Raw genomic sequence first — 72,089 nt, 5'->3', positions numbered from 1 at the left:
GAAAAATGCAGCCTTCAGTCGACCATGGGGAGGAGCTGTTATTTTTCTTGGTCTGACTGAAGTTCTAGTTAGCCCTTGACTGCTTCCTGGGATGCTACTATCATATTCAGATAGAAAAAAATGATAGCTTAAATAAAAACTTAGAAACAGATGGTTTTCATCTAAAATTTAACCTCCTTTGAGAATTTCTACATCCACTCAGGCATCCTTTATTCCCCCCATAATTTTGAGATTTTATCTTTTCAAAACATTTTGATCAAATAGACTGGCTGACTTCTGCTTTTGGACAACATGGAGTAACAGGGACAGATTTATTCTCTTGACTGAAACAACTGAAAAAAAAAGGCCATGTATAAGAAAACAATGATATTCAGAAACTGGACCTCAGGCAGCACAAGGCACTGGTCCCTCAGAGAGGGTAAACGGATAAGCTGAGCCCTATGATTGCTCCAGCTTACTTCCTAGAGAGAGTTTTAGGCCACTGTACAGGAAGGGGGACCCAAGTGAACTGATTATAGTCAATTCCTAGATACTGTGTAATTACGTTTGTAAAATTTCCAGCTGGACCTTTGTACTAGAGATATTTCCGTGAAGGTTTATGTTCTGGCCATGTCCACAGCCTTCTTCTGGGGAAAATTGCACTCTCCCCTTCTTTCTGATTAAAGTTGCCATGGCATGGCACGTGCAATGATCAATCAGTGACCATATCCCTCATCCTCTGGTTTTGACTGATGGGGCCAGGGATCAATGTTCATGCTTAGGTGGAAAATAAAGGTGTTGCTCGGCAAGAACTTTAACCCAATATCTTGCTCCGTATTGGATAGTAATTAATTGAGCCACTCAGATCTTCTCTCTTGGAGAGCATAAATGCCAAAAAAAAAAAAAAAAAAAAAAAGAGGGGGCTTCCCTGGTGGCGCAGTGGTTGAGAGTCCGCCTGCCAATGCAGGGGACACGGGTTCGTGCCCCGGTCCGGGAGGATCCCACGTGCCGCGGAGCGGCTGGGCCCGTGAGCCGTGGCCGCTGAGCCTGCGCATCCGGAGCCTGTGCTCCGCAACGGGAGAGGCCACAACAGTGAGAGGCACACGTACCGCAAAAAAAAAAAAAAAAAAAAAAAGAGGGCACCAAGAACTCAGGTTGTGTCTCAAAAGACTGAGCTATTATTTTGGTTTAACACTAAGCCTGATATATATCCCAGTCTTAAGGAAACCACAGTGCAGAGTGACTATACAGTTGCCGAGATGATTTTTCTGTTTTCTTTCACAATAAATTACTATTACCAAAGGTCATATATTTGTGTTTTTTCTTACAAACTAAAATAACTTCTTTATTCTTATCAATAATAATAGATAGCTATGGTTGAGTCCTTACTGTAAACTAAGCCCACATATTATAGCGTCTCCCCAACAGTCTTGTAGAAAAATATATTATTATTACTAATACAATTTTACAGATTATAGCCCAAGGTCAAATTATTAGTATGTATCAGAGGTGGGATTCAAGCCCCGGTTCAAGTTCATCTGACCACCAATTTATACCCCTTTTCTTCCTCTGGTTACCTGCCGTTGATCAATATTTCTTCCACCTAAGTTAATCAGGATACCTAAAAAAAGATGAATCTCAGGGTGTATATTGAACTCAAAACCTGTTTTCAATGTTTTTTTATTTTTGGATAATTATTACTAAAATTGGATCTGTTTTTCTTGGGTGAGTTGTCAGTTAACCACTATTAAAATTCCAGTTAGAATACTTCTGAATAACCAATTTCCAAGTAATTAAATAAGAGGCTGTCTTCTTTTTGAGAAAATGTTAGCTGACAACAAACATGTTTTTAGCTAATAGATTTCAAATTAAAGGCATTGTAAGTGGTATTTTACTGCCAGGAAGGAGAACTGAATTCTTCTCAGAAAGATTAATATTTCTAATCAAAGAAACACACATACAATTCTCACTTTCAGGTAGAGTCACTTTAGATGGAATTGTATGCTAAGGAAATAGAATTGGATATAGTGTGGTTTGAAAAGGTGATTTCAAAAAGTTCAATCAGAAAAGTTCAATGCAGAAAATATAATTTCTTTTAGGAATTATTATGTATATCATCACAACTTAGATTAGCAAATTTGTGTCTTTTGAGCCTACCAAGTAGGTAAAAATCTGGCGTAGTTTAGAATATAAGGAAATCTGGAATATAAACTGTTGGACTACACAACAGAAGTGGCTTCAATTCATTGGTATTTTTGGCAAAGGACTAATAATTGCTGTCAGTTTTCCAAAGAACTACAGAAGGAGACTAGGAAAGGAAATATTGTAAAAATTATTAAACCCTGTCCCATTATAGCATCCATAGACTCCCAGACAGTATCCCATATTATACTTTTTCTAAGATTAAAAGAAAAAACTATATGTTAAGCCTTCAGCACTTTGAAGCTGCTGAGCAGAGAATGTTTTAGAGCAATCATTGTTTAAAAAAACTAAAAGACGTGAAACACGACCACTTTCCTTTGAATTGGACCCTCTTTTTGAGAGCTGTGTGTGTGAATTTAGGTGTCCCCCCGCCCTCTGTTTTGGTCGTTTTAAGGATACAAAAAGCCTTATTAGTGAAGGTAACTTATCATTAGTGTCATTATTATTAAAATACTGCAGCACTTAATGAAAAGTCAAACAATACTAAAAAGTACACAGTAACTGAGTCTCCCTTTCGACCTAGACTCAGGAAGGCGATTGTCATCAACAGTTTCTCTGTGTCTTTAGTAAAAAATTCCAATTGTTCACGTATATACATATGTATTTACATAATGAGAGTATTTCTATTGAATACTTACTCTTCCACTATATATATTCTGTAATATACACATATGTGTTACTAAATAGAATATCTTAGCGATACCTTCACAGCAACATGTATATATATCTACTTTATTCTTTCTAACTGCTGTACGCTATTCTTTTATGTAGGCGTAATGTTATTTATTTAACCAGTCCCCTATTGACAGGCAATTAGAGTTCTTTGAGATCTTTACTATTGTTATGCTGCAGTGAGTATGCCTGTATATATGTCTTTGGTAATGTTCAAATATACTTGTTAGATACATTTTTAGAAGTGGAATTGCTCAGCTAAAGGGTATCTGCATATTTAATTTTGATCCTGTCAAATTACCCTCCAAAGAAATTTTTGCTAATTATACTTCTATCAAAAATGAAAAACAGTGAGTCTTCATCAACATGGTAAAACTGATCTTTGTTAATCTTCTAGGTGAAAATAAAGTGTTGTTTTACTTTTTATTCTGTTGATTTCAAATAAAACTGAAAAACTTCAAAAAATTTTAAACTATCTTTTTTCTATAAAATGCTTGTTTTGCTCCTATTTCTATTAATTTTTTGGTTTATTCCTCAATCGATTTATAAGAATGCTTCATAAATTATGGAAATCACCGAAATACACTTTCTTATTAGATTTACTTGGTGAAAGCAATACATGTCTATGATTGTAGACATTTAAGGACATTACCAGTAATGACTAATATTCAAGTTTGATTAGCCTTTGATAAATATTGACACAATAACTTCATACTAATTTGTTAGAGGTCAAAAGAGAATGTTCCCTATGCATCATTTGTTTAGTCATGTGTACTTTCTGTATACTTTGCAGTAAAATTTACACAAAGTACAATATATAGGCACTAGGGATTATTCTGCTCCATTAGAGTGGCTCTTTCCTTGAACTTAAGTAGTTTCCTCATAGTTTGTGTTGATGAGTGTTCAGCTGAGGGCTTGAGGAAAGCCCTCTGTTACTCTCCAAATCTCTGTCTCTGCAGCCCTCTCCTTTCTGGTACTTTGCCATGTGAACTCTAGATGCCTCACCCTCCTCAGACGCCCACTTCTGTCTCCTCAATGCAGGAAGACTCTTACTCAATCCAGAGTTATTCCAAACATTTCAGCAAAAGAGCCAGTGAATTCTTTTTCTTAAACCAGATTGCATAAGGATTTTTGTTATTTGCATTGAAACAATCCCACCTGTTTATTGAACTTTATGGAGCTATTTTTTATAACATGTTCTGACAAATATGGTAAAATTCCAGGGAAGCACAGAGTACCTCTGCAGGGGTCCATTAAAATATAGTTTAAGGGGCTTTTCATGTGTCTAATTCAAGAGTACTTATCAGACTACTAGAGGGGAGAATAGACTAAGTAACTTGATATAATTCTCCACAAATATTATTCTTTCAAACAATTAAATATTATACAAATGGTTTATTTGCTTCATCTTATTATGAATATTATACATACTCAGTATAAAACACATACATGTACATGTACACATACATATCACCATTACCACCATTAAAAATATTATAAATTAGAAAATAAAGATCATCCAAAATATTATGACCCCGTGATAATATCCATCTCTGTTGCACAAGAAAATTTTTAATTCGCAGATGTCCATAAGCAGGGTATACAAGGGCTATTCTGTATCCCGTTCTCTTCTTTCTTCACTTTATCATTCTTCATAAGACTTAAATTTTAATACAGTTAATCCTCCATTTTTTTCCTTTTAATTGGTCCTTTTTGTGTGTCTTATCGGTGAAAACTTTCCCTCTCCAAGATTACAACTATATTCTCAGATATATTCTAAAATTCTTAAAGTTTCATCTTCACATTTAAGAGTTGAATCGACTTAGAATTGATTTTTGTATATGGTGTGAGGTAGAAATCTAATATATATATATATTTTTTTCCTATATGGATAATCAAATTTTCCAACCTGTTTTTTGAGCAGTCTGTTTTCCCCCCTTTGATTTGTATTGCCCACCTCTGCCTGGTGAGCAATACATGGGTCTGTTTCTGGGTTCTTTGTTCTAATCCATTAGCCGGTTTGTCTATACTTGCCTCACAGTGCTAATTACTGAATATTTAAAGTGGTCCTAGCTGACAGGAAAAGTCTCCTTATCACATTCTGCCTCAAAATCAACTTGACTATTCTTGGTTCTTTGCTCTTCCATACGAACCTTAGTAGATTTCTCTAGTTTACCACACACACAAAAATCTGTTGGAGCTTTGGTCCAAACTTAACAGAGTTTACAGATTAATTTGAAGAAGTGACATCTTTTTGACACAAAATCATCCAGTTCATGAAAGTTACATAGCTATTCATTTATTTGGATCTTCTTTTAGGAGTTTTAATATTGTGTTATTATTTTCTTCATAGACATTTTTAGACTTAGTCCTTTATTTTTGTTGTTGTTACTTTGTTGGGATATCTATTTAGTTTTATGGAAATAGAACATTATATTGTATCAGGAAACAAGAGAATATTGCTTCAAAAAGAGTGTGATCAACAATTCAAACTGCTCCTGAAGGATAATGATGAAGAAATAGCTGTGGATTTGACAATTAGAAAGACACTGGTATCACTTAAGAGACTATATATTGGCTCAGATATATGTACATTTGAATTCCAGCGCCAACTGTCATTAAGCTATATGAGTTGAAGTACTCCACTGAGTAAAGTGACAAAGTCTTCACCACAGGATTATCGTGTGGGTTTCGTGAGTCAAAATGTGTAACGCATGTAATATTTCCCAGCTAATAAACTGTGAAAAGAAGAGGAAGATATGACAGCAGATTAAAAGAATATTAGAATGGAAAATAGGATTTTTCTTAGACCACCAAAGAGTTAAATCTGTGGATAGGAAAAGGGGAAAATTCTAGTTAATAAATAGACCTGGAAGATATTTAAAATAAGGCTGATCAAATGAGAGTGATCAAATGGAACAGGATAGAAAGCCCAGAGATAAACCCACACACATATGGTCACCTTGTCTTTGAAAAGGAGGCAAGAATATACAATGGAGAAAAGACAGCCTCTTCAATAAGTGGTGCTGGGAAAACTGGACCAGCTACATGGAAAAGAATGAAATTAGAACACTTCCTAACACCACACACAAAAATAAACTCAAAATGGATTAAAGACCTAAATATAAGGCCAGACACTGTAAAACTCTTAGAGGAAAACTAGGAAGAACACTCTTTGACATTAATCACAGCAAGATACTTTTTGACCCACCTCCTAGAGAAATGGAAATAAAAACAAAAATAAACAAATGGGACCTAATGAAACTTCAAAGCTTTTGCACAGCAAAGGGAACCATAAACAAGACGAAAAGACAACCCTCAGAATGGGAGAAAACATTTGCAAATGAAGCAACTGACACAGGATTAATCTCCAAAATATACAAGCAGCTCTCACAGCTCAATATCAAAAACCAAACAATCCAATCCAAAAATGGGCAGAAGACCTAAACAGACATTTCTCCAAAAAAGATATACAGATTGCCAACAAACACATGAAAGGATGCCCAACATCACTAATCATTAGAGAAACACAAATCACAACTACAATGAGGTATCACCTCACACCAATCAGAATGGCCATCATCAAAAAATCTAGAAACAATAAATGCTGGAGAGGGTGTGGAAAAAAGGGAACCCTCTTGCACTGTTGGTGGGAATGTAAGTTGATACAGTCACTATGGAGAACAGTATGGAGGCTCCTTAAAAAACTAAAAATAGAACTACCATATGACCCATCAATCCCACTACTGGGCATATACCCTGAGGAAAACCATAATTCAAAGAGAGTCATGTACCACAATGTTCACTGTAGTACTATTTACAATAGCCAGGACATGGAAGCAACCTAAGTGTCCATTGACAGATGAATGGATAAAGAAGATGTGGCACATATATACAATGGAATATTCCTGAGCCATAAAAAGAAATGAAATTGAGTTATTTGTAGTGAAGTGGAGGGACCTAGAGTCTGTCATAAACAGTGAAGTAAGTCAGAAAAAGAAAAACAAATACCATATACTAAGACATATATATGGAATCTAAAAAAAAAAGTTCTGAATAACCTAGGGGCAGGACAGGAATAAAGATGCAGACATAGAGAATGGACTTGAGGACACAGGGATGGGGAAGGGTAAGCTGGGATGAAGTGAGAGAGTGGCATGGACATATATACACTACCAAAAGTAAAATAGATAGCTAGTGGGAAGCAGCCTCATAGCACAGGGAGATCAGCTCGGTGCTTTGTGATCACCTAGAGGGGTGGGATAGGGAGGGTGGGAGGGAGATGCAAGAGGGAAGGGATATGGGGAGATATGTATACATACAGCTGATTCACTTTGTTATACAGCAGAAATGAACACAACATTGTAAAGCAATTATACTCTAATAAAGATGTTTAAAAAAAAAAAGAGTGATCAAAGCAGAGTGGATAGTCACAAAAGCAGACAGTGTGACAGAGCAGAAAGTGGGATGAGGAAGGAGACACTTGAACCAAATGGGAAAACAATATTTTGGAGCCATTTAGCATAGCGTCAAGTAGCCTTACACTTGTCCACATCCCATAAACATATATTTGATTTTCATCATGTTATTATTTTTTTTTCAAAATGATATCATTAGAAATAGTTAACATATTCTTAGTAATGAAGGAATTGCGTTATAAATTTTATAGTGTGCCAAAAACGATTAAACTGAAAAGCAAATGTTAGTGTTATGGTTTGGATTAAGCTATCTAGAATATTCAATAAATCAGAATCACTCCTTGCCTGGTGATAGTATATAAAGGAACTTTTATTATAGCTTAGTGGTAAATTTATTCGGGTTGTTAAGGCCCCTCTGAAGAGTAACTGGGACTGAATGGATGACAAACTTGGAAAGATTATGAAGTTAAAAGGAAAAGGAGATAAAGCAAAAGAAATAAATCCTTAATCCTTTGTTCAGGAAATGTTTAGTCTTATTGTGTCCAATAAATCAGGGAAACACAATCAAAATGTCCAGATTCAATAAGCATCATCCTCTCTGTAACTTTTTCTCCCATTTTCTTTCTTAACAACAGTTCTTTGTATTTCTGATTTTAACCAGACCAAGCCTTTTTGCAACTGCATGCATTTTAAGTCTCATTTATATTAGAGGATGACTCTAGGTTAAAAAATAAGGGAAGGGGCTTCCCTGGTGGCACAGTGGTTAAGAATCCACCTGCCAATGCAGGGGACATGGGTTTAAGCCCTGGTTCAGGAATATCCCACGTACCGCGGAGCAACTAAGCCCATGCGCCACAACTACTGAGCCTGTGCTCTAGAGCCTGCGAGTCACATCTGCTGAGCCCACGTGCCACAAGTACTGAAGCCCGCACACCTAGAGCCTGTGCCGCACAACAAGAGAAGCCACCGCAATGAGAAGCCCGCGCACCACAGCGAAGAGTAGTCCCCGCTCGTCGCAACTAGAGAAAGCCCGTGCACAGCAATGAAGACCAAATGCAGCCAAAAATAAATAAATAAAATAATAATTTTTTTAAAAAAATAAGGGAAGGAATGAAGGTGGGAAATAAGAAAGGAGGATAAGAAACAAATAAGGAAGGAAGAGAAGAATAAAAAGAAGAGAAACAAGCAACAAAGTGTCAATTGAAAACAATAGCAGAAGGGAGTGCAGCAAAATAAATAGACAACTCCAGTTCCCAAACTCTGATTTACCCTTTAAAAGCAATTTTTTTTGACCCAATAAGAGCACATGTTACTCGCTTATAGATTCACAATGTACATTAGCACATTAAGGACTTGGAGAGGGAATCAGTTTAACTTGTTTAACTCGACATTTCCCAAACGTATGTTCATGGTATGCACATGGCTCCTTGTGAAACAACTATTAATGCCATAGAAATTTAATTCCCATGGAGCACACTTCAGGAAAAACTGGAGCTCACAATTTCAATTGCATGTATTACTGAATTTTATTATCTTCCTCTTAAGCACAACTTCTCTTTTTTTTCCAGCTTCATTGAGACATAATTGACATGTAACGTTGTGTAAGTTGAAGGTATACAATCAGTTAATTCAATACACTTATATATTGCAATAATGATCAACACCATAGCGTTAGCTAACATTTCCATTACATTACATAATTACTATTTCTTTTTTGCAATAAGAACATTTGAGATCTAGTCTCTCAGGAACTTTCAAGTATATAATGCAATATAATTAACTATAATCATCATGCTGGATATTCGCTCCCCAGAACTTATTCATCTTATAATCAGAAGTTTGTATCTTTTGACAAATTTTCTTATCTTTGGCTGGATTATCACGCTGTATCAGTGGTGAAGCATGTCATTATACAATGCTCAATATCCACTATTCCAGGAAATACTGTCCATTAGATATATGTATCACATGCTTTCTAAGCCATGGTTCTTTGGTCTTTGAAGATATGGTTTAAATAAAAGAAAAAATGAAATGGGCTGAGAGGTCCCCAGGCCTCTATTTTGAAAGATAGGTAGGTAGAATCATGGCCTCCAAAAAAGTTCACGCCCTGATCCTTGGAATCTGTGAATGTGACTTTACATGGCAAAAGGGACTTTACAGATGTGATTAGGAGAAGAATCTAGAGATGGAGAAGTTATTTTGGATTATTTAGGTGGCCTTAACCTGATCGATCACCTGCGTCCTTAAAAGTAGAGAAGGTCTCCCTGGTGCAAGACAACCAGAGAGATGGTAGCATGAGAAGGACCATGGTTAACTTAGAAGGTGGGGGAAGGGAACCCTGAGCTATAGAATGTGGCAGCCTCTAGAAGCTGGAAAAGGCCTTTGGAAAGGAATACAGCCCTGTTGATATCTCAGTTTTATCCCAGTAAGACCTGTGTCAGACTTCTGACCTATAGAACTGTAAGATAATATACTTGTAAAGTTCGAGTCATCAGTTTGGAGGAATTTATAATGGCAGCAATAAAAATCGAATTCCGTAAATAAGTATGCAAGAAGGTAGGATAGAAAATATTTGGACTAAAGAACCTCCTCTAGTAAAAAAATGATTTAACACACTTGTATTCTGGCACTGTCATAGGCAGAATTCTAAGATAGCCTCCAAGCTTCCTGGTATATACACAATTTTCCCAGTTATTCAATCAAACACAACTCTGAGTGCTGCTGCAAAAGTGCAGATTAATTGAGGTCCCATAATTGTTAACCTGAAAATAGGAGATTATCCTTTATGGACCTGACAGGTTATTACCTGACAGGTAATCAGATGAGCCCTTAAAAAGGATGGGGTTCGGGCTTCCCTGGTGGTGCAGTGGTTGGGAGTCCGCCTGCTGATGCAGGGAACACGGGTTCCTGCCCCGGTCTGGGAGGATCCCACATGCCACGGAGCGGCTGGGCCCGTGAGCCATGGCCGCTGAGCCTGCGCATCCGGAGTCTGTGCTCTGCAACGGGAGAGGCCACAGCAGTGAGAGGCCCGCGTAGCACAAAAACAACAACAACAAACAAACAAACAAAAAGGATGGGGTTCTTGCTAGCGGAAGAGATTCAAAGAATGAGAGAAATTTGACACCAGGGGGATTCTCCATTGCTAGCTCTGAAGATCTCCATTGTTTGTTGTAAAATTGTGGGCAGTCTCCAAGAGTTGAGTGGGCCCCAGCTGATAGCCAGCAAAGAAATAAGTACTTCAGTCCTACAACCACAGAGAACTGTACTCTGCCAACAATGTGAATGAGCTTGAAGAGCACCCATAGTTCCAGATGAGAGCATAGTCAACATCTTGATTTCAGCTTCATAAAATCCTAGGCAGAAAGCCCAGTCTTACTGTGCCTTGACTGTTGACCTTCAGAACTATGACTTAATAAATGGTCTTGTTTTAAGCTGCTAACTGTGTGATAATCTGTTACACATCAATAGAAAACTAATTCAGGCACATAATGACATAATTTTTAAAAGTTATCTAAAACTCCATTTCAGTCAATGATAGCATTTTCATGGGGCCTGAGGGAAGCACTTTCCGTCAGATCATATACCTTTGAGGAAAATTATTTATCCACGTATGTGTCACAGAGCCCATCCCCACGCACTGTAGACTCGAACAAATAGGCTTTGATTTGAGTTAAAAAGATTCCACGCCCCCTATCACATTGGGGATCATTTTAAGGGATGTTCAACTTTAAACACCTCTACTCTCATGGTGCCAATTTCCTGTTTTCATTTGGCAAAACAAGGCTACTCTGTTTATTGAAAAGATGAAATATGCTTCTATCAAAAGACTAATAACGATCATGTCTCTCGAGTATGAGAATAGACTTCAAGGCATTGCATCAGGGGGAATTGAATGGAGAACACCAGGTCTGCTCCAGTGCCCAGTGACTGGTAATGCTCCAGGGTGCTTGCTGATGTTACTAATAGAAGTGACCAGGATTTGGTGAGGAAATGCCGAGAGGGCACTGCATCTGAGTCAGGGGTCCGCAGGTCTTAAAAGCACAAATACTTACTGACTTTTGTCTTGATTGATTCTCTTGGCCTCCGTGCTAGAAGTTGAACGAACCATACTAAGACAAGGGACTCAAAAGGAGAGGGAGCAGGCAGACAATACTCAGGAATAAAAGAACAATGCCAATGCGGAAGTCAGGACCCAGGTCTAAGAATAATAGACCATGCCATAGTGGAAAGAACCTGGTTCTCATTTTGCTCATTTGTGAAATCAGATTTGGCAAGGGAACGCGTTGCAATCCCATTTAATACAGACCAGCAAAATTTCTTTTTGGTGGACCTCAACCTGAATTCCAGGTTGTAGATAAACAGGGACCTGCAAAGGGAAGTATGTGGTGGAAGCAATTGGTGAAAGTCTCTCACAACTTTCTCTATCCCAATCAGAAGTAGAACACACGTAGAAAAATATCTGTTGTGTTAACATTAAACCATAGTAATAAGAAAATATTTGGGTGGATGATAAGACTTAAAACACAGTTGTCTTTTATCATACATGAAATTAAAACAATTTGTATCTAACAAAATGAAGAACTCTTACATCTAAGAGTTTTAAAGGAAAGCAATTCCTTGCTCATATAAATATGTCTGCTATGGCAACAGGAATTTTAAATCTGTGAGGAACTAATATTAAGTGACAGGTTCTCTAGATCAGCTCTGTAAATGCAAGGCATTATTTGATTTAGATATAAGATTTTCATCACTTAATCATATAATTCAGTGAGATATCTTTATTCTAACCTGAACTTCTTTTCAGAAGACTTGAATCACAAAGAGAGATATTGGCAAGAGATAATGATTTGTTAAATGTATGAGACAATTATTTTAGGGATTAACATTGTGTATATAAAATCTACTGATTGGACACCCAATTTTATAGCAAGTATATTTTGAGTTAAAAAAGTGAGAAAAAATATTTTTGTATGCTTATGGCACACACTGTCTAACATTTTTTCTTTTAAGGGTGCTATGTAAAAAACATTATCACTATCAAAAAGTAAAAGTTATTAGTTATCCAGAATTTGTTCAGTGTAAAGGTTGGACCTATTGTAATCTTTTGAATCAAAAGTGAGTTGCCTCTGTACTTTGATGGAGAAAAATCATTTTCCAGTTTGGGACATTGTTACTAAAGTGATTCTTAGAGACTGAAATGGAATAATTCTTTTGTATAGATGCATAGTAATCTATTTAGAAAACATAAAAGCAGTAAAGAATATATGCCCCACATTTAACCATAGGGAAGTCCAATGACCTCTAAAAGATGCGTTGGCTCTGTGTGTACTGAGGGGGATGGAGGGATGCCCAATGTCAGGACAGGTGTCATTGTCCGTGCCCTCACTGGAGTTGTGGGCAGAACACGTATGGCAGTAATAATGCTAAGCTGTATCTAGAATAATCTGGAATCTTCCAATTGGACAAATTTTTGATCAAATAAATCAGATTTGGATGTTCTTAGTTATAATACCAATTGAATCTTTGATATGCCTCAGTCTTCATGGATGTCATTAATTGCATTTCACTGCTGTTACTTTGCACCTATGTGTTAGTGTGATGCTTGAGCAACGTCAGATAGCAGGGTTTGTGGAGTAACCAGACAGCCACACTGGAAGCACCAGTTGTGCTCCTAATCTTTCCCCTGGGTTTAGCTCTAATTTTTAATGAGTTTGCCTCTGCTGAAGAGCTGAATCTCTAATAACCGGTATGGGGAATGATGCGTGAGTTATTAAAACATATAAGAGCTTAGACAATGAGAAGGGAAAGGGCTACACCCTCAGTTGTTGAACTGGTTGTAAAACAAATTCCTGGGAATTTAATGAATAAAATTTCTGTTGGCCTCACATTTGGAATTAATGAGGTGGAAAATATGAAATAACGTGTAACAGCCTTGCAACACAGAGAACCAGACCTAGGAGAGTTTATTTTGGAGAAGGAACGTTTTCTAATCTTAGGTTCCTGTTTAGACTTATGACCACTAGCTGGCATGTGAATTCTAGTTAAACTCAGAAACTGTTTATTTTTGTAATTTTTGTCTGGGATTTTTCTCAATTTTTTGACTGTCAATAAAAAAGGCTGACTGGCCGAGAGCTTAAACCAGGCCCCGCTGGAGTTCACTGAAGAACTTCAGTCAACAAATATTTGTCTGACACTGGTCTCAGGCTGGGGAGAAGGTTGGGAAAAAAACCCATTCTGGGAAACTAGAGGCCTGGGTTTAGTTCTATCTCTACCACTAGTTAGCTGCAGGTCTCAGGACAGTTATCTAACCTTCCTGGGCCTTGTCACCAGGTAAGTTCCCCAAAGTTTAACTTGAGAAACAGTAAGCTCCAGGTTGACAGATCTGGTTTTCCTAACGGTGCCTCCATCAGACTGCTGCCAAAGTTTAGGAAACAAAGAATGTTTGGTCATCTGGGACTTGGGGCAGTTTCCTAACACCTGCAGGACTCGCTGCTTTGGAACATCCTTGATGGTACATAGCAAAACATATGACGTATATAGATGATTCCAATGCAATCCAAAGTGGTGCCTGGCAAAATGTTCCAGGGCGTTCGTGTGTCCTTCTGCAATGTGACAGACATTCTCATGAAATACCTGCAGCATATCTCTTGGACAGTTATTGATGTGTGACGTACATAGAGGAAAGTGCTCCAATCTGAAGGGTCCTGCTCTCCTAGTCTTCACAAACTGAACACATCTGACTAATCGGTTTCCAAATCAAGAACTAGAACATAAGCAGGGCCACGGAACCTTGTTTGCTTCCTCTTCAGTCATTTCCTCGCCCAAGGGTAGCCACTGTTTTCTAATGGCGTAGAGTGGTTTTAAAATGTCCAAAAAAAACCCTGATGGAAAACGGAGATTGCCAGGTCCTAATTTAGAGATCTTGACATGTCATTCAGAATCTAATCCGTTGCCTGTGCCTGGATGAATAGGTACTACCCTTTTGGAAAACAGTTTGGTACTGTGTCTCAAGATCTCTTAAACACATTTATTCTATTCCATTCTTGGATTATCCAAGGAAATCCAAGATTTCCAGATGATCCAAGGAAAAATCTTCCTTAAAAAAGGATGACTTCAGGGCTTCCCTGGTGGTGCAGTGGTTGAGAATCTGCCTGCCAATGCAGGGGACACGGGTTCGAGCCCTGGTCTGGGAGGATCCCACATGCCGCGGAGCAACTGGGCCCGTGAGCCACAATTACTGAGCCTGCGCGTCTGGAGCCCGCGATCCACGACTACTGAGCACGCGTGCCACGAAGACCATGCTCCGCAACAAGAGAGGCCGCGATAGTAAGAGGCCCGCGCACCGCGATGAAGAGCGGCCCCCGCTTGCCACACCTAGAGAAAGACCTCGCACAGAAACGAAGACCCAACACAGCCATAAATAAATAAATTTTAAAAATTCACGACATATGTCAATATTTAGCTAGTGTTGATGAATTTATTCTATTAAAAAAAGGATGACTTCATATTTATGAATATTTTCACTTCACAGTTATCTGTAATTATTAAACCAGAAAAGTAGCTCAGACATTCAACAATGGCTGAATCATTAATGAGTTCACAGATACAAACCATGAAACATTAAGCAGCTGTTAAAAGGGAAGACAGGGAAAGTACTTATCTTGTAATGTGTAGTAAAAAGTTGAAAGTGCGAAATTACACTATGCTAGAACCGTATCTTTGTAAAACTGAAATGCATATGGACAAGAACTGGAAAATATCTATGGAGAGATGTTGGTTGCTTTCTATATCTGTATTGTTATTGTAACAAAAGTCTGATGGGGTAAAAAAAAAATTGACCGGTAGCTGTGCACAATTCTAGTTCCATGGTCAGTTAAGCCTTCACAGAAATATAAAAATTTGAGTCTAAATTAAAGGAGACAGTCTGAGACCTGCCATTCTTGATATTTCCAGGTATTCAAATTCTAATGTAGAATTCACAGGAATATTTTCTGTAATGGACATACCCAGAAGCAAACATTTTCTTTTAAAGGGATCATCACAGCCCTCTGAATTGTTTGTTTATGGTTCAGGAATCTTTACTGGCCTGTTGGATGGGCAGAAGCCTCCTCTAAGGACCTCACAATTTACCCCTGCTGGCACTGCTGATTTGACCAGATTATGTCTCAACCAGTCATTGGCTGAGCCTCACATAGGCCTGTTTCACAGTTAACTGTCAGCACTGGGCTCTTTCCAATTAACATCAGACTAATGCCACTTACAGCAGCTTGGCAACCTGCCCCTGAGTTTCCCATCTGTCACTGCTGCTGTTTTTAACTGGTAAACCCCCTATCTCAGGCTTAACCCAATAAGAAGTGTATTTCTTGCCCATGCCATTCTTAAACAGGTGTTCTCATTGGCAGGCAGCATCTCCTAGGCAGGGATGCTTCATAGATCGGCAACATGTGGTTTCCAAGTTGGCTGTCCTTGCTGGAAGAGGTAAGAGAATGAAGGATTCATGGCGGAGGTTTTTATGGGTCAAGCCTAGAAGTGGTGCGCCTCCCCTCCACTCATATACCATTGACCCCAACTTAATCACATGGCCAGATCTAACTGCAAGAGATACTGGGAAGTACAGTCTGTCTTTGAGCCCAAGAAGAGGAGAAATTGGGTTTGATGAATAGCTAGTTTCTGACACACATACAACGGTACAACTATTTTCAGAGTATTTAAATTTTTAAAATTACTTTTCCCTTTGTTGCATTATTCGCGATTTCTCACATGTGAATTTTAAAAAGTATTCCAATTTGTCTCTGAAACATCCATTATAATTATAATTTTGCTGTACATTTTTTCAAGCTATATATATACATATATATATAGTACACATATATACATATAAAATATGTGTGTGTGTATGCATAGTCCAAGGTTACATAGTTACAGAGGCCAGATCCAGAACTTGAGACCAGGATTTATAACTGTGAGTCCACTGAGTGGTTTCATTTTACTATACTTCAATATCAAATATATAGAGAAGATGACAAAAGGTCCAGAGTCAATACTTTTGATTAATATCATCTCTACTTTAAATTCCAGTACTGAGTAGTAAATATCTAGATCACTATCTTACATTTTAGAGCCGCTAGGGCATCAAGTATTGGGATCTTTTTGTAATTACCTTTGCTATTTCTTCCATTCTTTTTCTCTTAGTATTAAATATTTCTTTATCAGTTTGACTCAGAGATTTATCATAATCACTCTGGCAATTGAGGAGTTAGAACGAGGCATACATAGGTAAATAGATATGGTGGAAGGCTGAGCTTTCTAAAAATTACAAAGGTACAGAGACCAAACTCACATCATTTGCCTACCCCCCTCCCCCATATCCAATAAAGGGTATCCAATGGGAGAACAGCAGAAAAAAAACAATGGTCCCTTTAAAGTACAAAAACTGATATGGTGCTTGAATCAGAAATCTGACTACAAAAGCAACAAGAGGAGTGGGCTGAGCTAGGTGGGTATGACAAGCTTTGAGCCATGATGCTGACACCAGTGTCTCTGTGTCACTGCCCAGGCCAGACAGCTGCTTCTCATGATCACTGCCAAGTAGGATTCCAGGAGAGAGTAGAAAATTGTGCATAAAGAAACAAACTAGGGCTTCCCTGGTGGCGTAGTGGTTGAGAGTCTGCCTGCCGATGCAGGGGACACGGGTTCGTGCCCCGGTCTGGGAAGATCCCACATGCCGCGGAGCGGCTGGGCCCGTGAGCCATGGCCGCTGAGCCTGCGCGTCTGGAGCCTGTGCTCCGCAATGGGAGAGGCCACAACAGTGAGAGGCCCGTGTACCGCAAAAAAAAAAAAAAAAAAAAGAAGAAGAAGAAACAAACTAAAATTCAGATAAACTCAGAGAGGAATTAGCTAGTTAGTGAAAAACGCTAAAAAGCCAGAACCATCTGGTGTAGGAAAAACTACCCTAAAAGGGACTGTCAACATTACAAATAGCAAAAGAACAGATAGTCTTCCCAGGGTAGAATGAGGGGAGCTGTTTTATTGCAGTCTGATAAGGTGAGTAATATAGAAGGATTGTTTCCAGGCAGCTGCTGCCCATTAGAGGAAGGTGGTGAGAGACTCCACTGAGAGCCTTTCAGACAAAGTTATGTGAAAGTATGCACACACCAGAAGCTATTGAAGACGTTAGACTGATCATGCTCCAAGTTCTGTTGTGGCTAGAATGTTTTCTGGGCAAAGGGAAAAAGGCCAGGTTTGGATTGACAGTACGTCTTAAACACTTAATAAAAAATTATATTATATTAATTCCTTGATATCCTCTGTTATTTGTCCAAGAGACAAAATATGATTCAGATTGTCTTCACAGGACTCTACTGATTGAAAAAGACATTGCTTGGCTTGCTTTTTCTCTTTCAATTCCTTAATTTTTTTTTTTTTTTTTGTTTTTTTTAATTTCAACTTTAAACTCATCGATGGTAGAACCAACATTTATTGATGGTTTACTGCTTCCCAGACCTTGTCTCAATACTTTACCTCTTGTAACCCTCCATACAACCCTGTAAAGGAAATAACTGTAAAAATCACATTTCACAAATGAGGAAACTGCTTTGCTTAAGGATACAGTAATTGGCAGAACCAGAAAATTTATTGTATTTCTTGGTGCAAAGGTCGTGCTCTTTTCCTAGAAGAGATGTAAGGATCCCCGACACTGGGTTTGAGCTTGACTGATTTTTCAGCTTTTTCTCTTACAGTTAACATAGCAGCTTCTTCAATTTTCCTCTACTTTCTGCTCTTGGAGGCAACACTGGAGCCTCGGTCACTGTGTTTCTTGTAATTTTGGGCAAGTCACTTCACTTTGTCCAGCAGTAAAATGATGAGATTGGACTAGAGGAAATCACAGATCTCAACCAGCTTTGACAAATCTCCAGTCCAAGGACCAGATGTGCCAACCTTTCAGCCACACTTCTTAATGCGATACCTATGAAGAATCTAGGAGCATCTTCCATTGCCAGGTAATGTCTCCCCTCACTTCTCCCCTCTTTGTAGGTAACTCTTTTTTAAAAGGTAAAACTGGGGAAACTTCTCTGTTTGGCATCCACACTCAGAAAGCCTGGTGTGATGGTGAACATCCATTTGCAATTCATCAAGATGAATTCTAGCCATCAGTCATTTCACCCATCTGCAATCATCAGGAAAATACCTAAGTCTCAGTTGGAAGACTCATGCATTTTTCCAGAAAGTAGAAAGTGTTTGCCTCTTTTCTAGACTGGCAGCTGGCTAAAAGTGCTTACTCAAAAGACTGTTGCTGAGAGGGACGATGTCTAACCATTACGGGAAATTGGTTGCATGTGTAAATTTACACCTCTCTTTATCCTTACTGACTTAGTGTTTCTGTGATACTTGTATCATCGCAGGAGCAAATGATAGGAAAGCATGGCAATTTCACTTACCCATGGAAGCAATTCACAAAAACAAAATAGAACAAGAACAGATCTCTTTCTCCACTGTGCTTGTGAACTTTTTTGGGCAGATGAAGCATATCTTTCCTTTAGTATAAAATCCCTTTACACCTCACACGAAGTGATCTATTTGCTCAGTTGTTTACTCAATATCATTAAATATCTGTTTAACCCATGTAAGGGGCAAGTTACCTCTCCCATGAAACATTTTCTTACCTATAAAGTGGCCAAAAATAATATGAGCTTATAGAGTTATTACATGAAGTAATTAAGAAAATGCATGACAGTGCCTCCCTTCTCTGTGAAAAGTACTTGTCAGTCATTGTATAGAGTAAAAAAAGACGATTTTGTAAGGAAATGGATCAAGTCCTCAAGAAGTTGCAGTCTGCTAAGAAAAATAAGGTATGTTCATCAATCCCCCAAAGTTACAGAAGAAAGTGGCACGTATGAAAGAAAAACATAGAAAAAATGCCATAGGAGTTTGGAGAAGAGAGGATACTTCCAGGGTTATAAGGCACAATATTTTGCACAAGGCATTTGAACTCCGCTTTTAAGGATGGATAGGATTTGGACATAAACAAATGGAGGAGAGAGAATAGAGTTACTTCCTGAAGGCGCAGCGTGAGAATAGAACTAAGAAATAGATGTCGTAAGAGAATAACCAATGGTTCGGTTTGGTTGGAGTATGTGGTTTGTGGAGGGGGCAATGGTGAATAAGGTTGGAAATGTAAGTATGACTAGATTGAAGATGGGTTTCAGTGCTTTTACTCTGGAGGCCAAGATTGGGGGTGATAGTGAGAATAGAGAGGTTATGAGGTGGAGTGGCTGTGTAATGAAAGAGGACAGAAAGTTCAGTGAGGGACATATTGGATTTGAGATGTACCAAGAGCCTTCTTGTTGGATTGCTAGGGAGAACTGAGAACTGGGACACTGGAGGAGAGGTACATGGTGTGGTGCCTTGGCTGTACCTTTATAGCAAGCAACTTCCAATATAATTCAGTAGACTAGAACTGCCTCGTAAGACACGTGTAAACACAGAGCCTCAGCAATTCCATCACTTATCTCAATCCCTAGCCACTGAAGGGAGTAGAGGTGATGTAAGAAGTGAGAGTGAGTTTATTCAAATTTTAAAATAAAATTTGAAAAAGATCTACTGAAGATGTTGAGGACCAAGAAGTACCGTACTGCACACATTTTGGATTCAATTTATAGTGTATTCATGATGGTCTGGGGGGAAGGAACCTTAATAAGCCCTCAAAACAATTAACTGAAATAAGTTATCGATAAGGACAAAAAAAAATAGAGCAAATAATACACCTTAACTACACAAGTGCCAAGAGTAATCACAAGATAAAAAGTGACTGATATGTGAAAGGCAATACAATCCAAAGGAAAAATGAATTGCTAACAAGTTGCTTTTTTAAATATTTTAATGTGGTAAGTTGCCATTCACGTGGAAGGATTTTCTGATATGAGGATCATAAAGGAAATTTCTGGCAGCAAAAATTATTGACATAGAAAATTCAAGGGAAGCAGTGAAAATCCCATTACCATGTCAGGGAGCCTTATCTGTAGTTTATTTTCTGCAGCTTGATTTTGTTGATGGGGACTGGTTACAAAGATTAGGAGCCATAAAGATAAGAAAAGTTGACAGACAGAAAAGGTAACTTGAAAACAGTATAGGATGCAGAATAATATCTTAACAGCCTATAGCTCTGAAAATATCAAGTAAAAGACTCCCTGCTGTAAAACCTCAGGAAAATAACTCTGTGCAGTAATATAGGGAGAATATTTATTGGAAGGACCAATTTTCTTCATGGGCTTTGGGCCCATTTAGTAATATAATGCGTATCAGAAATCTCTGCTATGATTTCTCATAATTTTGTGTCTAACAGGAGGACTTCCTGTAAAATATAAGGGCTTAGGCAATACACTTAGAGTGAATTCTCCGGAAAGTCAGAAAATAAAGTCAACATGACTTGTTTTCTCACTATTTAGGGTCTGAAATCAGAAGACCTGGCTGACACCGACCTTTGAGTTGATCCTGTGAGTAAATAAATAGTGGGAACAGAGACTAGAAAGATCTGCAGAGACTTTGAAATTCAGGTTTAAAACTTTTGACTTATTTTAAACAAGAAACAACAGGCCCCGAATAGAGTCACTTGTGCTCAGCCCCACATCAGCAAACCAAGATTTAATACCTAACCTAATTACAGTTTCTGTATCTTCCAGGCTTGACATTTTAAACCAATTGGCCCGGAATTTCCTGATCCACACTACTGAGGTAATCTTCAGGTGACAAGGTGACCTTGCCTGAAATACTCCTTCCTTTTGTTTTTGACTTCCTTGTCTCACTCCCCTTTTGCCTTTAAAAACCTTCCATTTTGTACAGGTCCTCAGAGTGCCTTTCTACTTGCTAGCTGGGATGCTGCCCAATTCATGAATCAGTGTATAAGGTTGATTCGATCTTCAAAATTTACTCATTTGAAATTTGTTTTTTCACAGATTATATCCTTCTGGAAAAAAAAAAAAGAAAAAGGGTAGCTACGTGAGGTCTGGGGGCGGGGGGGAGGGTGGTAGGCAGTAATATGACCAAATCTGTATTTTATGAAGAGTTGTCTGACAGGTGTAGAATAAGCTGAAATAAGAAGAGATTTGAACTAGGAAGAAAGGTTAAGAAGTTTTTTGTTTGTTTGTTTTGTTCTGTTTTTTTGGCTGCACTGTGAGGCTTACGGGATCTTAGTTCCCCAACCAGGGATTGAACCCATGCCCTCGTCAGTGAAAGTGCTGAGTCCTAACCACTGGACTGCCAAGGAATTCCCAGGCTCAGAAGTTCTTAGAAAGCCTGATCTAGATAGTGGCAGACAGCATGGTCCAAGAAGTGTTTCTCAAGTAGAATGATAGGGTTAGAGGAAAAAAGATCACTGTTATATCTTTTAGTGAACATCAAAATAAAGTTTTTTAGTCTTCACCTAAGATTTTGCTCTAAATATTAAAGAATAATGTGATTGAATGGAACATACTACTCTACTGCCTCTGGACTTCATTGTTGATGAGATGTTTGCTATCAGTCTATCAATAACTTTCCTTTGCTAATTTTTATGATTTTCTCTTTATTCTTTATTTTCACTATGTGACCAAGGTATGGATTTATTTTTATTGTGTTTTTATTTCTTGCTTGATTCTAGAGGTAAATTTTTGATCTAAAAATTCAGTTTTTAATCAATATTCTGGAATATTCCTAGCAATTAATTCTCAAAGGTAGCCTACCACCATTCCTTCCTTTCTCTGCTTCTGCGGTTTTTATTAAACATTAGATATTAGGCTTCTCAATCTATCTTTCATGTCTCTTAACTTCTCAATATTTTTTTCCCTTTTACTTTCTAGACTGCATTCTGGGTAAGCATCTCAGTACCATTTCCAAACTCACTAATTAGCTCTTTTACAGATTTCAAGTTAGAATGTATCCCACCTACTGCAGTTTTAAAATTTCAAGGATTAATGTAAGTTTGATGTTCAAATTGTCTAACTGATTCTTGAAATCAATTGATCCACATGATTTTGTTTCATTTCTGTTTACGTTGTTTCAAGACTTTATGTTCTTTTCAAGATGGCAGTTATGCCTTGGTTTATTTCCTTAAACACAATGTACTTATTTTAAAGTTTTCACCAAACTGTTCAATGAAGAGAATTTCATATTGAGTATTTTGATTTTTGATTGCAATGGTTTTCTTAGCATTAGAATTCTTCAAGTGTTTGTAATATTGCCCTGCAGGCCTCTCTCTCTCTCTTTCTCTCTCTCTCTCTCTCTCTCTTCTCTCTCAGATACACACACACACACACACACACACACACACACACACAATCTCTTTAGAGTCTGGAGTCTCCAAAATGAATAAAAGAAAGAAGATGCATGGGCAAGTTTCTCTTACAAGGACTGACAGTTTGGTAGCAACCTTAGAAGTCTCTCACTACTGATAGTTCTGGGAAGTATGTAAAACTAATCTTTTATCAGCATCTTGTATAGCATTTATCTTGTGTATTATATTTATCAAGTATGTATTAAATACATATTTTTTGAACTCATTTCTTAGTAACCATGCTAAAGAAAATTGCAAAACCACTCAAAATCATACCTACAAAAGGAAACTAAAGCCCTATAATTATATAGAGGTCTTCTAGAAGCATTGAAAAGTTATACCATTTCCAGAAGGAAAAAAAATAATAAAACGTTACTGCAACTATTAATCCAGGTCTGAAACTCCCATGTACTATATTAGGAAAGTAAGAGACCAGAGCAGATGTAGTCAGGATGTGCTCATTATCATAAAGTCTGGGAATGTGAGCCCCACAGAGAAAAGGTTGACAGCAAGAGAAGAAATGAGCAGAAAGGAAGAATTAAGGAGATGCTAAAGGGTTTAACATGAGGAGGGGTTTACAAAAGACAAGCTATGTTAATTGGAAATATAGAAGCGTTAATAAAAAATGAGACTGACTGAATGCCCATAGAAGATGTTAACCCAAGGTCTGGAGAGATTTAGGAAAGGAGGAGACATCATAATAAGAACTATAATATATTATATTTGTACAGCAAATTACTTTTTATGAAGCATTTCTACAGACTTTATCTTATGTGAACTTTACAACCACCCTATGAAGTAGAATAATTATTATTTAGGTTCACTGGTAGTAACATATATTGAGCAGCTTCTTTGTGCTAAGAAATTTCACCTGCTTATACAGTTTAATTGGAGTCAGAGAAACTGGATTCAAATATCAGCTCTTCTATTTATAAGCTAGGAGGCCTGGGGCAAATTACTTAATATCTCTATTCTTCCATACCCATTTTTTCAGATTACACATGTATGTGTTAACATACGATATTTGTTTTTCTCTTTCTGACTTACTTCACTCTGTCTGACAGTCTCTAGGTCCATCCATGTCTCTGCAAATGACCCAATTTCATTCCTTTTTATGGCTGAGTAATATTCCATTGTATACATATGTACCACATCTTCTTTATCCATTCCTCTGTTGATGGACACTTAGGTTGCTTCCATGTCCTGGCTATCGTAAATAGTGCTGCAATGCAGACAGAGAGAACAAACGTATGGATACCAAGGGGGCAAAGGGAGGGGTGGGATGAACTGAGAGATTGGGATTGACATATATACACTATTGATACTATGTATAAGATAAGTAACTAATGAGAACCTACCATATAGCACAGGGAACTCTACTCAATGCTCTGTGGTGACCTAAATGAGAAGGAAATCCAAAAAAGAGGGGATATATGTATATGTATAGCTGATCCACTTTGCTGTACAGTAGAAACTAACACAATATTGTAGAGCAACTATACTCCAATAAAAAATTTATATATCTCTGGTCTTCCTTACATATAAGATGGATCTAATAAAAGTTCTTATTGAAAGGGTTGCTCTGAGGCCTCAATGACTTAAGACATTTAAAATACTTACAACAGGGAATTCCCTGGTGGTTCTGTGGTTGGAACTCTGCGCTTTCACTGCTGAGGGCCCGGGTTCAATTCCTGATTGGGGAACTATGATCCCACGGGCTGTGCGGTGCAGCCAAAAATAAATAAATAAAGTACTTAAAACAGAGCCTGGCACATAGCAAGGGCCTTTTAAATGTTATGTATAATCATAATGATGATAATAATCATTATTTTCTTTTCTGATGAAGACATGAGGTCCTGAAAAGTCATGTTCTTGATCAAGGTCACATAATTACTCGTGTTAAAAACTCAAAGCTGGATTCTCACTCCAAATTCTATGCTTTTCTAGGAACATTGCATATTGCTTCAGATGTAGTTTGTGATGATGTTGAGATAGAATATTAATATAAGAAATGAAAGAGTATGTGATGTATAAAAACAAGCTGGAGACATCCATCAGGAGAAGAGTCCTCAGGTCAAGTGAGTACGTCAAAGAATGTAGATGAAGAACCTTCCAAAGAGCTGTTTTAGCTTTGTGTTCTTAGTGTTTGGTATAGTATGTGACACCCCCTAGGTGAAACTGAATTACTTTTTGGCCATCTAATAACCATTCTCCATTGAAAAGTAAGCCTCCAAATGGCCTTTGGGAAACCACCTCTAACCCACTCTCAGTCATGGTATTTGGGTGAGAATGACTCCTAATCACCCCCTAGCAACAGGGGTGGATGGTAATGATTTGATTCATCTCCTCAGTATCCTATTTCCCGTGTCACAGCAAATGGTCATAAATGGGCATGTAAGTCAGTCCAAGCCAAAGAAAACCAAGGAGAAATTTGCTGGAATTTGGCAGGAGGAAATCTCATTTCCTCTTGGAAATACCAGTAGGCGCACTTACACTTCTCTTAGATGGGGCCCTGTGAGAATGTGAGGGCTGGAACTACTGCAGCCATTTTGCTATTATTAAAAGAGCATGAAAGAGAATAGAGGGGGAGGAAAAGTCTTTGGTGACATCAGCTGCTTGTTGTGTGGGCCCATGAATTGAGTCTTGTCTGAAGCCAGTCTTACTTTTGGACTTTTCAGTTATACAGCTCCCACATTTTTTTTTTAAAGTATGTGTTACTTTTTTTTTTGGTCACTGGTAACACAAAAAGCCCTGATACAGTAAATGTTTAATAAATATTGTTATGAAAAAATTTGCAGTTTACTTTACGTAAAATGGGTGCATAAAACTAATATGTAAAAAGATATTAAAAACAGTTTAGGGCTTCCCTGGTGGCGCAGTGGTTGAGAGTCTGCCTGCCGATGCGGGGTACGCGGGTTCGTGCCCCGGTCCGGGAAGATCCCACATGCCGCGGAGCGGCTGGGCCCGTGAGCCGTGGCTGCTGAGCTTGCGCGCCCGGAGCCTGTGCTCCGCAACGGGAGAGGCCACAACAGTGAGAGGCCCACGTACCACAAAAAAAAAAAAAAAAAACAGTTTAGAAAAGGCAACAACCTGATGGAAAAGCAAGTAGAGTGTAGACAGTTCACTGAAAAAGAAATAGAAATAGCTCTTAGCCATATTTAAAGAAAAAGCTTAAACTGGCTCAGTTTAAAAGATATACAGATTAAAACTACATTGAGATACAATATCTCACCCATTAGATTGACTAAAATCCAAATGTTTAACAACGCATTTGATGAGGTTCTGGGTTAATAGGCACTTTACTGCATTTCTGCTTGGAATACAAATTGTCATAACACCCATGGAGTATTTGTTGGCAATATCCAGCAAATTTACATATGAATTTTCCTTTGTCTGAGTAATCTAGGCCAAAGCTATACAGGCAAAAAAATTTTTTTAATTAAAAAAAAAAGATTATATGGACAAGGCTATTTATTGTGCTGGTTGAATTTAAACAATAATACATCTACTCAATAGAGTACTTTGCAGCTGGAGAAAAGGATGAGGAATATCTCTATATCTTAATATATCCAATATATCAATATTAAGTGAAAAGGCAAGGTAGGGAAAAACGTATATAGTAGGCAAGCAATTGATTAAGAAGGAGGTTATATGAATACATATATTGATATTTGTTTATTTGTTTTAAATAGAGGCTAAAGTTTATACTTTTTGAAAAATGGTCACCTAAGGAGGAGGAAGTAGGGTGGGGACAGATATCAAAGCTAGACTTTTTGATATACCCTTGATTGAGGATCCATTAAATATTTTACATAATTATAAATCAAAATTAAATTTAAAAGGCAGCTCCTAAAAACCAAAAGTGAGATAAAATAGTTCTTTTGGTGGCATAAAGTAACTTTTTCAAGTTACTTTAAAACACAGTCGTTTGACTGTACATCCTAGGGACAAAAACAAAACACAAACTTTGTCATCAAAGGATCCAAAATCTAGGTGATGTTAGTATAATTAAAATAAGAAATTAAGACTTCCACTTCTGGAAAGATGGAGTAGATGTTCATTTCCCTACTCCTCTCACTAAGTACAGCTAAAATCCCTGAACATTATATATATATACAAGCATAAGAAGACTCTGAAAGGTGAAGAGAAGAAGGCACATTGGCCATGGACCTCAGGATCTAAGGAACAACATAGCAGTGAGTTCCCTGCGTTTTCTTTTTGCCTCATGTATCCTGGACTGAATGCCAGAAATGCTAGCCAGCATAGACATAAAAGCAGCAAGAAAAGCCTAGTCCCTCTAGCCAAGGGCTCAGCAAAGGGGCAGCCTCGGAAGACAGACAACTCGCGGAAACCTCTACTCAAGTCAAACGTCATCCCACCCCCATCAGCCAAGGCTGAGTGCGGAGCCTAGACACCCAACCTTGCCTGCCTGCTTGTTGCAAGTCACCCCTCATGCTGCCCCTGACCAGGGTGGTAAAGGAGTTGGACAGCCAGGGAGCTGAAACTTTACCATCGGCAGTAACAAGGACTCTCCCTGCCATGTTGTCAGTGGAGGTCACTCGGGGAGTAGTAACTAGGCACTCCTATCCCCATGACGATGTCAGTGGAGGCCAAGTGGAGAATGTGGACTTCAACCCCACTGGGCACTAAGCAGGTGGCATCCACCTTCTCTTGCTGGTGTGGTTTCAGAGGAGGCCTGCTAAAACAGAAGATTCAAATAAGAACCAGAGTATCATAACATAACGCCCAACAGGTCTAGGATTCAAGCAAAACTCATTCACCTTACCAAGAACCAGGGAAGTCTCAACTTGAATGAGAAAAGACAATCAGTAGATACCAACACCAAGATGACCTAGATGTTATAATTATCTGACAAAGATTTTTAAAGCAACTATGATAAAAATGCTTTAACGAGCATTTATGAACATATTTGGGAAAGAAATTCAGCAAAAAGTTGAATATAGAAAGGAAAACCAAAGCTGAAATAAAACTCAGTTGATGGGCTCAAAAGCAAAATGGAGAAGACAGAGAAATGTTTCAGCAAACTTGAAGACAGAAAAATAGTAATTACCAAATCTGAATAACAGAGAGAAAATAGACTGGGGAAAAAAAAAAAAGAACACAGCCAAAGGGACCTGTAGGACTATAACAAATATGTAACATTCATGTCTGAGAAAGAGTGGGACTAAAATAAATAATAATGACTAAAAATTTCCCAAATTTGGCAAGAGACATAAACATACATATTCAAGAAGCTGAGAAAACTCCATACAGGATGAACCCAAAGAAATACATACCAAAACAAATCATAATCAAACTTCTGAGCACTAAAGACAAAGAAAACTTTTGAAAGCAGCCAAAGAAAAATGACACCTTACCTGTAGGAGAAAAACAGTTCATTTGACAATTCAAATTAGATTTCTTATCAGAAAACATGAAGGCAGAAGGAAGTGGCACAATATTTTTCAAGTGATGAGAGAAAAGAACTGTCAACCCAGAATTCTATAGCCAGTGAAAACAACCTTGAGGAATAAATGGGAAATCAAGACACTCTCAAGAGAAGGAAAGCTAAAAGAATTTGTTGTCAGCAGACCTACCCTCAAATAATAGCTTAAGGAAGTTCTGTAAACAGAAGGGAAATGAAAAAAGAAGAAAACTTGGAACATCAGGAAGGAAAGAACAAGAGAGTAAAACTATGAATTAGAATAATTTGCTTTCCTTTAGTCTTTAGTCTTCTAAATTATATTTCATGATTGTGGCAAAATTAGAACAATTTCTGATATGGTTATCAATGTATGCAGGGGAAACTTTTTAGATAATTATATTATAAATGGGAGAGGGTAAAGAGAGGTAAGGTTTCATTCACACTGGCAAAGTGTTTGTGGTAGACTGTGAAAGGTGCATATATAATGTAATACCTAGAGTCTTCACTAAAAAGGTTATACAATGGGATATGCTTAGAAACACTATAGATAAATCAAAATGGAAAAAAAATGTTTAATTAACCTACATGAATGCCGGAAAAAATCAACTAAAACTGAAACAAAAAGATGAAACAAAACCAGAAAATAAAAACCAAAATGACAGACACAATCTATCACCTATCAGTGATATGGCAAAGGCATTACGCTGAGTGAAAAAAAAAAAAAAAAAGCCTTTCTCCAGAGGTTGCATACTGTATAATTCCATTTATATAACATTTTCAAAATTATACTGATGGACAAGAAATGAGCAGTTGCCAGGGGTTCAGGATGGGGGGTGGGGTGGGTGGGTGTAACTACAAAAGGGTAACATGAAGGAGATCATTGTGGTGATAGAACAGTTATGTAACTTGGCTGGGTGGTGGTTTAATGAGTCTACAGATGTCATAAAACAGCATAGAACTGTAAACACACATTGTACCAATGTCAATTTCCTATAGTTTTGTAAGATATAACCACTGGGGGAAACTGGATGAAGGGTACAGGTGACTGCTCTGCACTATCTTTGCAAATTCCTGTGAATGTATAGTTATTTCCAAATTAAATGTTAAAAAGTTGTTATCCAAGAACAATGTTTTGAAAGTTATGAAGTAAATATGCACCTAGTGCTGTCGTAATGAGGAAACACAGGGCCTAATTCAATGTAAACAAATCAGGACAACTTGACAGAAGAGGCAACATTTGCACTGAAACTTGCAGGACAAATGTTTGTCAAGCAAAGCGCAAAGCTGACTGGAGCATTTCAGGGTTATGGAATTGTATGTGCCCAAAAGAGGAAAACATCCGGAGGAGGGTGCGTGGCTCATTATGAACAGACTATGTGGTCCCGTGGGAGAGCAGCAGTTCTAATGAATGAACATTGACACCTCCACAGACATTCCATGGACACAAGTTTATTTGCCCATGTATATGCTGACTTATGTCTTTCCTCCCCAGTACAGACTGTATCACTATGATTTCATGAGAAAATATTGAGAAGCAAGACACGTTTTTCTTTTTTTATATCTCATGCCACTGACCTTCAATTAATTATCCTTTTTTATCATGGATGCATGCTCAAAATTTTAATAGAAGAAAGATGAGAGAAGAAGCCAGGTAGATGCTGAGGAAAGGTGGAAGTGGATTTTAAACATTTATTAAATAATGGGTGAAGTTACCATTAAAAAAAGTATAACGACTACCAAAAACCATTGATCCTGTGGGATGGAAAATAGCTACAGTGTCCATCAGGGGCTGGATGTACACAAACGCAGGATCTTGAGCCTTGTAAGAGGTTCCATTCAGGGAGACAGTACGCTACCATCAGAAAATCAATACAAATGCTAACTTTTTCTTCTAGTTCCAAGTTACATTCGAATGATTGGAAGGATTGACCTGCATCTGTAGGAAAAAGAATGAAGCTATTGTTTGTCAGTATGGGTCAAATATTGCATTAATTCATTCACCCTTTCCTTTATCCAATATTTATTGAGTATTCATGGTGTGTCAGGCATTCTTCTAAACACAGGGGCTTTCAGAACTTAAAACCAAGGAAAGAAATTTGCCACATATGAGTTTCAGAACTTTTATATCTAAAAAATACGGAAACATGATGATGATATTCAATAAACTGGGGGAAATGTTGGCCCCAAATAGGAAAGACAAATGGTTACTATCCTTAAAATACAAAGAGCTCATATAATTTTGCAATTGAAAAATTGGTATAAAACTAAAATAGATAGCTCAGCGAAGATATATAAACTGTTTTGGGGGGTTTTTTTTTGTTTTCTTTTTTTTGCGGTACGCGGGCCTCTCACTGTTGTGGCCTCTCCCGTTGCGGAGCACAGGCTCCAGACGCGCAGGCTCAGCGGCCACGGCTCACGGGCCCAGCCGCTCCGCGGCATGTGGGATCTTCCCGGACCGGGGCATGAGCCCGTGTCCCCCGCATCGGCAGGCGGACTCTCAACCACTGCGCCACCAGGGAAGACCAAACTGTTAATAAACATTGGAAGTGATGCTCATTCTCACTATTGAGCAAAATACCTTCCACTATTACAGGAAATAAACTATATACTGTCTGTCATACAGAGTGAAGTAAGTCAGAAAGAGAAAAACAAATACTATATGCTAACGCACATATATGGAATCTAAAAAAAATGGTATTGATGAACCTAGTGGCAGGGCAAGAATAAAGACGCAGACGTAGAGAATGAACTTGAGGACATGGGTGTTGGGGCAGGGGAAGCTGGGACGATGTGAGAGAATGTCATGGACATATATACACTACCAAATGTAAAATAGATAGCTGGTGGGAAACAGCCGCATAGCACAGGGAGATCAGCTGGATGCTTTGTGACCACCTAGAGGGGTGGGATAGGGAGGGTGGGAGGGAGACGCAAGAGGGAGGAGATAGGGGGATATATGTATATGTATAGCTGATTCACTTTGTTGTACAGCAGAAACTAACACAACATTGTAAAGCAATTATACACCAGTAAAGACAAAACAAATACGCTGTTGCCAAGGGTGAATAGATATATGCACAAATAAGTTCAAATTTTTGAAAAGTCTTTTCTCAACATGAGTAAAGAGTCTAAAAATGTTCAATAACTTTGCTCTAGAAATGGTATTCTAAGGATTTTTCATGAAGAAATAATAAAAAGGCAGACAAAGAATTATATATGTGGATATTCATTTAGATATTAGAATAATTTTAAAACAACCTAAATTCTAATGAGGCAGTGATAAAATAAAGAACACCAAATTCACAAACTGTACTATTAAGTAGACACTGAAAATAGTATTTTGAAGACTGACATGGTAAAATACATAATCTATAAATATCAAATAAAATGTCAGGATACAGATGTATGATTGTTTTGTAAAATACTGTTAAGTATATTTTTATTTTCCTTTTTATACTTTTCTGTATTTTCTAAATTTTCTACAATAAACATATTTTACTTTTGTAATTGGTTAACCAGCTATAATTTTAATATAATTATATGATAGCTCATTAAGGAATTATGTATCAAAATTAATTTTTCTAACAATGTTTCAGTAACTGAATATAATGTTTCTTCATAGAAAATTATTAATTCCTAATTATTATGTATTTATTTGCTTCTTATCTATCTTCCTTAGTAGAATGTCAGCTTCTATCTCTGTATTTGTACTACAATTCTATGTAACAGAATTTTCTGCCCCAAAGGAAATTTTCTATATCTGTACTGTCCAATACAGTAGCCACCAGACAAACACATGTAGTGACTGAGTACTTGAAATGTGGCCAGTGCAACTGAAGAACTGAATTTTTAATTTTATTTAATTTTAATCAATTTAAATGTAAATTTATATAGCCAAACACCGTATTGAACAATGTAATTCTAGAGCCCAGAATAGTGCCAGGTAAAGAGTAGGTGCTAAATAAACACTTATATAGTGTTTGGATAGATAAGTGAAATTATTTGATGATTTGGCCTCTTTTTAAAAAAAATTTTTATGGGAGTATAGTTGCTTTACAATGTTGTGTTAGTTTCTACTGTACAGGAAAGAGAATCAGCTATGCTTACACTTACAGATTTGGCATCATTTGATGACATTGGGATAAGAACAGAGATAAAGTTGATATTATCCAACATATAATATTAATATTCCAGTTTGGAAGTTGTTGGCCCTAATATCAAAATGAAATGGGAAACGGTGGCTCTAATGATACTTACTAATAAATGCTTAATAACACTATAGATATGAAATCATTTAATCCTCCCAATCTCAAAAAGTAAGTAAAATCATTTCCCCTCATTTTACACATAAGGAAACATAGCACAGACACGCAAGGTAACTTACTCAAGCACACACAGCTAATGGAGCCAGGGTTCAAATCCAAGTAGTCTGGGTTCACCTGTGTTCTTAGCCTCTGTAATTTAATGTTTAGATACGTTTCTAATGACTAGGACAGTGTTTGGTGTCAAAGCTACGGGTCTAACGTTACAGCGGACCAAGATGGATTTGGATGGATTTTCTAAGTTGGGCTTCCTGTATTCGAGCACAGTGAACATAATGCATAGTGTCTTTGGTTTGGTTTTCAATGCATCTACACAAAGTCTTGAAATTCATCCAACAAACATGTACTACATGAAACTAAGTGCCAGATATTGTGCTAGGTTCTGGAGGTACAAATATAAAGAAGCTATGTTTTCTTCCCTCCGGGAGTTCTTACACTAGTTAAGAAAGGTTCGTAAAAAGAGATTACAAAATGTGATAAGTACAAAAATGAAAATATAAATATAGCATTCTGGGAGCCCAGGGGAGAGAGAGAACGTTTGGAAAGAATTGATATTGAGGGCTGAGGGTCCCTATTTCCACTCTACTTTCTGCTTTGCAAATTCACCCTGACCCTCATTCATGCTGTAAGACACCCAGGGTTATGGTCAGAGCTTGTAGATTTGGGTTTGACGCACATCTGCCATTTACTAGCTAGTGACTTCCGGGCAAGTTGTTTTTGGGTTCTATAATAGGTTCAAACATCCCTACCCTGTAGATCTTATAGATTTTCTAAAATGAAAGTCAAAATGAGATCTTGCCTGTTAAGTCCAGTACAAAATATAGAAAGCACTATGCCAGTGTCAGGAATTACTCTGATTTGTTAATCTATACCATCTAAAGGGAGTGAAAAGGCAAGGCTTTTATCCTAAAAACTCTTGGGTGACTAAATGACAAACCCGTGCATGAATAATGCATGGAGTAGGCTCCCTGGAAGGTGTCTAGACTTCAGGGGAGTATCTGATCTAGCATCCCAAAGGATCTCATTTGCAAAACGTACTGTCAGTGACTGAGTTGGCATAAACGGGGTTGCATTACAGAAGTCTGGTTGGAAGATGAAAGATAAAGGACAGCAAATGGAGGGTGCAAGCTGGTGTCTGGAAGGCATCGCAGGTATCAGTGTAGATCTACGTTTCATATTAGTGGATCACAAGAGGGAGAAAAGCAGGGGGTCCAGGAATATTTGAAATAGAATAGAAATCTGTGAGCTGTGACTTGAAGTTCATCAATTTGGCATTAAAAAAAAATCACATTTGTGAAACACCATACAGCTGTAAAATATACTTGCAAGAAAGATTTTCCCTTTATCCTAAAAAAGAAAAGAATAAATAAAACCCTAACACCGGACAGTTTGCGTTAAGCACTGTCACCCAGATTTCGTAAGTAAAGAAAGGAAAAAACCTAGAAAGCTTAAGTTATTTGCTCAAGGCCTCACAATATAACCAATACATAAGAAAGAATTTCTGACCTGAAGACCAGTCATTTCCCCCACACCGTGGAAAATACGTATAGTAAAAAGAAGTTGGCCAAGTTGGTCAATAACTGATCTCACTGGAGAATAAAGTGAAATTGCAATTTAACGGGAGAATCAGGCCTGGATAAGCTGTGTTGCCAGCACTGTGGACATCTTAGACCTATATATGACCCCTTTAATTGGGATTAATATTTGAAATCTACTCAAGATATTCAGTGAGTTAAACAGGGAAATAAACACAGGAGTAGAGCTTTACCTCTTTAACCTTCAACCAGATTCAAGGATGTTGGGCAAAGAAGTTATTGCTTGGCCTTTCCCCAGGCAAACTCACTTTCCTGGAGGCCTGTCTGCAACGGCCAGAGGCTGTCTTCTTTGTAGCCAGAACTCTGAGAATTTGCCTTAAAACAGAAGTGCCTCGGGCTGCCCTGGGGAACCTGGCATCTCTTGAAATCCTCTTATGAAAGACAGCTTTTGCCTAAAGCTCTAAGTAACTCATAAAAGGCAAGGGAAGATACTGGCAATTATCCAAGGGATTTCAGCGAGAGAAATGAATTTCAAGCATAAATCTCTTAGAGCAGTGCTTCTCAATTTTTATTGTGCAGGGATCTTGTTAAGATACAGACTTTAACGAGGGATCTTGTTAAAATGCAGATTCTAGTTGGTTAGGCTTGGGGTGGGGATGGAGCTTCTGCGTTTCTTACAAGCTCTCAGGTGATGCTGATGTAGCGAGCTTTTAGAGCATCCGCTTCCTGACAGAATTTGCCCCAGTTCTCCACTTGCTATCTTTGGAGCAGAGGATCTCAGAATTTAGGTCACATTAGAATTACCCGAGGAACTTGGAAAAAATGCAACGTTTGATTTGGTAGGCCTGGGTGGGCCCTAGGAGTCTGCTTTTCTAACAAATACCTCAGCTGTCCCATTTTTCTAAGAAATGTTGCTTTAGGGGAAGTACAGTGGTGACCCAAGGTACCCAGAAATGCCCCAGAAATGCACAATAAAGCCAGTACACAGCCTTAGGGACCAGTAAGTCTTAGCTAGTGAGAGGTTTCTTTAATTGGGGAACAATGTAAGATTCAATTAAAGAAGTTCAGCTCATAATTCAGCAAAATAAAATAAGGTTATTAGGGGTCTCACATGGGCTGCTTCATTGCTAGGCAGAGAAAAGGAGTCTCAAATCTCCTCTGATTACACTCCTGCTAATTTCATGCTGAAGGACCTGCTATGTGACACAAGTAGGAGCAAGCGGAGAGTGACAGTAACTGACACCCGAAACTCCAGGAAGAGGGCATGTATAAGAGCCCCTAGAGATCCAGACACCCCAGTAAGAAGTAAGAGGACACATGTAGCTCCACAGCCAAAACTGAGTCATATTTTTTGCTTTCAGAAACTGTTTCTATGGAAACTCACTAGAAAGGTCTCTTGGTCTCTGCAAGCAGAGATCATTTTGAGAGATGTGTGGGGGTTTTTGTTTGTTTTGTTTTTTTGTGAACGTAAAGTAGCAATATAAACGTGAGTAAAATTGATGCATGATGTAAACAGAGTTGTGCTCCTCTGTGATCTCCTACTTAGATAACCCCTTGGGGAGGAAGAGATGACATGGTTTCAGATGGCCATCCTGAACTACAAGAGGACACAAGGTGATGGAGGAAAACAAGGTGAGGCTGAAAGGGCAGTGAATCAGAGCCCAAAAGATTAGTTGCTCCAGTACTGGCTCATCCACTAAGTAAGTGGCTGTGAGGTCTTGTACCATCACTGGACCTCACTGGATCTTGTGTTCATCATATAACGAGAATGGCATTAACCTAGATTGAAAATAAAGTCCTGTCTAGCTTGGGAAGTCTGTGTTTTCATGACTGCAGTCACTGTTTTCTTCTCACCTGTGCTATGAGGGACTGGAGGAGAACTCTTATGAACACTCACTAAAGAATGCGTAACATAGTTTGTGCATATGACGGGTGTTTATCTGACTTAATTATGTACTTTCCTAATTTCACGATGGCAGAGCTCTATGGTGTGAAATGCTATATGCTCAAGAACTGTGCCTTTCGTTTTCTATTCTTTCTGATCCAGTCATTGCCACAGATTGCATCCCTGATTCCCTAAACTGTTGAAGTCTCAGATCTAAAATAAATTGATGAAGCTTGGCTCCTTTTACAATGACCTCTCCATTAATCTGTCATAAACTTTTTTGGCTTGTTTATTTGGAATATTCAGATAATTTGAAAAAACCTTTTATTAGCAGAATGATAATTGCTGATATCTTTCAATTCTGGAGCTTGGGAGTTAGACTACAGAATAGATTTGGATCCCTTTGGAGATCTATCTATCTATCTATATATATCTGAAGCTTAAATATATATATATAATATATATGTTTAAATATATATATAAATATATATATATATCTGAAGCTTAAACCTCATCTCCTTTGTGAGTCCTTCAAATTATAACTAATTATTCCTCCCTCTTTGATCTTATAAATCATTGCTCTTTCCTCATTTATCCTTCAACATATTTCTAGGTGTAAGTGAGCAAACTTAAGTGATATATAATCTAAGTTTATACCAAACACTGAAATAATTGGGTAGATTAAAATATGTACTAAAACCATGCAGAGAACTTGGTAAGGATCTCTCTGTTGGACTGAACAAGTTTCACAGAAAGATGAAAGTCTTAGTCTGAAAAACCTTAGGTCCCTGGGAAAGGATCTGGGCAAGAGGAAAGGAAGAATGTTTTTCACACTGCAGCCCTGGGTCACGTGCATGGATGCAGAAGTCCTGTTCCAGCTCTGACATCACCAACGGAAGCCGAATCCGGCCTCTGTACCCTGACACCAAATTAAATCTCAGAGCCAGAGTTTTGGGTGAAGTAGAAAAGAATAGCTTTATTGCTTTGCCAGGCCGAGGAGGCCACAGCCGGCTAATGCCCTCTAAACTGTGTGTCCCCCCTTGGAGAGGGTAGTGAGAAGTTTCATAGTAATGCTTCAAAGAAGGCGTGATCAGCTCGTGGACGTTCTTCTGATTGGCTGGTGGTAAGGTAAGTGGGCGTCGGCATCCTCAACCTTACGTTTCCAACCCATCTGGGGTCTCTGTGCTTGTGGGCAGCACACAGTTAACTTCTCCCACCCGGCGGGGGGGGGGAGGGAGGGGCGTGTTTCAGTATCTGCAAAACAGCTCAAAGATATTGTTGTGTGTATCCCTTGAGGGGGAACCAGGAACCTGCCCCAAGGCTGCACTATTGTTTCTTTTGACTGTTCCTCCCTTGTCTCTGCATCTCCTCCCTTCCCTAATTAGCAACTGTTTGAACCTGCCCATTGGAACTCAGGGAAGGGCATGGAGGCTGAACGAAGTTTATCTCCTGTAATCAAGAAATGGGGGATGCGGAAAGACTTTTGTGCCCAGGAGCCCCACAGGGCCCTGCTTGGTATCACAACTCTGTGAACTTAAGGGAACTTACAACCTCCCTGACTTCAAGTTTCCTCAACTATCAAATGGAGACAGTAATACTAAGCTCCTAGGGTGGATATGATAATTAAATGACACGTGTAGAATTTAACAGAGCCTGGTTCGAGGTGCTCAGTCAATATAAGCTAATGATAATGAAAATGGTGTTGACAGTGAGTAGGGGTTCATCTACTGGAAGATGGAACAAACTGTGGAGATAAATTCTAGGGCCAAATCCAAGCAAGAATAAAGCCTAACTTGGGAATTAAGGGTCGTGGGGCATTTTCTAAAGTTAACTGATTTCAAATACTTTCAATCCACCACTCTTTTAGTGCTTCACTTGTCTGAAAGCCATGAGGTTTAGGATCTGTTTTCTGATTATTACGCTTTATAACACACTCAACAGAGGAGAGAAAGGGAATAAATTATTTTGTAGTATTTCTTTCTCCAAGGTATCAACTGCTGATTTTGAGACACATAATTATTAAAATTATAATTGGCTATTGGCAAGTAGAACATTGGAAGCAAAGAAATGAATTATAAAAGAATGGAAACTCTGTGGATCATTTTTATTCTTCTGAGTCATTTGTGCTACTTAGCGGCCCTCAGAGAAACAAATCAATAACTATTGTTTAGAACTTCCCTCCAGCTTCCAGTGCTTTGGGAGCCTTTTTTCTATCAGTGAGCCGTAATTTCATCAATATGGTATCATTAGCACACCACAGTTAGCAATTAACCTTTATCCAATAAGCTCCTTTATGGCTTTAGGAAAAAACCCCTCAGTCCCAGGGAATATACTCAGGTTTCAGTGGTACAGCTAGTTCTATTTAGGAGAGAGGAAACAGCTGTTAAAGTTAGAGTCAGAGCTAGAGTAAGCATTGATTTGTAAGAACCAATCTCCTGTTTCTAAGGCATCCCGAGGAACAGAGTGGGTATCCATATCAGTCATTTTTAATTTTGGTCAGAAGCAAAGTGCTCCCCAGTAGGGGCATCGTTACATTCTGGTTTCTTGCAGGGCTCATTAACAACAGCTCCATTTTAGATACCAAAATATGTATGAGTGTTCCAGTAGTTATGCTCCTGTATAATTACTTCAAATGATCCTCACATCAACACTGAGAGGCAGTGATAATTATGCCCATTCTTCTGATTGGAAAGTAAAGCTCACAAAGGTCAAGTAAACTGCCCTTCCTCCCACAGCTATTAAGTAGTACAAACCCTGGGTCATTCTTACTCATTTTCATGAGTACTTTTGAGCCAAAACATATTCCTGGATCCTTGCCCCAGATCTACCAGTAAATTTCTGGATGACCTTGAAAATGCCTCTTTGGTTTTCAGTTTCCTCAGCTGTAAAATCAGCTGTAATAACAGGGAGTTGGTTCAATGGACTCTAAGCTCGTTTCTAGATGTGAGATCTATGATTCCAGACGTCTCCAAATTAATTTTGTATCTCAGCAAGAGTACTTAAGTATTAATTTTTTTTTTTTTTTTTTTGTGGTACGCGGGCCTCTCACTGTTGTGGCCTAGTATTAATTATTGGTGCAATTACATCATAATGTCCCAGTCATTGTCCTAGAGTATATTTTGTAAGAGTAATGATGTTTTTAGTAATATGAACACCCTATGCGGCCTTTGTCTTTTACATTTTTGCAGGGTGTTTGTTGGCTCTTTTCTTTAAAATAGTGTCCAGGGTTTACAGATTATACTCATAATAATATTAACCATTAATTTCTTCCTAGATCTAAAAAATTGCTTCTGACATGTATTATAAGCACCCGGAATGATTTAAGTAGTCAGAACAAAATAATTAAGAGATGGATGACATAGGGATGCATTCATGCTGTTTACGTTAATGTGAATTGGCTGGCATATAAAATGTCATTAGTGAAGGCAAAAAAGATTCAGAGACAGGTCTACGCATAGTCTATGTATTAGATGAAAACATTCCAAGTAGAGAAAGAAATGTCCCACTTTAATTTGTCATAGACTAAATTAAATATAGAAAGACATAAAAGCTTTTGTTAAGATTTTTTTTGTCTCATGTACAGGGACAGTTGGTCTCAAAAGATTCAAATTGAATACAATCCAGTAGAGAAACAGTAACTTTTTAAAATTTACAAAAACCTTTGCAGAGAGAAAAAGGAGAAAACAACCTATGAAATAAACTTAAAACCCTGGAGAATGTTCCTTGGTTTGTCTAGCTCTTGAAGAAGAATCCTACGGACCTTGCTCCTTCATCGTGCTAGAGGTGAGCTCTAAAGGGAGTTAAATTCTCAACTTCATGTTCCACTTACAGCCATGAGGTCTGAAAAGGGTTTAACAGGAATGGAGGAGGGCTGCAACACAATGATTGCTGTGGTTGGCACACATTATTTATTTTTATGTTATTTTATTTATTTGGGGGGAGGGTGCTTTATTTTAAATGAAGGAAATTCCTTGAGTCATTTATTCAAAATTCCGTTATCACTTCCGTTGCAGGTTTTAATAATGATACACACATATAGGTTAATGATGCCTTTTTTTTCTACCACTGACATGCCAACATTGTTTTTCCTCGTCTTTCACATCAAATATTATATTATACTCCTGTAGTCATCAAAGTTATTACTATTAGCAGGATTTAAAGTCCTTCTAAAAGCAAATGCAAGCAAGCTTCATAATTTCAACAATAAATATAGAGAAAAAAATAACTATCATGGAATTTAAGATATATAATGGTCCAGTACATATACATACACATACATGGATGTTTATGTATATGCAATTCTTCTTTTAATAAAAATCTATGACCTCAATACATACCACAGTTAAAAGGAGAACCACTGTGACTGAATTGGGAGTAAAGCCTTTTGAACTCCTTCTTCCCTCATTTCTGGTGGAGGTCACTGAGACACCACCCAAGTTTGAAAACAAATGATGTAGTCCATGTCCTTTCCACTTTTTATACATGAGGAAACTGAGGCCCGAACATGTTAAAATACTTGGCCCCATCACAGTCACTCACTCACCCCCCTAGACTGGGACCTCACCCCGAGTTCAGCGATAGGATGGTGGCAAACCCTTTCTTTCTGAATATCCAAAGTACTGCCTTGTAGTCACCACTGTGCTACTGATTTGGGTCTGTGACCTTGAACACACCCGTTGACCTCATTGGACTGATGTTTTCTTGTCCTAATACAGGAAAGATGATAGGAAATATTAAAACAGGAAAAGGAAGAGCAGATCTTCTACAGGACAGTTTTATTTCTACAAAATGACTTCAGGTGAAATCCTCCAGACATCACCAAAGGCTTCAACTACAGAAAATGAAATGAAACAAAAGCACTAATACGAACTTCAAAGAAAGCAAACAGTAAGAGAGATCCACTGGTACACTGGGTATCTACAATGGCATATTTCTTTTTTTTTTTTTCCTTTTTATTTATTTTAACATCTTTATTGGTGTATAATTGCTTTACAATGGTGTGTTAGTTTCTGCTTTATAACCAAGTGAATCAGTTATACATATACATATGTTCCCATATGTCTTCCCTCTTGCGTCTCCCTCCCTCCCACTCTCCCTATCCCACCCCTCCAGGCTGTCACAAAGCACCGAGCTAATATCCCTGTGCCATGCGGCTGCTTCCCACTAGCTATCTACCTTACGTTTGGTAGTGAATATATGTCCATGCCTCTCTCTCGCTTTGTCACAGCTTACCCTTCCCCCTCCCCATATCCTCAAGTCCATTCTCTAGTAGGTCTGCGTCTTTATTCCTGTCTTACCCCTAGGTTCTTCATGACATTTTTTTTCCTTAAATTCCATATATATGTGTTAGCATACGGTATTTGTCTTTTTCTTTCTGACTTACTTCACTCTGTATGACAGACTCTAGGTCTATCCATCTCATTACAAATAGCTCAATTTCGTTTCTTTTTAAGGCTGAGTAATATTCCATTGTATAGATGTGTACAATGGCATATTTCTTAACTACAGCATGGAACATTTGCAGTAGAACAATGTGTGCTTCACTACTGCAATCCTTTCCTAAAATTTCCATCGTAGTGCCTCTAACAGGAGAGAAATGGGAATGTATTAGCCCTTCTTTTTTTCTTTTTTTTAAAATTTTACTTTATTTATTTATTTTTTATACAGCAGGTTCTTATTAGTTATCAGTTTTATACCTATTGGTGTATACATGTCAATCCCAATCTCCCAGTTCATCCCACCACCAGCACCACTGCCCCTGCCGCTTTCCCCACTTGGTGTCCATACGTTTGTTCTCTATGTCTTGTCTCTGTTTCTCCCTTGCACACCGGTTCATCTGCAGCATTTTTCTAGACTCCACATATATGCATTAATATACGGTACTTGTCTTCCTCTGTCTGGCTTACTTCCCCCATAGGACAGTCTCTAGGTCCATCCGCGTCTCTGCAAATGACCCAGTCTCATTCCTCCTTATTAGCCCTTCTTACTCTAACACCAGCTGAATTTATAAGCCGACTATATTCTCATACTTTATGTATAAATATGTAATCTTTAGCATCTTATTTCTCAATTTTGCCTTTACTTTTTTTTTTTTTTTTTTTTTGCGGTACGCGGGCCTCTCACTGCCGCGGCCTCTCCCGTTGCGGAGCACAGGCTCTGGACGCGCAGGCTCAGCGGCCATGGCTCACGGGCCCAGCCGCTCCGCGGCATGTGGGATCCTCCCGGACCGGGGCACGAACACATGTCCCCTGTATCGGCAGGCGGACTCTCAACCACTGCGCCACCAGGGAAGCCCCCTGCCTTTACTTTTGTAAGTAAAATTATGAATTAACTTTAATAAAAAATAATGTGTCTCTACTTAGCTATACTGCTAAGTTTTACAGCAGGACCATAGGGAGGGGAAGAGGAGGAATAAAGACACAGATAATTCTAAAATAACTTTTCATTATATGGTTAAGGATACACATGGAGCCCAGAGGATGGTACAAACATTTTCTCCATGATTCACCTTTCAGATCATGTTAATTTCACCTAAGGTGAGCATAGATGAATCCTTCTTTTCTGTTCTCCTTCGATCCCATGGATTACTATATGCTGATAGGCATTAATAAATATTTTCTGAGGAATTTTAGAATTTTAAAATTAATATCCTTTTATACCCAAATATTTTTGTCATGAAACTTTTATCATGACCTATATAGACAAATAAACATCTAGAAAAATATAGGTTAGATGCACATTAATACATGAATTCGATTTTGCAAACTATTATATGTTCTTTAAAAAGTTTTGTCTATTGTTAATAAGTAGGAAAATATACAGTGTAAATGCATACACAAAAACTTAAGTAATGATTACATATTAAGAGCAAGACTTTTGCACAAAGAAATATATTTCTACTTGGTTGAATCAGAGAGTGAAAGGAAAAAAAAGAGGCCGGTGGGGTTAAAATGTGCTGAAGGTGGCTTCTGCTAGTTCTTGAGAGTGAGTTGTACACATACCTTCACATCTCTTCCAAGCTCCTCATTCAATGACATCATGTTGGTAGTTTGAATCAGCCTAGGTGGGAGGATTTACACCGCAGGATTCAGCAAACATTCCAAATCAGGATTTGTTCACCCAATTCTGGAGCACTGATGGTTAAATAGTAATCAACGCATCACTGTCTAAGACCCTGAAGAACCTAAAGAGGACCTTCGCAAGCCTTCATCTGTTATCAAGACTCCTTAATTTATATTATGTACAGATAGTCTTACTTCACTACTTTTCTTTCCTTCCAGTTGTTTGGGTTTACACATTTAGATGTATTTGCAGCAAATTTAATAGCTAATATGCTGCCTTAAAAATTGTATTGTGCTATATTAAGTACCAGAATGTTCCAAGAAAACTATAGTCATATTATACAGGTTAGGAGAAAATAAATAATAAATACTTGCATAAAGATGAGAATTGAGTTGCAGTAACATCAGCAAGATGGCTGAGTAGGAAGCCCTGGACCCTCCTTTCTCCCATAAACACAATTCAGCAATAGCTTATGGACAGATTTCCTTGGTGAGAAATCAGAAAATGTAAATTGTGACAACAATAACATAAAGTGTGTGTGTTGGGGGGGAAGTCATTAAAGTTTAGAAGTTTTGTATGTGATTGAACTTAAGTTGTTATCAGCTTAAAATAAACTGTAATAGCTATGAGATATTTTATATAAGCCCCCCCATACACATACAAAATACCTATATAGAGATTGCAGAAAAGAAAAAAGAATCAAAACATATCAATACAAAAAAGTGACAAGACCAAAAAGAAGACAACAAGAGGAGAGACAGAAAAAAAGAACAACAAGACTAACAAAACAACTAACAAAATGGCAATTGTATATCCTTTCCTATCAATAACTACTTTAAAGTAAATGAGTTAAATGTTCCATGAAAATATATAGAGTGGCTGAATGGCTAAAAAAATAAGACCCAAGAATATGCGGACTACAAGAACATCACTTTAGATTTAAGGACACAAACTAACTGACAGTGAAGGCACAAAAAGAGATATTCCATGCAAATGGTAACCAAAAGAGTGTGTAGGTGGCTGTACTTATATCAGACAAAGGAGACTTTAAGTTAAAAACTGTTGCAAGAGACAAAGAAGGCCATTTTATAATGATAAAAGTGTCAATCCACCAGGAAGCTATAACAATTATAAATGTAAATGCATCTAACATAAGGACATCTAAATATACAAAGCAAATGCTGACAGAACTGAAGGGAGAAATAGAGAGCAATAAAATAATAACAGACTTCAATACCCCACTTTCAATAATGAACAGAACACCCAGAACAGGAAACAGAGGACTCAAATAACACTATAGACCAAATGAACCTAACAGACATGTACAGATGTACAGAACATCCCACCCAGCAGCAGGGGAGTACACATTCTTCTTAAGTGCACGTGGATCTTTCTCCAGGATAGATCACGTGTTAGGTCACAAAACAAGTCTTACCAAATTTAAAAATGTTGAAATCATACCAAGTATGTTTTCTGACCATAACGGTATGAAACTAGAAATCAGTAACAGAAGGAACACTGGAAAATTCACAAATATGTAGAAATTAAACAACGCACTGTTGAACAGCCATTAGGTCGAAGAAGAAATCAAAAGGAAATCAGAAAATACCTTGAGACAAACAAAAACAAAAGTACAACATCCAGAACTTGTGTGATGCAGCAAAAGCAGTACTAAGAGGGAAGTTAAAATGCCTGCATTAAAAAAGAGGAACGATCTCAAATAAACAACCTAACTTTACAACTCAAGGAACTAGGAAAAGAACAAACTAGGTCCAAAGTTAGTAAAAGGAAAGAAATAACAAAGATTAGAGCAGAAATAAATAAAATAGAAAATAGAAAGACAATAGAAAAAAACAATGAAATTGAGTTTTAAGTAAACAAAATTGACAAACCCTGAGTTAGACTAAGAAAAAAAGAGAAGACTCAAATAAATAAAATTGGTAATCAAAGAAGAGACATTACAACCGACCCAAAAAGAAAAGGTGTAAGAGACTACTATGAACAATTGTATACCAACAAACTGGATAACCCAGAAAAAAATGGATAAATTCTTAGAAACATACAACCTACCAAGACAAAATCATAAAGAAATAGAAAGAATGAACTTACTTATAACTAGTAGGAGATTGAATCAGTAATCAAAAACCTCCCAACAAAGAAAAGCCCAGGACCAGATAGTTTCACTGGTGAATTCTACCAAACATTTAAAGAAGAACTAACACCAGTTCTTCTCAAACTCGTTCAGAAATATGAAGAAGAGGGAACACTTCCAAACTCATTTTATGAGGCTAGCATTACCCACAAGTCAGACAAAGACACCACAAGAAAAGAGAACCACAGGTCATCCTTGATGAATATAGATAGATAGATAGATAGATAGATAGACAGATAGATATAGATGCAATAATCCTTAACAAAATATTAGCAAACTAAATTTAACAGCACATTAAAAAGATCATACACCATGACCAAGAGGGATTTATCCCTGGGATCCAAGGATGTTTCAACCTATGAAAGTCAGTTAATATGCTATACCACATTAACAGAATAAAGCATATGATTGTGTCAATAGATGCAGAAAACAAGTTTGACAAAATTCAACACCCTTTTATGATAAAACTCTCAACAAACAACAAAGAAATTACCTCAACATAATAAAGACCATAAATGAAAAGTCCACAGCTAACATTATACTCCACAGTAAAAGACAGAAAGTTTTTTCTCTAAGATCAAGAAGGCAAGTATATCTACTCTACAGGTACCACAGCAATTAGGCAAAAAAAAAAAAGAAAGAAAGAAAGAAAGGAAGGAAGAAAGGAAGGAAGAAAGAAAGAAAGAAAGAAAGGAAAGGAATCCAAATTGGAAAGGAAGAAGTAAAATTGTTCCTGTTTGTAGACAGCATGATCTTATATATAGAAAACCCTAAAGACTCCATAAGAAAAAGCTATTAGAAGTAATAAATGAATTCAGTAGAGTTACAGGATCCAAAATCAACATACAAAAATCAGTTGTGTTTCTGTACACTAACAACGAACTATCTGAAAAGGAACTTAGGAAAACAATCCCATTTACAATAGTGGGACCTTATATTACTTATACTTCATGTTTTATTTTTTTAGTGGCTGTTCTGGGATTTCCAATACACATCCTTAAGTTATCAGAGGCTGCTTTCAAATACTATGCAACTTTGCATACAATGTAACAACTTACAATGGTATACTTTTTCTTTCCTCCCTCAAATCTTTGTGCTATCTTTGTTATACATGTTACTTCTATATATGTTATAAACTCCACAGTGCATAATACATTGTTACTACTTTTGCTTTAGACAATTATCTTTTAAAATGGTTAAAAGTAAAGAAATGTGTCTTCTATATTTATCTTCCTTTTTACCGTATCTAGATATCTTTACTTCTTTGTGTAGAACCACGTTTCCATCTGGTATCATATTCCTTCAAACTAGAAAGCTTCCTTAAACATCCCTTGCAGTGCAAGTCTTTGGCAATGAATTCTCTTAGCTTTTGTTTGTCTGAAGAAGTCTTTATTTTATTCATTTTAAAAAGATATATTCATTGGGTAGAGAATCTGGGTTGACAATTTTTTTCTTTAAATACTCTGAAGATGTCACTCTACCATTTTCTGGTTTGCATAGTTTCTGAAGGGAATTCTGCTGATACGTATGTTTCACTCTCACTGCCTTCAACATTTCCTCTCTATCCTTGATTTTCAGCATTTTTACTGTGACATGCTCTGGTTCTGGTGGTTTTTGTTTGTTTGTTTTTAAATTCTCTGGAATACTTGGATCTGTTTGTTTTCTTTCATTAAATTTGGAAAATTCTGTGAATTCGTTTTGACAACACGTGGAAACCAGCAAGAGAACCTTGAATTGCAATGGATTGAAACAAAGTAGAAGTTTGTTTCTCTCTCATAAAAAGAGTCAGAATGTAGGCAGTCCAGAACTTTCACAGCAGGTGGATCATCATCAAGGGCCAAATTATTTTTATTTTTTGTTTTACAACATTTTTACGGTGCCTTAGGGTCTAACATGGGTGCCTGAGCCTCAGTCATTATTTCAGCATTCCAGCCAGCAGAAAAAAGAAAAAAAAAAATGGGAGAAGGGAGAAGAACGTCCCCTCCCTTTAAAGACACGTAAGAAACTTCTTGGAAGTCTCATCTGATAATTGTGCTTATGTCTCTTGGCTAGAACTTAGTCACATTGCCCACACTGAACACAAGGAAGACTGAGAAATATACTTTTTATTCTGGATGGCCATCTAGCCAGCTAAAACTCAAGAGGTCTCTAAGAAAATAATAAGGAATATATAGTAAGGTAGGAGGCGGGTAGCAGTCTTTTCCACAGCTGTGCATGAAAGCCATGTCCTTAGCCTTTAAAAACTACAGATAGCTGGTGTTTCAATTACCTATTGCTGTGTAACGACCACTCCAAAACATAGTGGTTAAAAATAACAATATTATCTTATTTCTCATAATTCTGTGCTTGGCTAGGCTCAGTTGGACGGTTTTCCTCATCTACATGGTGTCTGCTGAGATCACACATGAAGCTGATTTCAGAGGAGAGCTTGGCCAGCACTGGAATATAAAAGACAGCTTTGCCCATGTGTCTGGGGTCTTGGTAGGGAAAACTGGGATGTCCACAAGGCTGCAATATCTCCTTCTTTCTCCATCAGGAGAGCCAGGTCTCTCTACTTGGTGGTGAAAAAGGCTCTAAGAAAGTAGGTATAAGATGCCAAGTGTCTGAAAGCCTAGGTGCAGAGCTGTCATGATGCTACTTCTATCGTATTCTATTGGTCAAAGCAAGTCACAAGATTATCCCAGATACAAGAGCAGGAGAAGGAGACTCCGCCTTTGTATCGTAGGTGAGGCAAGGGCACAGAATGAGAGGACGAATTGCTGGTGGCCATCTTTGGACTCAGATCACTACTTCACTTAGAGATTCTCCATAGGCTAGGAGTTTGCTGAAGTTGTCTGTTCTTAGAATGAAAGGAAGAGAGGAAACTCATAGGTGATTGGGTTTATGCACAAGAGTAAGGATCACTGGCTCACTCTGGTATCACTGCCAGAATCCCAGCAGACAAGATCTTGGAAGCGGCACAAAGAAGTACACATAATTTCTACACAGAGAAGCTCCTAAAGCAACGAAATTACTCTCAGACAGTGTTGTCAGCAGTTTAGACTGGTATAACCTTTCTAGGTAATAGAAAGGTTAGAAAAATGTGTGTCCCATTGACTCAGTAATCCCAATTTTAAAGACTCTATCTTAAGCACATATTTTAACAAGTGTGAACAAAGATGTGTAATGCAGTGTTTTGTATATGGATGCGAGCCTGGAAATAATTGAATATTTATTAGAAAGGGGAGATTTATTTAGAGGGTTAATAGAATACACTGCAGTTTTAAAAAATAATAAAGTGTGAAAGGTCTTCACCCTATCTGAAGTAAAAGCAGCCTAAAAAGGAGACTATAAAATTGTATGTGTATAAATTGTATATAATTTCATTTTCTTTTGCAAAATTATGCATAAGAAAATGTCTGGAGAAATATACATTAACCACTGTTAATATTACATTAATATTATGTTAATATTACGGTTTCTATTAGTTTTTCTCAGTTGTATTTTCTAAACAAAAATTTTTTTACGATAAACAAGCATTATTAATGTACTAAAATAATATTATATACAATATTAAATACTAAAGTAGTTGCATAGTGCCCACTTGGCTTGGTTTATGTTTTCCAAACATAACCATGTGAGTAACTTTATGTGAGTTCTTTTTGTTCTTCCCAAGGAACAGAGAATTATATTCAAACATTCCCTTTCTGTACATAATTTTAATTTGTGAGCCCTGCCATCTGTGTGAGGCTTGTTGCATCACTCCTTACTAGAGGTTATTGTTCAGGCTTTCCCACTTTGGAATAATTACAATAGAATAACCTTGAAGTTATCACCTCTAATAGCAAAAGAAAGCAAGGTCCTGGGAACCTGAATATCTTCTAAACCAGCATAGAAAGCCAGAGAATCAGAAGGAATGAGAATCAGGGTGTAAAGATTTATTATGCTAAAACATCATTTCAAAAGGTCAAAATTCCACATTATTTCATTAGGTTTGAAGTAACTCATGAAGGCCTTCCCACTTACGTGTCCAGTTTAGGGAGGTTGTTAAATGAAATAGGAGGCATGTCCCCTGGAGAGAGAGAGAGAGAGAGAGAGAGAAAGGGAAAACACAGACACAAAAGAAAGCCACCAGGAGCCTTTACAAAGCAACCCACCCACAGACACTGAGACAAGGGTCCCAAGCAGGCAGAGTTTACAGAGAGCTCATTTTTAATCTTCAAGACTCAGTCCAAATTTTGATCTTCTTAAAATTCTCTCTAACCTCTGCAAATCGAGCTATCATCTTTGTTATACTCCTGTCTTTTTTTTTTTTTTTTTTTGCGGTACGCGGGCCTCTCACTGTTGTGGCCTCTCCCGTTGTGGAGCACAGGCTCCGGCCATGGCTGACGGGCCCAGCCGCTCTGCGGCATGTGGGGTATTCCCGGACCGGGGCACGAACCCGTGTCCCCTGCATCGGCAGGCGGACTCTCAACCACTGCGCCACCAAGGAAGCCCTACTCCTGTCTTCTTAATGTAAGGGCTGGCTATCTATTTGATACCATCCAAATATTACTTTGAATCTGAATTGGTGTCTTCAATATTCTACTTTGGGTTGTTACTTTTTTTTTTCAGTTTTATTATAAAATCATTTCATATTAAAAGTTACCTAAGTAACATTCAAATATATTTTCATCAAAATGCAAAATAATAAAGATTAACATTGTTGAGCACTTACTCTATGTCAGGCATTTAAAAAAATTTACATGTACTTCTTCAGTTCTTGAAACAACTCTATGAGGTAGCTTATGTTATTATCTTCATTTTGCTTAAGAAAAGCAGGGTACACAGAGGTGAAGTAATTTGCCCAGAATGTCTCCAGAGCTAGAACTCTTAACCTCTATATTATACTATTTCTCATTAATATAAGATAACATGGAATAAAAATGGGAATGGTACCTGCACAATTATGTGAGACAGCCCTGCCTCTGTTACTCTCTGGTCATTTGTCTTTCCAGAGATTTATCTATTTATGTGCATGTTCATTTGCATGTATGAGTACCAGGTATGAGTCTCACTCCATAAACTATGCATGTACAATGTAATTTTTCTGTAACTGAACTTAATTGGTCTAATTTTTCTTACGGCACAAACATATTCTTTTTAAATTCCACATCTCCTTGACACTTTTTCCTGGATTGTCTGTAGGTTCTTCAGGGCATGCCAGGTACTACATTATGGGGAACCGTCGGGGGTCTCCATCCTGAGACATCCATAGTTCCATCTGATCCTTATTCCAGAAGGATCACTGTCAGTGACAGAGAGGCCTCTCCAGATCTGTGTCTTTCTTAGCTATTCCTGCATCCCGCAAAAGCAGATTTAAAATTACCCCACTGTTCCCAAACTCCCCTTGGGCTGCAGTAGGAAACCAGGTGGGGCTGCAGAAGGCCCTTCACCACCCAAGCACTCCTACTCAAGTGCTTCTGCATCCTCTTGCAGCAGGGGGAGTTCTGGGGCCTTGTCTTAGAACCCTTACCTGGGAAGGTCCGTGGAGAGCAGTCCAGGGTCACTGGTACTGGATTCCTCAGATGTTGCTAGAGCTTCTATTATTTCTCTTCTCCTCTCCCCTTCCTCTCTGGCATGGTGAGAGGCTCTGTCTCAATGGATATGTAACTTGTTTACCTTATTTCTTTGATGCTTTTATTCTCCCACTTCAGGGAAAAAAAATTGCTCTGATTGTATTTTTCCAAATCCTCGAAACTCAAAATCCAAGATTTAGAAAACAGTTATAAGGTTTCACTATTATATGTGAGGACTGTGATAGGATTCTTTTATGTAATCTTTATCAAGCTATGGTGGCATCCTTTTACTATCTATTGAGACTTCTACTATTATCAAGAATGGGAGTCGAATTGTATCAAATGCTTTCTAAGCATCTATTGAGATAACCATATATTTTTCCTTATATACATTCTGAAGTAGTAAATCACATTCATAGATAAGCATATATTCAGTCTTCTGCATTTCTGAGAAAAGGTCTCCTTTGTCCTGAATTATCAGCCTTTTCATGTGCTGGTGGCTCGAGTCACTGAGATTTTGAAAACCCGTGATTGAGTTTGAGCATCTTGTAGGTGCCTGACTCTGATCAAGTCACTTAATTTTTATTAACTTTAGTTCCCTCAAGTGCAATATAAGTACTTCCATCCTAGTCACAAGGTAGGTGTTAGGATTAGGTAAAATTGTAAAATTCTTATACAGTAAAAAAAAAAGAAAAAAAATGTTGTACAGATATCATTTATTACTTCAGGTATTCAAGAGAACTGAGTGATTATACTTGTATCCTTACCTAGCATGCCGTTAATGAGGATGCACTAGTGCATTGAATTACCACTTCGTGCAACTCTCCTTTTTTCTAGTGGCAGTGGCTCCACGCACCAATGGGTTAGGAGCCCAAGGCACACAGGATGATAAGTTAATTTTTCCTAAGACTGCATCAATGTTAGAAATGCTGTCATGGCTTTGTATGAGGGTCCAGGGATACCGACCAATAGTTCTTGGTTAGTAGCTGGAGCTACTTCTTCAAGAATAAAGACCGTATTTTGATGGGTAGAAAGAAAATGGCCCGTGGGATGATATTTTGCACGTTGACCACTAGATGGCATTATGAGCCTATCAGAATTGTTTTAATGAGGCATTTATTCACCAGTTAAATACTAATTAGTTAAAGAAAGATATTAGTAAATGGAAGTTAGTGATAACAACAGCACTATCTTTGAGAAAGCTGTTTGTCCTCCTTGTCTGGATATCAGCTAAAGGTAGCAATAATATCTAGAGACAATGTTATTTAGCCCTCATTTCAAAACAATCACCTCCATAAGAAAAATAATTACACTAAAGCAAATGGAAAGGATACACTCTTAGAAACCAAAAGTCAGTGAGAAATTCTATCAAAAAAAAACTAAACATATTTTTGTTCTCAACTGAATTGCCTAAACACTTTGTGAGATAAATGAATTCCAAAAGAGTTTAGATAACTTGGCTTCAAAAGGAAATGGGTAGGATGACAATGAGGAAATAATTTTAGGTTTAACTCAGAGAGGGCTGCTTCTCCTGTCATCTCTTTGGGGTTGCTTTTGGCAACGGAACACTTAGATGGATGGAATTTAGGTAGTAATAAGAACAAATATTCGAATGATTATTAATTCTTATTTTAATTCATATTAACTATCATGACAGGAAGTAACTGAACTTAAAGCTAGGACTTCTTTGTTGGGGACACTCATAGTAGCATTTACTGACGCTAAACAAACACTGGCTTTTCTGGTTTATTCTGCTTTCCTATCATCTCATTTATCCGCTCCATGCATCTCCACTTCCTCCAGTACACCTTTACAGGTTTCCCCAGCTATCAGAAAGTAGAGTTCCTATGGACCCTTTCACGAGCCACAATGCTGTAAAGCAAAGAAGCAACTACCTTTGGACACATCTTGCTAATGGAGGCACAAAATAAATGGAGATAAAGCACAGATGCTCAGACACAGTTCAAAGCTATGGTGGCTGCTTGCTGAGATCCTGAGTGTGGTTCTGGGGAAGGAGCTTGACGGGGCCATTCTCCCTATTCTGGGTGCACAGATGCCTCTACTAAGTCTCAATGCAAAACAAATGCTGGGGTCTTCCCTGGTGGCGCAGTAGTTGAGAATCCGCCTGCCAATGCAGGGGACACATAGGTTCGATCCTTGGTCCAGGAAGATCCCACGTGCCACAGAGCAACTAAGCCCGTGCGCCACAACTACTAAGCCCGCACGACACAACTACTTAAGCCCATGCGCCTAGAGCCCGTGCTCCGCAACAAGAGAAGCCACCGCAATAAGAGCCCTGAAATTATTCTGGAATTTCAGGGGTTTTTGTTTGTTTTTGTTTTTTAAATACAGCCTACAACGAAGAGTAGCCCCCGCTTGCCACAAGTAGAGAAAGCCCACAGTAGAGAAAGCACAGCAAAGAAGACCCAATGCAGCCAAAAATTAAAAAAATAATAATTAAAAAAGACCCCAAAAAGCAAACGCTGAATGCTATCTCTGCTTTTTACCTTTTATCGTAAAAGCGAAAATCCTCTTCAGATTTCTTTCTGTTAGATAAAATAGGTACTAATGCAGGTCTTTCGTAAAAGCAAAGTGGCTTAGAGAGAACTTTTGAAAATCGGGGGATACCTGCACTCACTCTCATAGTATTTTAAAGAACGATACACCTCTCTCTCTCTTTAATCTCTTGAGAAAGAAAGAAGAACACTCCCAAGTTGGCAGCTCACACTGCTCAGAGTGAAATACGGTGGTCTGTGGGTGCCGGAATCATGCCTGGAAATACTGTCCCCAATACACACATGTATAACATCAGCTGTAAGTACAGCTTGTGTCTGGTCCTCAGTCCTACTTGGAATGTTTGAGATGATTGCCTATTAGGGATCTCTTTACAACTATGAAATAGTAGACTTTTCATCAACAATTATTTCATAATTTATATACATAGATAGGCTTGATAAGGAAGAGACCAATTTCTAATGGCCAGGGAGTTTTAGGAAAGAAGAAAAAAAAGGAGAAGAAATACTCCCAAAGACTCACTAGTGCATAGTAATCCATTATCTAGAGCTGAGATCTGATAGAAAAGTTCATAGATGTCAAGGATTCTAAGAAAATATGTTTACACAGTTTTCTTGGGTCACATTTTTGGCTTCAAACTTTATTTTACGGTTTTCAGGAATTCTGTCTTCACAGTGAATCAGTAAATGGTCAACATTTAAGACATGACACTCTTCTGAAATCAATCAAAGTTCAAGTAGAACATTCTTAGTCAAATGTTGAGTCATGCTGACTAAGAGGCAATGGTGCAGGGAGGTGGGAGAGAGGATTGAGGCCCTCACAGAAGTCACTTGAATAACAGTAGCTTCATTCTAGGACTGGAGAGCTCTCTAGGTCCAGGAGTCAGAGTTCCTAACCAATGGGAGAGACAGAAGCTTGAACAGCCCCCTTTATTTCAGTGGGAGAAAAATCTCTGGAATGTTATTTGCATAACTGTGACCTCAATTCAATACAACATGTCCAAGCAGGTAAGACAGAATCCACTATACTGGAGGTCGAAGTCTCAAGGGTATACTTTTAACATTTCCATTACAGAAATTCTTATCATGGGATAATGTTCTCATCTACACAAGGTGAGACTATAAGGTAATGTGATTCATTTAACAAAAACAACAAGCATAACAGAATGCATGTAATGAGATGAATGTGGGCTCTTGTCTTTGGAGAATAGATTTGAATTTTGGAAACAGCCAAAATGTCAGTAGCTTGGAGGTAGTGCAAGGGAGAACTCTTAAAAAGCTGAATAATTGGGAAGATTGAAGCTGCAGTGCGTAATCATTTTTTTCAAACAGGAGCTTCTTTTGGTTTTCACAAAGACCTTCCCTGCCTGAGGTAAGGTAGCTTGAGACAGCTGTTATTTGTGATATGGTCATGTGTGGTCATTCCATGAGAAGGAATGCACAACTTGGAGAGTCAACTTGATAGACCTTGAAAAGACTTAATACATGATAATTGCATGGACTAATTGAGGATGTCTATATCTAAAGAACTGAGATTTTGAGTCACGTGCCGTTATAAGGAATTCCAAGGATCCACTGAATTTATCCTATTTATTCTGGAATTTCAGTTTTCTTTGTTTGTTTGTTTTTGTTTTTATTAATACAGCCCAATAGTCTAGGTATATGTTCTGAGATTGTTTCTTAATGTGAAATTTGCCTTATTCTTTGCATTTAGGATAATTGGATTTGGCTTATAAGAAACATGAGAAAAGAAGATTTACAAGCAACCTATGCTGGATTTAAGATCTTCTACAGAGAATTGACTTAATGTGGTCTCCATCTTCTCCACTGACAGAATCCCATGATTTGGACTAGCAGAGCAAAATGAGAGAATTGGATTAGATGTAAAAGGTTTCTAGAAAAAACTCTGAGTCTTCTGCCCTGATGATCTATGAGTAGGAAATGTGATAATATAGCAGCCTACCCAGAGAGCTTTAAATTCCATGCTGCCCATTTTCAGAAGGAATAATGACTTCCCAGCTGGAGAGTCACCATGTTCATCACTTACAGAGGCTGGGTACTTGGCAATCTCGACCAAAATATTAGCTAAGGATACCTGGGAAATAAAGGAAAGCCTTCCTTATTGATATTTGCAAATTACAAGTCTTGATGTGGTTTTGAGTTATATATCACCTATATGATCTATTGTAATTAGCTATATATATGACATAACTGTACATATGACACCTATGCACACGACAGATATGTGTAGGTGTATATTACCTATATGAAAGAATATTTGGAACATTTTCTTCTCAAGAAAGTATTTCTGTAGATTTGGAGACAATTTTCTTGCTCCACAATTGTGTATTTCTCCTCTTATTCAAAATACTCTTCTGTGTAAGAAAGTGACCAAGGGGACTTCCCTGGCGGTCCAGTGGTCAAGACTCTGTGCTTTCACGGCAGGGGGTGCGGGTTCGATCCCTAGTCAGGGAATTAAGATCCTGCATGCCGCGCAAACGCGGCCAACAAAAAAAAAAAAGAAAAAAAGAAAGTGACTAAAATGCAATTGTCTTCCTCATCAAAGGAAATTAGATTATTTATATTATAAGTCTCCCTCTCTCCACCAAGTCAAACAATATTAGCCTCCCGTTTCATCCTAAAACAAAAAGCCTTCAGGAGCAGGGGTGAAGGGGCCACAGGAAAGAGATACACTGGAAAGAACCCTGAAATGTGGGACCCATTTCCACCTTTGCCCTGGAGCAGCTGTGTGCCTTTGAGCAAATCATGTGACCTCTTAGGGCTTCAGCTTCCTGGTCTGTAGAATGTAGAGTTGAACCAGAGAGTTTCTTAGGCGTGTGTGCACAGAAGAATCACGTGTGTCTACCCAATGTGCACAGAAGAATCACCTACAGTCTTCGAAAGAGATGAGTTCCTTGAAATAGGTAATGGTGTTTTAAACCCAGAGCTTACCACAGGATGTGACACATAGTTAAGGTTGCCAGATTTAGCAAATAAAAACACAGGATGTTCAGTTAAATTTGGATTTCAAATAAATGATGAATACATTTTTAACATGAGTATGTCCCAAATATTTATCTGACAACCTGACACATAAAGGAAGTCAAAGTTTGTTCATGTGATGAACTTACATCATCAAGCCTCTACTGGTGGGAATTTTAGATAAAGAATGGGAAGTGGTAGGGGATGTGTGTTTCAGTAGTTTTTCGGTCATACCACATGGGGAGTCTCTTGCTTTTTTTTTTCAAGCTTTATCAGCCTTGATTGGAGTACTTTTTCAACCTTCAACAAGAACTATATCAATTGGAATGCTTTAGGCTGTGAGTAAAGTATACCTCAATTAAAATTGTTCAAACGATAAGGAAATTTATGGATTTACTTAACAAGAGGCCTGGAGCTGAGATGAAGCCACAAGGACCCAGGTGTTTCCATCTTCTTTCTGCTGGGACATCCTAGGTGTGTTGGCTTTCACCTTCAGGACATTAGAGGGGAAAAGGAAAAACAGTATATATATATATATTTTTGGCCATGCCATGTGGTTTGTGGGACCTTAGTTCCCCGACCAGGGATCAAACCCATGTCCCCTGCAGTGGAAACAGGTGGAGTCCTAACTACTGGACTGCCAGGGAAGTCCCTATACATGTACCTTTTTAACTGAAGGGAAAGGAAAACATTTCTAAGGGCTTTCTATCTCCAGAATACTTTCCGTTCAAACACATTGGCCAGAATTGGGTCACATGCCCGTGCACTAGCCCGAAGGGAGGCTGGAATGCAAATTTCAGATGTTTTCACTCTTCCTGGTAGGAGGCAGTTTCTGTAAGTAATGAAGGAAATGGTTGGAAATAAATATTGTGGAGGCAACTGAGTGTCATCCCTAACCATCACATCTGGGATAAGCCTCTTCTTTTTTTTTAAGCCTTTTCTTTTCAATGACTCCAAGACACCGATGGGTTCTTGCCTGGTGGACGAGTCTGAAGGAGTGGGGAATGCCTCACAGTTTTAGGTGTTGTTCTTTTGAAGGCCTTTATGCATTAAACCCTGACCCAAAACAAAGACACATTTATGTTGGTCCCAACGTAGCCCTTTAAATGTGTTCTCCTTTAGCCAGAATGGTTAGAACTTCAAATTTCACAATCACTTTCCTTTTTGCCCAGAAAAATATGTTTTTAAACTTGAAGAATACCTTTTCTTTTACCCATTATTCACTTCAATTTTTCATGCCAAGCTTACGGCACAATATCCCGCTGAGTACACGCACAACAACCTTCGAGATGGCAGAATCCTCATTTCAGAGGGGACTTTCTTTCAGTTGGATTTCATCCAAATGTACTTTCACTCTTAAGTATGCTATTAGAAGGAAGGTGAAACAGATAATGATTTTCTTTTGATGCTCAAGATTGCCCAAGATTTTTAAAGCGCTCTGCGCACTGATTTTAACCTCTCATCACTTCGATCAGGTGAAGCAGGCCAACGTGCAGTGTTTCAGTGTGGGGAATACTTAACTAGTCTCAAGACCTGCAAAAGAGGTTTGGCCCTGATTTGCACACAATGTTATGTACTTTTGTTCACCATGTAAATGGGGCCTGAAACTGGGGTAAATTCTTTCACAATGTTCCTAAAACACAGATATTAAAGTGCATTTTCTCAAAGCTTACATAAAATTCCAAGTGGTGTACAAAATAAGTTTTAAATGCTACATATGGAGAAAAGAGAAGAGAAAGAAAACTAGTATTTAATGAATAGCTTTGCTATTCAAGACATGATGCTTAAATGTCTGACATCTTTACATTTATATAATCTTGAAAACAACTTTCTGAGTTATTTTACAGGCTATTGATTCATCCAAGGTTATACAATCTAATGAACATCAGAGACAGAATGAGAATTACTGCCAAAGACTATTCCTGCAAAGGAAGCGATGTGGCGTTTTTACAAACACACACTTGATAAGGTAGTTTTTTCTTAGTCTTTGCCTGTTTATTAAAATAGAATTTCTGTTTAGGGTTGAGTTGCAGAACAAGCTTTAAATCCAAAACGGCACTCTCATGATCATTAGCAGGATATCCAATCAGAGATATTTTCTTCAGAAAGATTTGTACATTTTCTCCTGCCCACTGGTAAGGATAGGCACGTCCTCTGGAACTCAATGCATTACACATTCCAAGCATAGCAAATCAATCATTAATTATTCTCAGGAAGAGTGTTCAAAGTTCTCTTCCTTCTTTGGGTGATATGATACAACATGAAAAACAAAACAAAAACCCTGGGTACTTAGTCCTTAGGTAGTACCTGATCAAATACCCCGTTTGTTACAGGTCCTTCAGCTTCTACACTGTTCCATCACTTCCCAAGATAAAAAGGGGGGTAGGGGCTTCCCTGGTGGCGCAGTGTTTGAGAGTCCGCCTGCCGATGCAGGGGACACGGGTTCGTGCCCCGGTCCGGGAAGATCCCACATGCCGTGGAGCGGCTGGGACCGTGAGCCGTGGCCGCTGAGCCTGCGCGTCCAGAGCCTGTGCTCCGCAACGGGAGAGGCCACAACAGTGAGAGGCCCGCGTACCGCAAAAAAAAAAAAAAAAAAAAAAGGCGGGGGGGAAGACTATGGATTTCTGTACTGAGGGAACTTTTCTGACCTAACTAAGTAAATCTGAATTGTAGCACAAAATAGCAGTGTTAAAATCTTGAGCTGTATGTTAGTTCTTCAAAAAGGCTTTGAGGTATGCGTGAGTTTATAGTGACTGCGAAAAGTTGTTGGACTGTTTTTTTTTCTTTTTTTCAGAGAGAGCAGCCACTGGGGTACATTTTTGTCCTTTTGGGCCTGGCAGGCTGGGAGCAGAATACAGACAAAGGCACTGGGGCATATGGGCCTGTTATGGCCTGGAATTCGGGCTCTCCGGGTGGTAACTGAATGGGTATGCCAGGGTGTGTAGGGACTGGACTGATCCTCCCAGAACTGAGAGAAGGGCCCTTGGGATGTGGAAGCAACGCAAGTGTTGGACATGGCACTGGTGCGGGAGAGGGGTCACGCAGTGGGTGTGAGATTGGGTGTGCTGGCCTGGGGTCACCCTGCGGGCAGGGCGTGGTGAAGCTTGTTGGGCCCTGGCTGTTGACTGAGAAGCTGGATGCCAAGGGCTGGGAGAACTGAAAGGCCCGTGAAGGTGTGACTGCGATCAGCCTCAGCCCTGGGAGAGACGGAAGAGTCCAAGGTGAGTCCTGCGGCGAGGCAATGAGGGGGCAGGTCTGGGGCTCCCATTCAGGAATACATGGTCAGCTGCAGCCACTCCTGGCTGTCCACCTGGATTTGTCCGGTGCCACGTCTGTCAAGAGGTTTGAAGGCACAGAAATCTGACGAGTCTGACCAGACAGCTGATGAAGCTGTCAACATCCATGTTCCCTCCCCCATCTGAGTAGCGTCCGATGATCCTGTCGTAGAGATGCTCATTCAGGCGGAACCCTGCTGCCTCAAAGGTTCCTGGGGAGTTCACCGCTGCCCATGGTCCCTGAACGGTCAACATCAAACTGTTTGCCACATTTTGATGTTGCTCCACAAGCACTAGAATTCCTCGAAGCCCAGCTTGCTGGTCGTGTCACTACCCATCATGGTCACCATGATGCAACAGGATTCAATGCTAAAACCGTCAGTCTTCAGACCGGAAGGTCGGGTCACGACTTGGTTGAGAATGTTCGTGAACTCTGTGGCACTGACTCTCTAGCCAGCTGGGCAAAGACTCTCCGGCACTGCCGCACCTCCTCACTCTGATTGGCCCGGATGATGGCGTAACGGGTGCGAGGGGCGGGGCTCTGGGTGTAACGCGCAGGCGCCTCACGGGCGGCGCTAGTAACCCGGCCGGGAAACGCCGGCCGCGCTGCGGCTGGCCGTTCCGCCAGCACCCCTACCCTTTGCCCTGCTGTCCTCTGTACCACCCTCCCCACCCCAGCCACCGTCTCCCCCTGACCCCAACTAGGGTCCCCCCTTCTTCCCCCTTCCCCCTCCCGCTCCTTCAAGAACGAGTTAACCAGGACCGTGGCTGTGACTCAAGATTACGCCTCAATCACACGCTCGCCGGTCTGCTCACCTGTGCAGCCTCCCTAGCGTTGGACTTTGGGGGAAGGCTGCTTGAGAAAACTCTAGAAAATTAAGCAACAAACTCCAGTTATCTCCAGAAAAAAGAAGAAAGGAAAACTTTAAAGGTAAAAAAAATTAAACCAGTAAAAAATTTGCTGCCTAAAGGTTCTTTTACGAGGCCTGTGGGTTTTCATCTTTCCGTATGCCAATAACTTAGACATAGTGTTTAATTTGCTGCTTTATGGTAGAAAATTCGTTGATTCAACAATGATTTGTTCAATAATAACTTCTTCAACAACTTTGTGGTGAATACCGGACGTGGATATAGGGGTAGAATAGAACTGTAAACTGGGATAAAAGACGGAAGATGCCACTGCAAAAAACAGCCAGGTACCAAAATTCAAGAAAAAAGATAGGAATTAATTCTAAGGGATTTATTCTTCAGCGCGACCCATGAATGCCGGGTCATCCATATAATGTCCCACCCACTTATTGTACAAACTGAACAGTGAGGCCTAAGGTCCTTGAAAATTCTCCTCACTTAAAAATAAATGCGTCTACCTTTGTTGCACATTTAACAGTGTGCAAAGAACCTGTGAGAAACGTGTTTTTGAATAGAGCTAATAATAACAAGGAGTATTAAAAAGTGTGATGTCGGTCCTTTAAAATTGTTTGAAGTCAAAGATCATCTGCTAGCATATGGATTTCAACTTTGCTACCCTAAAGAGATGGCTTCAGACTACAGTGTTTAAAAAATTTAGTTTACTCTCTGAACTCCAATTTAATATTAACTTTCGCTTAGAGAAATGTCTTTTGAAATCTAACCTGAGCTAAAGGAAAACTTCTGCTGACAATTCCTTTTGGCGGGGAACCATTCTTTGCCACTCTCAGTGTTCCCCACCTTGATCCTTCTGGTGTCTATTTCTGTTTTGCTTCTGAACTCAGAGAGGGTCAGAGTATGATCCTTTCTTCCTCTAAAACCCCAGCATCACCTAGAATTGCAGACCAGGCAGGCGTACAGCAGACCTGCCCACACATGCCATCAGTGTCAGGCAGACTCTGACCAGAGAGATCCTTCTCTGATCGGGGACAGAGATCATGAAAAGTGTGTAAAAGCTAGGCTTGTACCCTGGTTCATTACAGAGTCACCTTGGCTTACACAACTAAAAGAAGAGGTTCCCTGATGGCTCATGAAACCCGGAGGAAACCTGACCTTAAAAATGCTAAACATATGGATTACAATTGAACACCATATTGTCCCAATATTCAGAAAAGTGATGAAAGATTTTCAGTTTTAATCCCAGTGTTGGTCTCCTGAAGACACATAGAGTTTCAAATAGTGCAGGCCTCATCCCTGAATTTTTTTACGTGAACTTTTAGCCAAACAGCTGGTAAACAGGTTTCCTTGAATTCATTCAAATATCTCATTATCTTTTCAAAGTTTCCCTTTGAACGTTCATTTCTCTGCTAGTCTAACTTCTTATCACTAATTTCTTCAATGGGTATAAGGATCATACTCCTTGTTCCTACAATATTATGCAGATCTATAACACTCCTAAAATGAAAACCATAGTGCTAGACTTGCTGTCATAATTGTCATAAAAGACTAATTTAGTCTCTCTCTAATTTAAAACAAGACACTAATATATTTTAAGGATTCTAGAAAAGAGGCATTGCTATTTTCACTCATTGCTACTGACCAGTCTTCTTAGAGTTTTAAGTCTTGCATCTGTTTTCTCCATGTTTTCTTAACTGAAATATATCCTATTAAAACTGGGAAGCAGGGCTTCCCTGGTGGCGCAGTGGTTGAGAGTCCGCCTGCCGATGCAGGGGACACGGGTTCGTGCCCCGGCCCGGGAAGATCCCACATGCCGCGGAGCGGCTGGGCCCGTGAGCGGTGGCCGCTGAGCCTGCGCGTCTGGAGCCTGTGCTCCGCGACGGTAGGGGCCGCGGCAGTGAGAGGCCTGCGTACCGCAAAAAAAAAACCCCAAAAAACTGGGAAGCAACCATCCTAGGTTAAGATTTCGATACATGTTTCTCTCTTTTCCTTGCCAATGTATTTCTCTGATTGTCCCTTATTTCTCATAGCATTTAATACCCATATAATGCAAAAAGCTCACCATGTTACCTAATGGATTTGTACATGTACATATGGTACATATCTTGAAACAGCTTTTAATTTTATATAGCTGTGCAGTCAGCTGCTGGTTTCTACTGCTTCTAGAAACCTTGCCAGACCATCTGCAGACCTCTAATACTGACCAGAGGGTAACTGGCAGGAATTAAATGTTACGACCGTATTCAGCAAAATTTCATGATTCCAATGCCCTAACTCAGAAGCAATACTAACTGGCCTTCAGAAAGAGAGAGAGGTTAGCAGGACCTCTACGTTAACTACAGTAATGCTTCTCTGAGTCAGCAGATATTATTGACACGAGTAGCAGAACTCAGACCCTACACAAATATCAGTCATCAGCTGGTCAGAATAATAGGACTGGGTATGTGGACAATAGCAGAAAGATGTTCTAGATGCTGGGCATACCTTCTTGGAATCAGAAGGAATTATTGTGACTGGCTTTGGGAACACAGCAAATTATAGGATCAGGCTAACTAATTGCAGCTTTAAGGAATCCCCACTAGCAGAAAATACTCACTAGACCAGGGGTCCTCAACCCCCGGGCCATGGACCAGTACTGGTGTGCAGCCTGTTAGGAGCCGGGCCGCACAGCAGGGGGCGAGTGAGCTGCTGCATCTGCCGCTCCCCATGGCTCCCCATCGCTCGCGTTGCCACCTGAACCATCCCCACCCCCACCGGTCTTCCACGAGACCGGTCCCTGGTGCCAAAAAGGTTGGTGACCTCTGGGCTAGACTGAAGGAAACAAGCTAGTTTAGCTGACCTTCTGTGTAGCAGGTGACCTGAAGGTGAGGGTGTGCAGGACACCCGTGAAACCTTGTAGACCAGTGTTTTTGTTTTGTTTTGTTTTTAAATCCAGTGGGTTTCTTTCTCTCTTTTTTTAACATTTTATTTACTTATTTATTTTCTGGCTGCACGGTGTGTTAGTTGCAGCACGCGGGCACCTCTCTAGTTGTGGTGCGCAGGCTCCAGGGCGCGTGGGCTCTGTAGTTTGCAGCAGGCGGGCTCTCTAGTTGAGGCGCTAGAAATCAGTAGTTGCAGCGCGCCGCCTTACTTGCCCCACGACATGTGGGATCTTAGTTCCCCGACCAGGGATCGAACCCGAGTCCCCTGCATTGGAAGGCGGATTCTTGACCACTGGACCACCAGGGAAGTCCCTGCACACCCGTGTTGATGCAGCTAATCTGAAAATGGTTGTCCCCTTCCTCCTCAATAATCCACTCCAAAGTGACATGATTTATGTATCATCACAGATTCATAGTTAACTCCTACAATTCTTTATTCCTGTCCTCTAACCATTTAGTTATCACGTATAATGATTACATCACTTGCTTCCTTGTATAGCGCCCCCCATAAAGGGATGTTTTGGGGGAAAGGGCGCACATACGCCATGCACACGTGCTGTTGTGTTTGTTGTTTCAGGGGGAGTCTAAAGTTGTTGCATTAGTCAGAAGGGAACTTCACACTTTTATTTTGTGGGTGGAGTGGTAGACAGAGTGAAATGTGGAGGTATGCATGACAGGAAGGAAAGGAAAATGGACAGCGAATGCGTTCCTCATTCTATGAGACTGTGAGGTAACTGATGTTGTTTGGAAAGTTCAAGTTCAAATTCCAGAGATTGGTGGTTATACGTAGAGATGCAGGTATATGGAGACACATAGCACTGGGCTAGCCTTCTTTGTTTTTGAAAATCAACTTTATTGAGATATCATTTACGTACAATGTAATGCGTCCATTTAAAATGCACAACTCAGTGTGTACACATGTGGAACTACTGCCACAATCAAGATGGAGAATATTTCTATCATTCTCCAAAATTTCTCCTTGCTTCTTTGTTGTCCCTCCCTTCTTCTACTTTGGCCCCAATCAAAACAGAGCTGCTTTTTGGTCACAGATTTTTTAAATTTTCTAGACTTTTATATAAATGGAATCATACTCTTATGTCTGGCATCGTACACGCAACATAATGATGTTGACATTTATTCATTTTGTTGTGTATTTAGCAGTTTGTTTCTTTTTATTGTTGAATAATATTCCACCATGTGCATGTATCACTTTCTGTTTATCCATAACCTGCCGGTGAACATCTGGATTGGTTTTGCTTTTTGATTGTTGTGCAAAAAGCTGCTATGGATGATTTCCAATTTAGGGTTATTGTGTGCAAAACTGTTATAAATACTTGTGTACAAGTCTTTGTGTGGACATATGTTTTCATTTCTTTTGTGTATATACTTGGGAGTGGAACGTCTGGGTCGTATGTTTCACTTTTTCAGAAATTACCAAAAGGTTTTTTTCTGAGTGATTGAGCCATATAATATTCCCAGAAGGGGTGTATGAGGATTCCAGTCGCTGAGCATCCTCACCTCCATTTGGTTTTGTCCATTTTAATTATAGCCATTCTAATGGGTGCATGGTGGAATCTCACGGTAGTTTTAATTTCCATTTCCCTGGTGACTAGTGTCATTTACATCTTTTCATGCAACTTGTATATTGTCATTAGTGAAGTGTCTGTTCAATTCTTTCACTCATTTTTTAATTGGATTGTTTGTCTTTTTATTATTGCATTGTAAGTGTTCTTTAAATAGTCTGGATACAAGTCCTTTGTTAAATATATGCTTTGCAAACATTTTTTACATTCTCTTGGTTGTCTTTTCATTTTCTTGACAGTGTCTTTTAAAAACTCCAATTTTTAAAAATTAATTTTAATTAATTAATGGCTGCATTAGGTCTTCATTGCTGCATGCCAGCTTTCTTTAGTTGCATCAAGTGGGGGCTACTCTTCATTGTGGTGAGCAGGCTTCTCATTGTGGTGGCTTCTCTTGTTGTGGATGACGGGCTCTAGGCACATGGGCTTCAGTAGTTGTGGCACTCGGGTTCAGTAGTTGTGGCGCATAGGCTTAGTTGCTCCAGGGCACGTGGGATCTTCCCGGACCAGGGCTCGAACCTGTGTCCCCTGAATTGGCAGGTGGATTCTTAACCACTGCACCACCAGGGGAGCCCTAAAGACCCAAATTTTTATTTTGATAAAGTCTAACTTACTGGCATTTTCTTTTATAGCTCATGGTTTTTCTCTCCTATTTAAGAAATCTTCACAAAACCCAAGGTCACTAAAATTTCTCCATTGTTTTCTTCTAGAAATTTTATAGTACTAGGCTTCACATTTAGGTCTATGATCATTTCAAGTTAATTTTTGTGTATAGTTTGAATTGACACTTTTTTTTTTTGCATATGGATATCCAGTCATTCCAGCACCATTAGACATATATGTGTGGATCTCTTTCTGGACTCTATTCTGTTTCATTGTTCCTTTTGTCTATCTTCCTGTCAGTACTGCACTATCTCGATTTTTGTAGATAGCATAAGTTCTTCTTACACTATCAAGGTCCATCTTGTTCTTCTTTTTCAAAATTGTTTTGGCTATTCTAGAGCTGTCACATTTCCAAATAAAATTTAGAATGAGCTTGTCAATTTCAGTGAGAATACTGGCTGGAATTTTGACTGGGGTTACTTTGAATCCCTCAGTCAATTTGAGTAGAATTGAAATCTTAACGGTTGACTCTTTCAATGAACCTATGAATTTTAACGTACTATGAATCGGAACCTTCCGATAAACCTATGAACATGGATTATTTCTCCATGTATGTGATTCTTCCTTAATTTCTTTGAGCAATGTTCTATAATTTTCAGTGACGAGTTCTCACATATCTTTTGTTAAATATATACCTAAGTATTGTTTGTTTTTAGGTACTCTTGCAAATCGAATTTTTATTATTTAATTTTCTCATTGTTTACTGCTGGCGTACAGAATACAATTAACTTTTGGATGCTTCACTTTGTACTCTCCCACCTTGCTAAATTTACATATTAATTCTAGTAGCTGTCATGTAGATTTCCTTGAGGTTTTCAGCACAAATACTCATGCCATCTGTAAATAGAGTCCAATTTTCTTCTTCCTTTCTTTGCTTTTGATATTTATTTTGGTTTCTTTTTTTTTTTCTTACTTCCATTTTATTGTTTTGTACTCAGTTTTTGCCCTCGTTGCTCACTGGGGATAACCCACCGCTATGTTAAAATCCCTGATCTGGGGAAATTTAGCAGAGATCTCAAACTAAGGCAGGAATAGGGCCAGGAAAAGAGCTGATGGATTAAAGAAGAAACGAAAAAAAGACACTGTGAAGAAATATAGTTAGCTAGAGGCAAGCCTGCAGTTTTAGCTTTGCTCTGCTGCTGCTGTTGCTGGTCACATCGAGGTCCTTTTGAGCTGGTTGGAAAGAAGGAGAAAATGTGTGAGAGCTGTGAGTGGATGGGTCTTAGCTGTGGCTGGAACACTCTGTGGACGTTAGGAGCTCCTAGGATTTTCAAGTGAGGAGGCCAGTATCAGTCATAGGCCAACATGCCAATCAGATCCCAGTTCCCCCTCCCGAGCACATCCACCCACTGAGTCTCTGCCTCAGTTTCTGGACCCTTCCCAGAGACCTTTCCTTCTTCCCCTAGCAAAAGCTCTCAGGAAATATCTGAGCCCCTTTCTGTGATTAAATTCTGCCCCATCCCCACACCTCACCCGCTGTTACGTTTTAACAAGGTGTATCCGAAGATGTTTTAAGTCCCGAACAATGACAGCACAAACACAACAGCAAAACATGTAAAGGAAGAAAATAGCATTTATTGAACATCTACGAACCCTATGATGCCCCACGGTTATTATTTAATCATAATAGGGTCTAAAATAGGATTTGTGTCCTCATTATAGATTAAAGGACTGGGGTTTAAGAGGTTCAGCCTTTTGTTCAAGGTCATATAAAAATTGGAGAATAAATTTGAACCTCAATCTGAGTTTAAGTATAGGCCTTTTCCTCTGCACTCATCTGACCCTTCCATATTACTGAACACTTTGTGTAATATATTTGCTGACTTATCACTGACTCTACTATACAAGATTGTACATTTCTTGTCTGCAGGAGTGCACTCACCATTATACACCCAGCCTCCAGCACAGGGCACGGCAGGCAGTAGTTATACAGTGCCAGCTTGTTGAATTGATTTAAATACCAAGAGAACAATGTGTCTATTGCTTTATTTATTCATTCATTAAACAAATACTTTTTTGTGGTTAGACACATAGATCTAGAGTGGAAGTCACATAAGCAAATAAGCAATTAATTCTACACAGTGTTACAAGCAATGATACAGGACGAATAAAATATTGAGGAAACACAGAAAAGAGATACCCAGAATGGTCTTGGGATGTCAGCAAAGTCTCCCTGAAGGAGGAGGGATATTTTGGCGTTTGATGTCGAGAATGATGCGTTGTGAAAGAAGGAAGATGATCCAGACAGAGAAGGCAGTCATGTGCAAGGTTGGGAGTGAGAGAGAGTGTGACACATTCAAGAAAATGTAAATAGCTCAGTGTGGTCGGGACATAGAAGGTGAGGCATGGAATGATGAGAGAGGAGGGCAGACAATGAAACAGGTGTCAACTATGAGAAGATTATCATGTTCTGTTAAGGCTTTATCCCAAGGGAGCCACCGAAGGGATATAATCTGCAGATGGCAGAATCTGATTTCTTATTTAGAAAGACCATCCTGGCTGACTTCTTTGTGGAAAATGATGGAGGTGGGGCAGGACACCATTTGGTAAAGAATCGCTGAATTCTAGGTGAAAGATGATTGTGGTCGAAACAAAGATAAAGAGTATGGGATTGGGGAAAGTGGGTAGATTTGAGAGATAACAAAAGTAAAATGAATAGGATTTGGAGACTGATTAATTTGGGAGTAATGGAGAAAGGATTGATGAGGATGTCTTAGGTTTGGGGTTTGGGGAAATGGTGGACAGCCAGGCCATTTATGAGCTCTTGAACCCAGGTGAAGTATTCGTGTGAAGAAGAATACCTCCAATAAATATCATCCCAGATGGTGCACCGGAACCTTAAAATCATAATAATTGTTTCAGTAAATTATTAGCCTCCCCCTCTCCAGCTAACTTGCCACATCTCTCTATAACACCCTCATTTTCCGAGTCAGTTAGGCTGCAAACCTCTTGAGCACCATTGTTTCCTCCTCTCCTCAGCCATCCCTACACTTTCAATTAGTCGCCAAGGCCTGTTTGTCATCCTCACCAATGTCTCTTGAGTCTGCCCTGTCCTTGCTTTCCCACTGTCATAACTGCAGTCTGAGCCCTTATCATTTCATGCCGGAACTACCTCTTAGCTTGAGTAGTTTCCTAACCCGTCTTCATACCTCCAGTTGCTCCCCAGTGCAGTCCATCTGGGACCCCATGGCCAGAATGATTTTCTTTGTACACTGCTTCCGTCACCTCTCCCAGCTCAGACTAAAGGAGAGCTTGCCTTGAGCTCGGACTAAAGGAGAGTGGCTCCAGCAGACTGCAGGCTAGGAAGAGAAAGGAGGCCCCTGTTCATTTTCTAGTCCCTCCTGCTTCACTGCAGTTGTAGTAGTGGCTCCATCACCTGCTGCAGAAGGACCTGCGCCTTCTCCCATGGCTCCAACGCTTCAGGCTCCGGGAGTGCCACTCCCTCTGTGTGTTCTCTCAGACTCCAGGGTGGTGACAGATCACTGCTGTCGCTCCTCCCAGCATGTCAGCATCCGTCGTGGTTCCCTTCACCCTGCTTCTGCATTCAACTTCCTTTGCTTGAACTGTCGTTAATGTGCCATCTGTCTGCCTCATGGATGCTAATTGATACAATGCTGTCTCGAAGAGCACCCAGACTAGTCTTTGCCTTCATAGGGGTGCATCTGGGTACATTGATCTCTCCCATGGCACCAAGCATGGGGACGGGCCACTAGAAAATCGCTTGTTATCCTAGATGAAGAAAGATTATTCATAAGCTAGACTCAGTTCTTTGTGTGAATACAGGGTTCCTGTTGACAAACCAGACTGCCATACGTGACCCCTGTTAGCACAGGGCTATTATTGATTATTGCCCAGTGGGCTTGACCCTACACCCCATGGGGTTCCCAACTGATAGTGAAAGATCAAGATGACATAATCTTATTTATTGACGGGTGCCCAATGGATAGACTCAACGGCCTGTCTAAAACCCAGTGGAATATCTCTGCCATCTTCCAGCTCTAAATTCTAAATTCTGGGACTGATACCATTCTTTATGAAGCCAGCATGTTTCTCACTGTCCTAGAGGATGACTCTGGCAGGAGTTATTCCAAGAGGGCTGATGCTTCAACACCGCTACCTTCAGGGTGATTTAGAGATGACTTGTTCACAGTGCTCTTTCTGTTTAACAAGGGCAATGTTCATTCTCAGAAGTGGAAGAGCCACTAATCGTCTGCTATCATCAAAGAGAAACTCTTACCAGATGCCTTAGCAGAATTTGCTGCTTTGCTGCTTTCTGGAGGCCTCAGAGATTCTTGTTTTAATTATCCTTTCTCCACACATCATGTTTTTGAAATTCCCAACATATTTCCAAGTTATTTTAGCTGGGTATCTTCCCAGCTGATCTTAAAATCAGAGTTCCTACTCTTGGCTTCTTAATGATGCTTACCAGTGGGAAAAAAAAGGGGTGAAAGGATCTCAAGATCTTTTCCCTCAGGATGTAGTGTAACTATCTCTCAGGGAAGGAGTTTTTTCATTTCAGTGTGAAGTGCAGGGTGCAGAAGGGCCAACACATGCAAATTTGAAGCAAACGTTTCCAGAGCATCAGTCCTTCACACATGCGTAAAACAGATCATCCAATGGGAGCAGTACATAAATCACTCAGAAGAGAGTGCCAAAAAATTCCACCGCGTGCCTTCCAGAATTTAAAACCCAAACATGTTAGAGTTCCAAGCCCTTACCTAAAAAATCCTGAAGGGAAAATGAACTGTGAATAACTATGGAGAAAGTAGAAACAATTCATCCACCTGATGGGACCACCTGCTAATCAAAGTTCCCACAGTGTTTCGTATCCAGCTATGAATCAAAACTCTGGAGCTAAGTTTATGGCTTAAAAAGCCAAAGACTCCTGTCATCATCATCACTGTTATTTACCAGTGACTGAGCCAGAATCTGCATGAGTCTCGATGTTTCTTAAAGGATGTTGGTCCATTCTTAAAGGATGTGTCTGATTTGGGGGAGGAGTGTGGCCTGGTTCCAGATGCTGAGGTTAATGGGCAGTGTGGTAAATCACAGTCACAGAAAAGAAAGGCCTTGGAGTGGGTGGACGAGTGTTTTAGTTTCTTAACCCACTGCACACCCACGGAAGAGAGAACTTGACATGTGTTAGAAATGTCTAAGAAGAGGTACTTCCACATTGTTTTAGGAAAGTGTTCTTGTACTAGACACAGTGCTTAGTGCAGAATGTTTCTAAAAAGGATTTATCGAGGTAGATGGGAAATAATTCTTATAGCAAAATGTCTGCCATCTTACGTGCAGAAAGTAAGTGGGGCTGAACATGAGGAGCCCCCCAAAAATTGGAAAAAGAGAATGGGTTCAGCTATCAAACCAATGCCCTGAAGTGGTCTGGCACACAGTCTGGCACTGAGCTACAAGACTTGGTTCAATATATTTATGTATCAGTTTGCTATGGCTGCTGTAATGAAACACCCCAACTGGGTGACTTAAAACAACAGACATGTATTGCCTCACAGTACGGGAAGGCAGAAGTCTGAAGTCAGGATGACAGCAGGGCCATGCTGTCTCTGAAATGTAGAGGGGCCTCCATCCTTGGCTCTTCCTAGCTTCTGGTGTTTACCTGCAATTGCTTGGTTTCTTGGTTTGCATCACCCCAGTTCCGTGTCCGTTGTTGCATGGTGTTCTCTGTGTGTCTCTTTCTTCACATGGCTGCCTTCTTATGAGGACACCAATCATATTGGATCAGGGGCCCACCCTACCTCAGTATGACCTGACCCTAACTATTACATCTGCGACAATGGACAAGTCACATTTTGAGGTACTGGCAGTTGGGACGTCAACATCTTTTTTTGGAGGGGGAGGACACAAGTCAACATGCAACAACTTTATCGAAATATGGCAGGAATAAGATTTACAGATTAGGAGCTTTCTTCTCTGTTTCTGTTCTCCTTTTTTCTTGCCTTCCTTCCTTCCTTCCTTCCTTCCTTCCTCTTTCCTTCCTTTCTTTCTCTCTCTCTTTCTCCCCCCCCTTCTCTCTTTCTTTTCTTGTTTCCCTAGCCATAGCATCTTGGTGAGGCGTGAAGAACAGAACTAGGAGACACTAAGTTGGTGTACATAAGAAAAGGCATGGTGATACCTAGAGAAATGAGAAAGGCGGTCTGCCTGTGTGATGAAGACATCTCATATACAGCGTAATGGAATTTTGAAAAAGGAGAAAGAAGATTGAGCAGTGTAACGTGCGTGAGGGAGCTAAAGATGATTTTCAGAAGTTGGCTGTGTTGTCAGGAGTAGCCATCCTTTACCACCATTGAGAGCACCGAGTCCATAGCTATGTTTCACGTCATGGCTTTGGAGTCACTTCTGTGTTCCGTTCAGCTGTGTCACTGTGATGAGCTGGCTCTGTGGAGGGAGGAAACAGGACCAGTTTTGTTCATGCTACATGAAGCCTGAGGGTTAGCCTGCTACATAAATCTGATGGGGATTCTTTAGCAACGGAGGCACAATAACAAAAGACAGAGAGAAGAAAATTGTGGCAGGGTCCATTCAAGCACAGCCCAAAGGACAAAGAAGCTTGTCTGGTGGATTTTAATATTATGGCTCCTCTGTAATAGACAACTATGTCTTACACTTTCTCAGCTGAGAATTAGTCCTTCATATCACCCAAGGAAGCCCACCTGTTCTGTTCCTATGCTCATTAAACAAACTTCCCACTTTAGTTTATACTACTTCAAGGAGAGAATGTGTTAATTGTATTAACAAAAATATTCACATCCAGAGTTCGGCAGACTTTTTTGTAAAGGG

General features: G+C 39.1%; 2 long non-coding RNA genes and 1 pseudogene across 2 annotated transcripts; 2 read left to right on the top strand and 1 right to left on the bottom strand.

Moving 5' to 3' along the window:
• Nucleotides 1–18,032: 18,032 nt before the first annotated feature.
• Nucleotides 18,033–21,002, top strand: LOC116746780. The gene is made up of 3 exons (XR_004347870.1): nt 18,033–18,271; nt 20,717–20,764; nt 20,951–21,002. It is a non-coding gene; the product is annotated as an uncharacterized LOC116746780 (long non-coding RNA).
• A 3,529-nt stretch (nt 21,003–24,531) lies between these two features.
• Nucleotides 24,532–56,202, top strand: LOC116746626. Its single transcript, XR_004347813.1, has 6 exons — nt 24,532–24,656; nt 35,407–35,492; nt 39,413–39,528; nt 40,461–40,632; nt 53,866–54,017; nt 54,724–56,202. It is a non-coding gene; the product is annotated as an uncharacterized LOC116746626 (long non-coding RNA).
• Nucleotides 56,203–59,259: 3,057 nt separating this feature from the next.
• LOC116746701 lies at nt 59,260–68,482 on the bottom strand (annotated as a pseudogene).
• Nucleotides 68,483–72,089: the final 3,607 nt, after the last annotated feature.

This window comes from Phocoena sinus, chromosome 21 (assembly GCF_008692025.1).
Source record: "Phocoena sinus isolate mPhoSin1 chromosome 21, mPhoSin1.pri, whole genome shotgun sequence".
In the NCBI taxonomy this organism is placed as follows: domain Eukaryota; kingdom Metazoa; phylum Chordata; class Mammalia; order Artiodactyla; family Phocoenidae; genus Phocoena; species Phocoena sinus.
Note: the sequence above shows the minus strand (reverse complement) of the source record. Positions and strands in the feature narration are given on the sequence as shown.